This window comes from Arachis stenosperma, chromosome 8, assembly GCF_014773155.1.
Source record: "Arachis stenosperma cultivar V10309 chromosome 8, arast.V10309.gnm1.PFL2, whole genome shotgun sequence".
Lineage (NCBI taxonomy): Eukaryota > Viridiplantae > Streptophyta > Magnoliopsida > Fabales > Fabaceae > Arachis > Arachis stenosperma.
The window spans coordinates 29,463,154-29,524,101 of record NC_080384.1 but is presented as its reverse complement, the minus strand read 5'-3'; the positions used below and the strand labels follow the sequence as shown (position 1 = coordinate 29,524,101).

General features: G+C 30.5%; 4 protein-coding genes across 5 annotated transcripts; 2 read left to right on the top strand and 2 right to left on the bottom strand.

The window, feature by feature from the left end:
* Window positions 1–818: 818 nt before the first annotated feature.
* Window positions 819–2,508, top strand: LOC130945746 (protein RGF1 INDUCIBLE TRANSCRIPTION FACTOR 1-like). The gene is made up of 4 exons (XM_057874452.1): window positions 819–842; window positions 950–1,132; window positions 1,287–1,502; window positions 2,278–2,508. Exons 1-4 carry the CDS (start codon window positions 819–821, stop codon window positions 2,506–2,508), a joined length of 654 nt encoding a protein of 217 aa, XP_057730435.1.
* A 29,262-nt stretch (window positions 2,509–31,770) lies between these two features.
* LOC130944841 (uncharacterized) lies at window positions 31,771–32,661 on the top strand. The gene has a single exon (XM_057873394.1). The coding sequence runs from the start codon at window positions 31,818–31,820 to the stop codon at window positions 32,517–32,519; it is 702 nt and encodes a 233-aa protein (XP_057729377.1). The 5' UTR covers window positions 31,771–31,817; the 3' UTR covers window positions 32,520–32,661.
* Window positions 32,662–32,935: 274 nt separating this feature from the next.
* On the bottom strand, window positions 32,936–37,969 carry LOC130944840 (uncharacterized). Of its 2 annotated transcripts, XM_057873392.1 has the most exons (9): window positions 37,830–37,969; window positions 37,630–37,704; window positions 36,635–37,515; window positions 36,114–36,232; window positions 34,851–35,741; window positions 34,129–34,447; window positions 33,592–33,757; window positions 33,392–33,497; window positions 32,936–33,293 (listed from the first exon to the last, which is right to left on the bottom strand). In XM_057873392.1, exons 3-9 carry the CDS (start codon window positions 37,478–37,480, stop codon window positions 33,176–33,178), a joined length of 2,565 nt encoding a protein of 854 aa, XP_057729375.1. In that variant the 5' UTR covers window positions 37,481–37,515; window positions 37,630–37,704; window positions 37,830–37,969; the 3' UTR covers window positions 32,936–33,175. The 2 variants fall into 2 exon arrangements, with proteins under 2 accessions (XP_057729375.1, XP_057729374.1); XM_057873391.1 differs by having other exon boundaries at window positions 36,635–37,704; window positions 37,830–37,967.
* Window positions 37,970–55,210: 17,241 nt separating this feature from the next.
* LOC130945744 (uncharacterized) lies at window positions 55,211–56,005 on the bottom strand. Its single transcript, XM_057874451.1, has one exon. It carries the CDS (start codon window positions 56,003–56,005, stop codon window positions 55,211–55,213), a length of 795 nt encoding a protein of 264 aa, XP_057730434.1.
* Between the last annotated feature and the right edge of the window lie 4,943 nt (window positions 56,006–60,948).

Here is a 60,948-nt window from a genome sequence, read left to right as displayed (position 1 = left end):
TTTTTAGATTTAAAATATATGTTTATAGTGCTATTTTTTTCGATACACAAATAATTATTTTTTTTCTTTATTCTTAAACTTTAATATGTGATCTTTTAACAAAAAATTATAAAAAAAATTATTATGAAAAATTGTAGGTTTGTTTTTCATTTTATAGTTCCAACAAAAATCTATCCTATCTTATAAAACAAACCGGAGTATGTTTAGATGGGATAAATAAAGAGGAAAAACAATTTTATACAATATCTAAAAATTTAACAATAAAATAATATATTTAAATATTTATTAAAAAAAATTAAAATACAAGAGATATTAATGAAAAATTTAATTTCCTAAAACAAGAAAGAATCTTTTTCTTCTTCTCTCTATTTCACTCCAAAATTAAATGTAGTTATATACATTAATTAATAAAAATATTTACATAATTTTACTTATTTTTATATTCATATTTATTTTAAAATAAAATATACATAACTGAATTTTATATACTTTACACTAAATACAACATAAAAACTTAATTAAATCTCTACTTTCTCTAATTTTTATGGTTCGATCTCAGTCTTTCTTCTAAACACAACTTTAATGCCATCAAATCTAACGGTCCAAAACTCATTTAACCAATTAACCTACCATCCTCTCATATGAACTGCCATGATTCCCCTCCCCCCACCCCCTCTTTATTTTTCCATTTTAGTTTTGAACATCAAAACCCTGCTCTTTAAAATATATATATGAACTTTACTTTCTCTTCTACTTACTATCGCTGCCTGACCTCATAGAACTTTTAACTTTTATATTATCATCACTACATCTGTACAATGAAATCATCATCATCGGCAATGGTAGTGTACTCTCTTCCCAGTAGAAAATTAAAATGACAACATTGGTTATTCACATTATTATGGTTAATCACAATTTGAATTTGAATGTGTTTGTGCATGTGTTACAGGAATGCTTGTATGTACCAGCATGGCTTGAGAATCTACTATCCATGACATTCTTCTCTTTGTGCAATGTTCACACCGAAAAGGCTAAGAATGATTGCAAAATGTTTTGCCTCGATTGCAATAACCATAAAGCATCTTGCGTTCATTGCATTGCATCTTCTCATGAAAAACATCGAGTGGTTCAGGTCTATATATAATATTAATATTTAGTTTTATTTTGATTAATTAATTAACTTTTCAAGAATAATGTATGTATATATATGTTTGTTGTATGTTTTTTTTTTTAGCATTTTATTTAATTCGTTAGATTCGGCCATTTCTTTTTATTTTGCAATGTAGATAAGGAGATCATCGTATAATGATGTTGTGAGGGTGATAGATATTGAAAATGCATTGAACATAAGTGGGATTCAGACATATAGGATCAATGGTTTCAGGGTCCTTTTCCTTATTACAAGGCCTCTCAATCCCAAAAAGAACAAGATTTCTGCCAAAGTTGGTTTTGGATACAACACTAACTGTGTGATGTGCACAAGGATCATCGTTCAGCCTCATGTTTTTTGCTCTTTAGAGTGCAAGGTTTAATTTAATTTAATTTAATTTATTTTATTATTATTTATTAGAAACATATAATCAACTACGTTACATTCTTTTATTAGATTAAATTTTTAGGAGAAATAATATCATCGTAACATAATATTAGAATTCTATCTCTAAAAAATCTGAAATTCGTTTCTTGATAAACAAAAAAAAATATTGCATAAACTTTTAGGAGAAGTATACTTTTATAAAAAAAATTTACATTATTATTATTATTATGATTGAACAATTTTACATTGTTATCAAATTATATTATTTACATATTTTTATGAAGGCATTATTAAAGTTACACAATTATTTAGGTGTTTTTCAAAAATTAGAGAATAAATAACCCTTTTCTGATATATTATAACATAATAAGTCTAATTATACATGTATTCAATATATAAAAATTATATATATTTTATTTAAATATAGAATATTATATTTGAATTAAACTAATTTATTGCAGTATTTTCATTCTTATGGAATTATAAAAAAACTTAGAAAATACTTGAATAATTCTAAAGTAGAGTACGTAATATTAGATGACCAATAAAATTTAATATTTTTGTTAATATTTAACCAACTCTAAATATTAAAAATTAAATTTTAATAATATAAAAATAAAATATTGGTTTAAAATATTGACTCACATTAATAAAAAGTGTTGATCTTCTAATATTTAATTTCATTTTCAAAATATGGATATTGATAGGTTGTTATTGTGTGTTTGGTGTGACAATATTAGCTTATGTGGACAAAGCAGAGTGAGAGTGAAAGCTTTGCAATAGAAGGAATTTCAAGAACCATGTTATCAGCAGAGGAAGAGGAAGAATTGCACAAAAAGCTTGAACCAGAAAGACTTCTTGAACGCCGACAACGGCCTTCTCCGTGTGCTCAGCCGCTGCCGCCGCCACCGTTCAATAATGCAAATTCTAGGAAAAGAAAGGGAATACCTCGAAGGTCTCCTCTTATGTAGATGTAAGCCCTCCTTGCAATCTTACCATGATTCATATTCCTTAGCTTGTTGGACAGCTTCAATTTTAAGAACAAAATCTATAGGCAAATATCTTATATTGAATGTATCCTTTTTAGATTTTTTATGTTTTTCTATTAGCGTGTGATTAATTAGTGGATATATCACTAATGAAGAAAGATTTTCTATGATCACTTAAATGAATTTAAGTAGTAGATTCCATATTTAAGCAAACATTGTGCAAATACAATGAATTGAATGAAGATTGAAATCAAGATCTTAAGGGAAATGAAGATTCTCAACCACCAATTAATATACCAATTGTATTAATAATCTCATTTTATCACATCAATTGATTACACACTTGTATATTAAAATTAAAAATCCCTGCCAAATTTAAATTCAAAATCTCCTTTTATCCAGTTTGCATGCGGCAGAAAATTTCCCACTATTGTTTTTGTTTTGTTATAGTTATATTTGGCCAAAAACCATAGTTATTTAATTGGAAAAGTATAGGGTAGCAGTATATTATCTGCCAATTTATTGTCAATAATAATTAATTATTATATTTTAAATACATGTACAAAGAGACACATTCAGAAAATATATTTATAAAGATATTTTATTAGACACATCCATAAAAAAAATATTTTTATTAGACACATTCATAAAGACACTTCCATTAAATACAGTCATAAACAAGAGTTGGTAGGAATTGGCAGAAATATTATTAGTAACATAACGGAATTGTATTTAATTTAATTTTATTGTGTTCATGAAAAATTATACCACACACGTGCATTAGAAAGAAGTTTGACGATATTATTCTGAAAAGAGAATTGATGAAGAAGATTCAAAACTCTAAAATGAAATGAAAAGACTTGTATCACTTTAATTCAAAGAACAGCCAAATTATAATTGTCTGTATCATCTTGATTTTTCAAAAACAATTAATTAACTGATTTTACGGCTAAAAATACTGCTTCAAGTGTGCAGAAATAGTGCGCAAGAATATATGGAATAACTTCAGCCTTGGAATGAGTTTCATCATTTTCTATGCTCAGATAGAAACCAAGCTAATTAGTTGGTTTTGTTTTATTTTTTTTTTCTTTTCTTTTATATCTAGACACCAAAAGAAAAAAATGGTGAATAGTTTATAATCAATTTTCAATTACTATTAAAAATAACATAATTAACTAAGTATTTCCTCTATCTCGCTCTTTCTGTTGAATGAGAAAGAAATTGAAAATATAATTTTTAATAAAGTTTCTAGATGTCCAGTTACACCTAATCTAACACGTTAAGCATGTTATATGTGTATATTATCTTAATGGATTTTGTTAGAAATTAAATTTTATTTTTTTAAACTAATAATCAACTAATAAATTAGTGGATAAGCAAAAATTAAGAATTTAATTTGTTATTGTAAAGAGAGAAAGTGAAATCTAAAACGAAAACGAAAAATTAATTAATCATTAATCGAAAAAAGTTGTGTCTTAATTAATTTGTTTCCTATTTGAATTATATTTTCATTAATTGAACGATCAAATATACATTTATTACATTTATCTGTTACATATAATACTATTATACAGTGCATCTAGCAAAAAATTACATGCATATCAATACAAGTATCCATTGACTGAATCATTCTTTGTTTGGTATCGTCATAATGGCAAATTAAGCCAACGTATATTTTACCAAATTTTAAAAAATGGGTGGTTAATTATATATACATTAAGAAGAATTTATTATTTTTTATATTAATTAGTTATTAATATTTAAAAATATAAAATAAAATATATTATTAAATTATTAGACTAAATAAATTAAATTATGGCTTAAATGATAACCAAAAATTAAATTCTGATCGCTCATATATAGCATTTCTCTTCATGCTAATTAATATAGATTCAATTTTTATGTATTATCAACAAAAAAATAAACACATAATTATTTAGAAATAATATTTAATTTGGTTTCTAAACTTGTATGAGTCTTAATTTAATTCTTAAAATTTTAATTGTTTCTATTTAGTTTTCAAACTTTACTAACGTGATTCATATTAATATTCCTAAAACAATTTTTGACGCAAAGACTTTAACAGAATATTAACGTAAATAATCAAATGCCATATTAGATTCTTTAAAGCGTCGTTGTTTTAGTTTTGACACTCGAATAACTTAAAAATAACATCATAAGTGGTGTTTGTTGAAAAAAAATTTTTCGAAACAAGTGCTACAGCTTTATTTTTGGACTATTTGAACGTTAAAACTAAAATAGTATCATTTTACAAGTTACAACATAATATTCATGTCATCGTTCTATTAACGTTTGTGTCAGAAGACGAGCTGTGGACTAATGTAAGTCACGTTTGTAAAGTTTAGAGCCTAAAAAGAGACTATTAAAATTTTAAAAACTAGATGAAGGCTCGCGTATAAGTTCAAGACCAAATTAAGTATTAACTCAACTATTTAATTATGTATTATTATATCAATAAAAACAATTATATAGTTATATTACATATACATAAAAAATGAAGTACTAAATCAGTCACTAGTATAGAATATATATTAAAATATAAAATATACATTAAAAATAAATTAAACAACATATATATTAATATATAAATATATAGTAATTAATTAGCAACTAATTTTTATAATTATATATCTAATAAAAAGGAAAAACTAAATTATTAGATGATAATATCAAAAGTTTTATATTATTAATATATCAAAATTAAATTATAATTTCCAAACCTCAAGTATATTCGATGTAAAATATATATTAAAACCATTCATCAAAATTAATAATTAATATAAAATTATATTAAAATATAAAATATATATTAAAAAAAATGTTAGAGAATTATCAAAATTTATTAGTTTTGGCCTCTTATTTAGTCATTAATATTTAAAAATATGGGATAAAATATGTTATTTAATTATTAAACTAAAGAAATTATACTAAAAGAATTGAGTTGATGGTTAAACGATGATAAAAATAATAAATTCTAATGACTCATAATATTTTTCATAAAAATTATATATATATTTATATAGAAACACATTGAATCTAATTTTAGTGACTGATACTAATGTACAAATAAAATTTTTACAAATTTTAAAACTTCTCAATACAATTCAAAACACATCAACGGTCAGAAAATTCAGGTATATATGACAAGTAACCCAAAAGTTTTTGCATAGCTTGAATAGTGTGAACATTATGGATAGCACTTGTTCAGCTGAAAAGCAGGCTTCTCCACATGATCAAGAAAATCCTGGAAACTTGAAGAAGCTTGTCATTATTTCTACAAAGAAACTGGAGATGGAGAAAGAGAAGGAGATGGAAATGGAGGACGTGGAAGAAGGGTGCAAAACTCCAACAAGTTCAGAGAACAAAATACCATCCCCTTTTAAGTGTCCGCCACCACCGAAAAAGAAACCAAGCCCTCCACTGGCAGCGGCCTCCAAGAGAAGGACAAGCTTTTACCAACAACAAGTCACGGCTGAGGAGATAGAGGAGTTCTTCCAAGCCCTTCCGATCCGCAAATGAGTGCTTACCTATGGTTAACAATAATGGAGCTAAAGTATATAATTGCTCTCTTATGTAAATGGAGAAAGGTTATATATTTTTTCCCTAGAATTTAAACTCATAACATAGACATACTTAAAAAAGAGATATATATAACAATGTTGGTGGGTTTAACATATTAGTATGTCTTGTGTGAGGTTAAATTTTAGATAGAAATATATTTCTCCATGCATGCATATAATATTAGGGATGAATAATGATTCTTAGATTATTTTTTTATTAGTTTAATGTTGATGGTATTTATTATAGTAAAAGATTAGAAGTACATAAGGTTAATCACAAAAAATTTTTTTTAGTTTTCTGTTTTTTATTATTTAAAATTTTTAAAATGAGAAGAATTAATTTTTCTCTAAACAAAAAAATATTTTTATGGTTAATCTTATGTACTCTTTATGTACTCTTACTATAATTAATTACCATCAATATTAGGCTAATAAAAAAATATCTAGATAACATTATGTAACTAATCATCCAACTATTAGGATTTTAATCTAGAAATATGACTACTTTCTATTCTCATGTATGTGAGACAGAATGTGATAGTGTTTTAATATGTATTTCTTGTTATTGTTAATTAATAGAACTTGTTATTAGTGTGTGATATTATCTATGATCATTTTTAATTTTATCTTTCTTCTATTTGATATCTAATAAGCTTTGATGAGATACCAAAAAAATGTTCTTGACTGGAACATGAGCTTCAATTAGCATAAAAAAATTAATTGGTTCTAATTCCATTCCAATTACAGGCTCTGATATAAATCTATAAAGATATGAAGCTTCAACATCTGTGTGGTAGATTTAGAAAAGATTAGTCTTTTATAATTTTAAGCCGGATTGAAAATTAAAGACTATAGAAGATTGAATAAAGGAATAAAGGTTTTGCATTGTTATAACTCTACTAGTACAAATTAAATATAGTGATTGGTGGGGTGTGTTGTTGCCTTGTTGGAAAAAGATTATGGTTTAATTATTTCATGGTCGTTTTAATTTCTAATTTATTTAAATTTTTTACCTAAATTTGCATTTGCTGTTGTTTCTATTCTGCTGTTAATTGTATTGCTGTATTTGTGACTTTGAATTATTATGTTTGTAATTTGACAAAATTTTCATCCAAAAAAAATCATGGCTTTATATTAGTCACAAATATCATTAGGATAGCAGTACACTTTGGCTTATAATCACAACTTCAAAGATTTTATATTCTCTGTTTCTTTTAAATTAAAATCAAAACCTCATGATCAATCAAGATTCAAGAACATTAATAAAAGCAATTGGAGAATACAAAGCTAATTCTCATCCCATCATTTTTTAGTGTACTGGAAAACCACCGCACCACTCTTTAAGTTTTAACGGTTAGTATATTTAATATAATTTAATTTTCATACACTTTTAAAATAAAGAACTAACTTTTAGATATTCAATTGTTATTATTATATCAATAAAAATAAAAAGTCTAAGGGTAAGCATTTTTATTAAAATTTGGCCCGTATTTAACCAGTAAATAAAAAATGAATAATTTTATATTATTAGATATAATCTTACACCATTAAAAATATTATTAATGATTAAATGATAATTATAAATTATAAAAATTACCTGCTTCCTAACATTCCTCCAATAAAAATAATTCACTTTTTAAATTACTTATTAAAATTTATATACATGCATTAATCTTATTAGATGACAGTCAAATAACCGTATTAAATGATCCCATAAGATTCTTTGCATTCTATCAATACTCAATATATTAAAAAGTGATATTAACTAAGGTCTAGTTTGATGGAACACATAAAAATAGCAAAAAAAAAATTTAAACAAGTATATAGTTTACACAGTAAAGAACAAGGAATTAGACAAATCTGATCCTTAAATTCTGCACCAAAATCAAATAAAGTTCAAATCACAAAATAACGATTAAAGTATCGCCACCAAAATTAAAACAAGTATATATAGTTTGCAACGTAAAGAATAAAAATCGGACAAACCTAATCCTTGAATTCTACAACAAAATCAGATAAAGTTTAAATCGCAAAATAATAATCAAAGTATCACCCCTTCTTTTGTGATTAATACCATTCCTCGTGAGTATCATGACTTGTGTCAGGAGAAAAACGCTTTAACAGAAGAGAGTTTTAATAAATGAATATGTCGATTTCTAAAATACAGATATATCTAAATTCGTAAATGTTATTATTATAATTTTTATAATTTATAAAGTAATAAATTTTTTAATTTTGTTTTAATACACTAATAACTAAAGTTTGAACACATATTAGTATCCATTTGAACTCATTATTTAGTAGAACTGTTTAACTATTATTAAATCACTCTTCTACCTCAGTCCATGACAACAATAAAGACGTTTCACGGCCCACAAACTCAGCTCAACAGAATACACAAGTTCAATTATAATTTTAGTCTTTATCGTATCTTATAGTTATCTTTATCTTTATTTCTATCTTATCTTTATCTTATCTTTTATTTTTCATAGACTAATGTTTTATATATACTTAATTTTACCTTCATAGTGAATAATTTAATTCAAGCAATCAACAATCAATAAAATTTCTTCATCTTTTCTTTTCTTTCATTATTATTCTTTCACAATTTTATTATCTTTGTATACTCTTTCCGTTTTATTATGGTATTAGAGCTCCTCTTGAGCTCTGCTGACATCCATGGATCAAGGAGAAAGGGCACAACAGCAACTTCATCCGGAGCCTCTTTTGGACCTTTCGTCAACCCAACACTTTTCTTTCATGGCACTTCCTTTCAATGAAGAAGCTCGTCCTTCAAACCAACTTGAGCTTTTGCCAAGTTCAACTACTCATTATCTTTGTTCTTTCAATATTTTTTCTACTGTTAACAATTCTTCAAATCGAGATTCATTCTTGAATACTTGGATCATTGATTCTGGTGCCACAAATCACATTGCGTCAAATTTGTCTTGGTTTATTTCTTACACACAAATTTCTCCTATTATTATTCATTTACCAAATGGTTCTTAAGCTACTGTTTCTTATAAAGGCATCGTTCAATTTTCACCATCCTTGGTTCTTCATGATGTTCTTTATTTACCTCATTTCAACTTTAATATTATCTCTGTTTCAAAAATTACTTCAGCACTCACATGTGAACTCACTTTTTCATCTTCTTCTTGCACTTTACAGAGCAACAATTTGGGGGACGATTGATTTGGCCAGAATAAGAGAGGGATTATATGTCTTTGAATCCAATTTCGGTAAAAATTCATTCACTACACACTCCATAAATTCCATCCAATCTCCACCCATTACACCTTCCAATATATGGCATTTTCGTTTAGGACACCCTTCTGGGCAAAGACTTAATCATTTACATAAACAATTTCCTTTTATCTCTATGCATCATGATGAGGCTTGTGACATTTGTCATCTTTCTAAGCAAAAGAAACTTTCATTTTCTCAAAGTTTTAACAAAGCCAATGCAAGTTTTGATTTATTGCATTTTGATATTTGGGGTCCGTTTCGACAAAGTTCTATTCATAATCATAAATATTTTTTTACTATTGTTGATGACTTTAGCCGCTTTACATGGGTTACTTTATTAAAATCAAAAGGAGAAGTGCAAAATCAAATAAAAAATTTTATTACTTTAATTGAAACACAATTCAACTCCAAAGTCAAAACTATTCGTTCCGATAATGGACCAGAATTTATTTTACCTGATTTTTATGCTTCAAAGGGCATTATTCATCAACGTAGTTGTGTTGAAACTCCTCAACAAAATGGAAGGGTAGAACGCAAGCATCAACATATTTTGAATATAGCTCGTGCTCTTATGTTTCAATCTAATTTACCATCATCTTTTTGGTCTTATGTTGTTAGACATGCTGTTTATCTATTTAACAGAGTTCCATCATCCGCAATTAATTTTAAAACACCATTTGAGATCATATTCAATCATCCACCAAATTATCATGACCTTAAAGTTTTTGGATGCTTATGTTTTGTTTCTACCCTAATGGCAAATAGATCAAAATTTGATCCAAGAGCCAAAAAGGCTGTATTTATTGGCTTTCAAAGTAGTTTTAAAGGATATATTGTTTATGTTTTAGAAGATAAAAGAATTGAGATTTCTAGAAACGTAATTTTTTATGAAATGATCTTGCCCTTAGTCACAAAAAATGCCCAATTCCATACACTCAACCCAACATTGCCAAACACACCTTCTCAAAAACAAGATTCAGTTAGTCTTCCAGTTGAACCCTCACCTATACCCATTGACCCAACTCCACCTAGTTCTTTATTTTCTCCAACAACCTCTCCCTCTTCCTCACTATCGTTACCTAGCCAAGTTGAACACATGACCACCGAATCACTTTCAACACAGACACCCATCTCTCCTTCCGCACTAGACACCAGTCCACCATCACCTTCTCATCCCCCGTCACCTTCTTCACCACCTGAGCAACCCCATCCTCGTCATTCTGACCGGCCTCACCAACCTCCGGCATATCTCTCTGATTACTTGTGTAATTCCTCTCTCATCTCTACAAATCAATCTCCTTCAAAGTGCAAGTATCCTTTATCTTCAGTCATGTCTTTTTCTTCTCTTTCATCTTCACATAAAAGGTTTTTTTTATCTCTACATTCTGACGTTGAGCCAAAGTCTCTTAAGGACGCCAATCAACACTCTAATTGGCGTAGTGCTATGAAAGATGAGTTGGATGCTCTTGAGCTGAACAAAACTTGGCGTCTTATTGATTGCCCTGCAGGGGTTAAGCCGGTTGGCTGTAAATGGGTCTATCGCATCAAACACAAGTCTGATGGTTCAGTTGATCGATATAAAGCACGCCTTGTGGCTAAAGGGTTCACTCAAACTGAAGGTGTTGATTTTTTAGAAACTTTCTCCCCTGTTGTCAAGCCTGCCACCATCAGATTAGTTTTGGCATTGGCCTCTATGAAGCGTTGGCCCATACATCAGTTGGATGTCAATAATGCTTTCTTACATGGGAATCTTTCTGAGGATGTTTATATGACTCTGCCACCCGGATTTACATCTCCTCAACTGTATGGTTTACGACAATCTAGTCGTATGTGGTATGACAAACTTTCTCATCTTTTGCTATCTCATGGATATCAGCAGACCTCATCTGATTATAGCCTATTTGTTAAATTCATTGGTGATCAAATTTCTATCCTTCTAGTCTATGTTGACGACATTGTTCTCACTGGTAATTCCATTTCTGAACTTGCTACCATTAAGTCTATTTTGCACCAACACTTCCGAATTAAAGACTTGGGCCCATTAAAATATTTTTTGGGTATTGAAGTTGCTCAATCAGAGAAGGGAATTTGCTTATCTCAAAGAAAATACTGTCTTGATCTTTTAGAGGATTCTGGTTTATTAGGTGCTAAACCTGCTTCTGTTCCAATGGATAATACCACAAGACTATATCAAGACAAAAGTCCCCTGCTATCCGACCCTTTTGTATATCGCCGTTTGGTTGGCCGTCTTATCTATCTTACCACCACTCGACCGGACATCATGTATGCAACTCAACAATTAAGTCAATTCATGGCATCTCCTACTCAATCTCATCTTCAAGCTGCCAAGCATGTGTTATGATATCTGAAAACTAGTCCCGGCAAAGGACTTTTCTTTCCAAGGGAATCAGAAATCCAGCTTCTTGGCTTCAGTGACTCTGATTGGGCTGGATGTCCTGACACTCGACGATCTTTAACAGGTTATTGTTTCTTCTTAGGCAATTCTTTAGTCTCTTGGAAGACCAAGAAACAAACCACCGTTGCCCGCTCATCTACGGAAGCAGAATATCGTGCACTTGCCAACACAACTTGTGAACTTCAATGGATACTAAATGTGTTACAATTTTTACGCATCTCCCCTATTCGCCCACCAGTTTTATATTGTGATAATCAGAGTACTCTTCATATTGCTGCTAACCCGGTTTTTCATGAACGAACCAAACATTTAGAGGTTGATTGTCACTTGGTTCGACAAAAAGCTCTGGAGTGATGAAACTTCTCCCAATTCCCTCTTCTGGGCAACTAGCCGACATCTTCACCAAGTCGTTGTCTCCTCAACCCTTCCATCTTAATCTGAATAAGCTTAGTATTATTGACATCTTTCATCCTCCAGCTTGCGGGGGCGTATTAAATCACTCTTCTACCTCAGCCCATGACAACAATAAAGACGTTTCACGGCCCACAAATTCAGCCCAACAGAATACACAAGTTCAATTATAATTTTAGTCTTTATCTTATCTTATAGTTATCTTTATCTTTATCTCTATCTTATCTTATAGTTATCTTTATCTTTATCTCTATCTTATCTTTATCTTATCTTTTATCTTTCATAGACTAATGATTTATATATACTTAATTTTACCTTCATAGTGAATAATTCAAACAATCAACAATCAATAAAATTTCTTCATCTTTTCTTTTCTTTCATTATTATTCTTTCACAATTTTATTATCTTTGTATACTCTTTCCGTTTTATTAACTATATAATAAAGATGCAAAAATAATAGTTTATTTAGTATAATTAATTAATTATGCGTTAATACTTAATTAACCACTGAAACTATTTTATAATAACTATTAAAAATTAAATCTTCATTTTTTAATTAACAGCTACACTTATATATTTTATTTTATATATACAATTTTAAATAAATAAAATACAAGTAAATACAATCTTTTCATTCAACTATGACTCATCTGGAATTATGACAAAAAAAAAACTATATTATGACTAATGTATTAAATACCTAATTGAACTATTTATTTGAATTAGTTACATCCATAAAATATTTTTCTATTTATTTAAAAATATAAGTTAATAACATATTTAATATGAAATTAATTAAACAATAAAATATTTATCCAATTTAACTTCTATATATAATATGTTTACCTTTTTCGCAACGACTAATTTTTAGATATTTGATGGCAACGAGTTATAAATCAAATGGTATAGTCTCTTCATACTCACTTAAGATATTGCTGGTTTGAGTCTTTCTATGTTCAATAAAAAAAAATTAGATATTTGATTGTGATTAAATTACATCAATAAAAATGATTAAATTTTTAAATTACATATCAAAAACTATTTATATGTATTATTCTTATTAGATGACAGTTAAATAACCATATCAGATAATCGTGTAAGACTCTTTGCACTCTAACAATATTCAATATATTAAAGTGTCAGATAATCGTGTTAACTGAGGTCTAGTTTGATGGAAGAGATAAAAAGAGAAAAAAAATTAAAATTAAAATAAGTATATATAGTTTGCAATGTAAAGAATGAATAAAGGTCGAGATAAATCTGATCCTTGAATTCTACAACAAAATAAAATAAAGTTCAAACTACAGAATAATAATCAACGTATAACACCCCTTCTTTTGTGACAAACAATTTCGTGATAGGAGAACATTTTGACAGAAGAAAGTTTTGATAAATGAATTTATGTCGATCTCTAAGGCACAAATATATATATATATATATATATATATATATAAATGAGTAAATATTATTATTATATTTTTATTGAACATTATCAATATAATTTATAATTTGCTGAGAATTTTTTAAGATTATTTTTTTGGAGATCAAGGTCTGGCTGCTATTGAACAGTATTGCAAGCAACTTGAATACTTAAATCTTTGATTTTGCGAAGGCTTGACCGATAACGATTTTACTGAATTTGCATTGAGTGTGAAAAAATCCATGAGTTACTGATAAGTGTGCTCCTCTTTTTTGGAAATTTTTTTCATTATTTTTTGCCTTGTATCTTTTTTATTTCTCTGAATTTTGCTTATTTTTTTATTGACTCCATTTTATCACATTGGTATTATATACCACGAGTTACTCCAAGGCTTACTCCATCTTGAAAAATTCTTTTCCTGATTTATGAATTTATTGAAGTTTTGTAGTTGATAAATTTGTAGTTACTCCAAAGTTTACATACTAAAATGTTACATTTTATGTGTACCTTCAATGATTAATAATAGTTAGTTAAGCAAGATTTTGGGACTTCAAGAGTTGCTGCCACTTCAAGCACCAGAAATTTGGAGCTGTTGAAAAGCTTAGCTGATTTGGCTATTAACTACACAAAGGATCTGATTCTGCAAGTAAGTAATCTTGATCCCATACTTCCATATTTGTTGGATTTTTTATACTTATACACATATCGCAACCCTAAGGTGTCTAATTACCTTGATTGCATGTAGCTGATACAAAATGACATAATTGAATGGTTTAACTTACAGATAATTGGTGAAATAACTATGGCTGCTGATGCAACATATAAAGCTATGGAGTTTGTTGGCACAACTGTTGAAAGTTTAAATGTGAGTTCATTATGCAAGATGCTATGCTATTGTGTGACTCTAAGTGTTGCTTCAATCTGAATAATGTTTTGCTCTTTATCATCACATGTGTTGTTTCGGTAATTTGTTCATGTTGGTAGATGGAGCAAAGGATGACATTGTGCAATATGGTTGTTGAAGCTGGAAGAAAGAATGGCGTTGTTCCTGCTGATAGCACTACATATAAATATCTCGAGGTTTATGCAATTTCAGCAGATGCAGTAAAATTTATGTCCTATCTCTTAAGTTATATGCATGTATCTCACTTTGCTTGTATGTCTAGATTTTCTTTAAATGTTGTGTGTATTAAAAAATTGTGTTAACACTACGTTTACTTTCCTATCTTGACCCTTGAATGGTCAGAGCATACTGTATTTTTGTTCCCTTTTGTAGATTGTCTTGATTAATTTTAATGGTATGATGATGTTTCCCTTTCATTTTATTATGTTCATCGCACAAAGTTTTAGTGTGGTGCATTTATGTGAAGTCCCCTCTAAATGATCATTTTGTTCTTTTCCTCTCATAATATTGTTATTGGGATAGCATGTCATGTCTATTATATTTAAATTTACATTTACAGGTTTATTAGTATTCACTACAATGTTAATCCATTTTAACCTGCTTTACATGTTTGCATTCATATTTCTTTCTGAATATAGATTTGACGTCTTAAAGTTGGAGTCATTGGTAGCCAAGGTTAACCTATTGATTGTGTTTTCAGTGAGAATGTTCCTTTGTCTTTGGTATAATGCTTCTCCTACGTCCACAAGCTAATATGATGCCTATGGGTGTTGCAGTCTCATTCCTCAGATAACCGTGCTTTAACTAGAAAGTGCAAGGACGTTAAAATTGACAGAATATACATAAGATCTTACACAGGTGAAAAAACAGAGGATTTCATGACTACAACAAAAGTTTTTCTAACTACTGTATGTAAAGCATTGTATTTTAATATTTCGTACATAAATTCTAAATATTGCATTTTATTTTACATATATGCATTTAAATATGCACAAATGGCGTGGTAAATTTTGAAATGAGTGCTGGTATGAATATTGACATGTTAAGAGATTAATATGTACTACTTATGCCTGATATACAAGGTACTTGTGTAAAATCTTAAGAAATATTATGGTTATAATACTTTTATATGCATGATCACTGGTACTAGAGCAATAATATAGAGCTTGATGATTTTACTTAATGGTGATGATAATTTCATTTAATGCTGCTTTGCAGTAATATATATCTTTTTTTCTCCTTTTGTCAATCTTTTTGCAGTGTGCGATAGCCCCGATTGATGTTCTTCAAATCAAGTACGGATCATGATATAAAATAGTAATTTACTTTTGATCATTAGCTATGTGCTAATCATTGATGTAACATAGATTTGTAGTATTTGTGTTGTTTAAATTTGTATTATACTTTATTATTTTTTAAGAGAAATTTATGTATAAATATTTTGAATTTAATAAAATATTTCATTTTATAGTAATTAATTTTAGTATATTTATATTATGTACAATAATAATAATTATTGGTAAAAATAATTTAAAATTTTAGAAAAATGATAGGTTGTTATTTCTAAAAGAGTGAATATAATTAAAAAAGTCTTAAAATTTTAGCAGTAATAGTAATGGCAACTAAAAGTGAATAACATTATAATTTTAAAATTATTTTAGTGGTAATATAAATTGTCGGTAAAATAGATTTTGGCGGCAATAGTAATGACTACTAAAAGTGAATAACATTGCAATTTTAGAATTACTTTTGGTGGCCATATAAATTGCCAAGAAAATAGCCACTAAAAGTTATATAGTTTTTGCAGCCATTAAAACAGTCTTTACTAGTAAATGTTATAATTGTCACTAAAACCTTTTAACAATAAAGTATAAGATAGCTAATATCTAATTGTCAATAAATGTATTAATTGCTATTTTTATTATTGCTAAAAATAAAATAATAGCCGCTAAAAATAATATAGTGACATTAGTAAAGTGATTATCTTTTTAAATTATTTATTAAAAATTACTTATATATATGCATTAATATTATTAAAAATTGTCAAATAATCTTGTAAAACTGTTTGCGCTCTCTCAATGCTCAATATATTAAAAGGTGATGTTAAGTGTTAACTAAGGTCTGGTTTGATGGAAGAGATAAAATGAGAAAAGAAAATCAAAAATTAAAACAAGTATATATAGTGTGCAATGTAAAGAATAAAGGTCGAGACAAACCTGATATTTAAATTCTTCAACAAAATTAGATAAAGTTCAAACCACATGATAAGGATCAAAGTATCATCCCTTCTTTTATGGCTAAGACAATCTCTTATAAGTATCACATGATTCATAATAGGAGAAGAATATTTTGACAGAAGAAAGTTTTGATAAATGAATTTAATAACACATTTAATATGAAACATAAGTTAATATACCACATCTAATATGAAATTAATAAAATAATAAAATATTTTATCCAATTTAATTTCTATGTTTACTTTTTTCTGTAAGAACTAATTTTTAGATATTCGATTATGATTATTACATTAGTAAAGTGATTATCTTTTTAAATTATTTATTAAAAGTTATTTACAGGATAAGTATTGTTTTGGTCCTTTAAGGTTTAAGATCAAAATCAAATTCGTCCTTAATCTTATTTTGAATTTAAAGTCATCCCCAACGTTTCATTTGGTGTTAAAAACGTCCTTTTAACTTTTTTCGGACAAAAATACCCTTTTCTAACTCCACCGTTCTCCACCACCACCTTTATTACCACCAACTATTTCATCTTCTCATATCTATTCATTTTAATCCATCAACAACAACAACACAACAAAAATTCATAATCAACAACATAACATTCAAATTTAAAAATTCATCATCAATAACATATCATTCAAATTCAAGAACAATATCAACAACCTCATTTATTTTAAAGAGATTAAGAAGAGAGTGAAACTACAGGGAAGAAAGGGGAAGCGAGAGAACGAGAGAGCGAGAGGGAGAAAGCTCAAAATTGTGGCCACCACCATCGAAACTGCCACCACTGTTGCTCTTGGAAATTGCCGCTGGAAAAGAAAGGAAAAGGAGATCTAGAACCAGATCAGAAGTCCCTGCAAATGCTAACAGAGAAGTAGAGAAGCTCAGCTCAATGTTCACCACCATCTTCAACGTATCAAAAATTTGTTTTAAATGCAACATCAAATCCTTCAAATCCAACAACAACAACAACAAAGCATGCAGATTTTTTTGAAAAAAAAAAGAATGAAAAATTTAATCAATTACAAAGAAAGACAAACGAGATTCAGAGTGAAGTAGAGATATCAAAGTCACCGGTTTACTCCGCCACTGCTGTCGTCAGAGAAGGTCGTCGACAGCCGACAAGGTAAATGGTGATGGCGCCGTGACCAACGCCAAAAAAGAGGGTAACGACAGCGAAGAGGATGTCCTTCAATGGCGAGTTGAGGATGCGGGACGATGAGGTGAGGGTGTGGCATGGCAAGGCGAAGGCGACTGTCAATCTCGACAACGGCGGAGGAATCCTCGATGGAAGATCTCTGCCGTGGTTTTCCTTTCCAACGCATGCAACAATAGCAACAACAGCAATAACAACACAATGATGACACCATTTTGAAGAGCACCGAAATTAGGACAAGGATGCTCATGAGAAAGAAAAGGAGTGGATTTAGAGGGTTGTCCAATTAAGAAGAAGAAGAAGAGGAGTTGGAGGAAGAGGTGGAGGAGTAGTGTGAATTTTTGTTGTGTTGTTGTTATTGATGGATTAAAATGAATAGATATGAGAAGAGGAATAGTTGGTGGTAATAAAGGTGGTGGTGGTGGTCTCGACTAGGTGGAGGCCCTCACCATTCCGGCAATCAAATAACATGTTTCAAACTTTTCTCTTGACAATGCTTTTGTCATCATATCAGCACCATTGTCATCAGTGTGAACTTTCTCAAGTTCCAACAACTTGGAATCTAACACATCCCGTATCCAGTTATACCTAACATCAATATGTTTAGATCTTGAATGAAAAGTAGAATTCTTGGAAAGATGAATAGCACTTTGGCTATCACACAACAATACATAACGGTCTTGCTTGAAACCAAGTACTGCAAGAAACTTCTTCATCCACAACAACTCTTTACATGCTTCAGTTGCTGCAATAAACTCTGCCTCTGTGGTAGAAAGTGCAACACACTTTTGTAGCCTTGACTGCCATGAAATAGCTCCCCCTGCAAACTTGACCAAATAACCTAAAGTAGACTTTCGAGAATCAATATCTCCTACCATGTCTGCATCAGTAAAGCCAACTAGCAAAGGTTTCTCACCACCAAAACTCAAACTCAAGTTAGTTGTACCTTTGAGATATCTCATAATCCATTTAACAGCATTCCAATGTTCTTTACCTGGATTAGAGAGAAAACGACTCACTGTACCAATCGCATGAGCAATGTCTGGTCTAGTACACACCATAGCATACATCAAGCTTCCAACAGCTGAGGCATAAGGAATTTCATCCATTGCTTGTTTCTCCTCATCGTCAGTGGTTGGACACTACTTGGTACTCAACTTAAAATGAGGAGCAAAAGAACTAGTAACACATTTGGCATCATTCATGCCAAACCTTTAAAGCACCTTCTTTATATACTTCTCCTATGACAAATAAAGCTTCTTGGAATCTCTATAACGAGTAATAGTCATGCCCAAAATCTGTTTGGCAGGACCCAAGTTCTTCATAGCAAAGAACTTGCTCAACTGTTTCTTCAACTCATTAATCCTCAAAGCATTCTTCCACACAATCAAAATATCATCCACATAAAGCAAAAGAATGATAAAATCATCATCAAAAAATTTTTGCACAAATACACAATGATCTGAAGTTGTCTTACGGTAACCATGCTTCCCCATAACAGATTCAAACTTCTTGTACCACTGTCTTGAAACTTGCTTCAACCCATAAAGACTCTTCTTAAGCTTGCACACAAAATCTTCCTTTCCTTTAACAACAAAGCCCTCCGGTTGCTCCATGTAGATCTCTTTATCTAAATCACCATGAAGAAAAACTGTCTTCACATCCATTTGCTCAATCTCCAAATCAAGAGATGCTGCTAATCCAAGCACAGCACGAATGGATGACATCCTCACAACAGGAGAAAAGATCTCCTCATAATCAACACCTTTTCTCTGGCTAAAGCCTCTAACAACCAATCTAGCCTTATAACGAGGCTTAGAATTGTGTTTTTCATTCTTGATTCTGAATACCCATTTGTTCTTCAAAACTCGCATACCCTTCAGTAGCTTCACCAACTCATAGGTATCATTCTCAAGCAAGGACTTCATTTCTTCTTGCATAGCTTCAAGCCATTGAGCTTTGCTTTCATCTTCAACAGCCTCTCTAAAGCATTCAGGTTCTCCCCCATCAGTCAACAAAACAAACTCATGTGGAGAATACCTTGACGAAGGCTTTCTCTCTCTTGTAGACCTTTTGAGTGCATTTGCAGGAATTTCCAAAGTTGGTTCTTCATCTTGATCATCATCACCAACTTCATCAAGTATCGGATCAACTGTTCCATCTTCACCTGCACTTGTATCATGCTCATTATGTTGAGCTTCAACTCTACCTTCTTCTACCATAGGCATAGAATGAGTAATATCCAAGTCAGAAAATCACTAGGCTGAACCATTGGCTTCTCCACATGATCAACATCCTTCAATATTTGGTCTTCAACAAAGACAGCATCTCTACTTCGAATCACCTTCTTGCTAACAGGATCATAAAACCTGTAACCAAACTCATCCATGCCATAGCCAATAAAAATACACTGCCTAGTCTTTATATCAAGCTTAGATCTCTCATCTTTAGGAATATGAACAAAAGCTTTACATCAAAAGACTCTTAAATGATCATAAGAAATATCTTTACCTGACCATACCTTCTCTAGCACTTCAAATTGCAAGGGAACACATGGTGTTCGGTTCAATACATGAACAACAGTGCTCAAAGCTTCACCCCAAAAGGATTTTGCCAATCCAGATTGTGACAATAAGCACCTAACTATTTCAACCAATGTTTTGTTCATCCTTTCAGTCAAGCCATTCAACTGAGGAGTCTTCGGAGGAGTCTTCTGATGTCTTATACCATGCTCTTTACAATAAGCATTAAATGGACCTGAATACTCACCACCATTGTCAGTACGAATGCATTTCAACTTCTTTCCCGTTTCTCTTTCAACAGAAGCTTGAAATTGCTTGAACACATTCAAAACTTGATCTTTGGTCTTCAAAGTGTAAACCCATAATTTCCTAGAATGATCATCAATAAAGGTTACAAAATAGATAGACCCTCCATGTGTTCTTGTCTTCATCGGGCCACATACATCAGAATGCACCAAATCAAGTATCTCTGGCTTCCTTGAAGGTAGATGGCTCTTAAAAGAAACCCTGTTTTGTTTTTCAGCAAAACAATGATTGCACTTTTGCAAAGCAACCTTACAACCAGATAAAAGATTCCTCTTGGATAACATATTCATGCCTTTCTCACTCATATGACATAATCTCTTATGCCATAAATCAGTTTCATCAACAAACTCAGCAGTATTAACAACATCTTTCACAATCTTTTCTTGAGTTAAATAAAGAGTAGAGTGTCTTGTACCTCTAGCAACAACCATGGAACCCTTGGTGAGCTTCCAACTATCACGAGAAAATGAGCTATCCAAGTCTTCATCACACAACTTACCAACAGAAAGTAAGTTCAACCGAATATCTGGAACATGCTTCACACACTTCAAAGTCAACTTGGTACCGTTGGAGGTTTCTAAGCAAACTTGTCCAACACCAACACATTTTGCAACACCTTGATGAGCTATTTTTACATCACCAAAATCACCAGGAGTATAGGACGTAAACAAATCCCTCCTAGATGTAACATGAATAGAAGCACCACTATCAATCACTCAACTAGTGCTATTATCAACAAGGTTAACAGATTCAAACTCCTCAACAACAAGAAAATAATCATGAGTTACATTAACCTTGTCTTCATTGTTACCATCATCTTTATTTGTGCTCTTGCCTTTACTTGCCTTGGCTTTCTCCTTCTTTAGCTGCCAACAAAATTTCTTTACATGTCCCTTTTAACCACAATGATGACACTCAATATTCTTATACTTTCCTCGAGACTTGCTTCTGCTTTGATCTCTACCTTTAGGACCTCGACTTTTGCTTCTCCCCCTAAACTCAGAAACAAGAACATCTGAATGTGTAGTCAATGTACCTTGTGACTTTCTTCTCATCTCTTCATTCAAAACACTGCTCTTGGCAAGATCCATAGATATTACAGCATCAGGAGCAGAATTTGACAATGACATTCTGAGAATTTCCCATGAGTCTAGTAAGGAGCCAAGAAGTAACAATCCTTGAACCTCTTCATCAAACTTGATGCCCATGGAAGATAACTGATTCATAATTCCTTGGAAATTATTCAAATGATATGTCATTGATGTCTCATCTGTATACTTCAAAGCCAATAACTGCTTGATCAAAAACATCTTGTTATTCCTAGTTTTTCGAGCATACAACTGTTCAAGCTTAATCCAAAGGGTCCGAGCATGTGTCTCTCCAATAATATGGTTCAACACATTATCGTCAACCCACTGCCTAATATATCCATAGACTTATCTATGCACCAAAGTCCAATCATCATCAGACTTATCATTAGGCTTCTCTGTACCAAAAATTGGTTGATGAAAATTTTTGACATAAAAGCAAATCTTTCATTTTTGACTTCCACAAATCATAATTAGGACCATTAAGAGTGATCATCCTACTAGTATTAGTATTAGCTTCCATTGTTCACAAAATCACAAGCCCAGAAAAATACCAACAAGCTCTGATACCACTTTGTTGAGCCAACCGTGGAGAGCTCTCAACAACCGGGGAGATTTCGGAGAGGAATCAAGTGAGAGAACATAAGATGAGAAGACACCACATCCAACTCGAAACCTTAAGGTGTCAAGTAAATGGGTCTCTCATCTTATAAACTCCTCACTCTTCCTTGCTTTCTTTGATGTGAGACTAACTTCAACACTCCTCATACTTGCAACACTAACAATCTCCCCCTCAAGTGTGAGCCTCCACATCAAGCATCAACTCCCCTCTACCTCCTCCACCACCATGAGTATTCGTTCATCACACCGCCGCAAAACACCGCAGGACACGCTGCCCGAACCACCTTTGCCGGGAAGATTTTCGATGCTTCACCTTGAATACCCCTTAAAACCACCAGACCGATTAACCATCGGCTCTGATACCAGTATGAAAGAGCCTAGCAGCGGAAACGACACAAATGTCCAACACAAGAACAATATGGAAGCACTCACAACACAATATGGCAGCAACTATAACAAGCAAATATAGCAAGTAAAGTAATAACAAGAACACACCAAGATTTTAACGTGGAAAACTCCCTCAATGTGAGAGGTAAAAATCATGGGTCGTCCAAACCAATGAAATAACTCCACTATAATCAAATGAGGTACAAGAGAGTCTCAAATAAAGCACAAAAACGTGCATATAACCAGCCAAAACATCAAATCACTAAAGCTTTCAAATGAGATGCAAGAAGATGAAATATACCCCAAAAACAGAGCTGCTGTCGAAGCCAATTTCTCCCTCTTCAGACCACCAATTAAAATCTCCACCGTCTAGAATGAAGAACAAGATGTGAAGAATCTACAGTTCAAATTCATGTCAATCCAACGGTGAAATAATGAGAAACTGCCATTACAAGATTGCTGCTCTGTGTAAAAACGAGAAACCTAATTTCTCTCTTGCGAAGCCAATTTCTCTCACTGAAAATCTCCAATCAACATCTCCATCGACCAGAATGAAGAACAAGATGATAGAAACACGCAGTTTAAATTTCAAGCCAATCCAACGGTGAACAACGGAGAAACTACCATTTGAAATTTACTGCTTTGGGCAAAAACGGAAATTCTGTTTTTTCCTCTTCTCTCTCACTTGGTGGCTATACTCTCTACCTCTCAAAAGACCTCAAAAATCTGAATTAGGGTTGTGACACTAGAGTGCAAGAATACACTCCCAAAATGTTGGGCTTGGGCCTCACAAAGGAGAGAAAAAAACCAACAGAACTATGGGGTTAGGTAAGGGTATTTTTATCTGAAAAAAGTTGAAAGGACGATTTTAATATCAAATGAAATGTTGTGGACAATTTTAAATCCAAAATACAATTAGAGACGAATTTGATTTTAACCCTAAATTTTAAGAACTAAAACAGTACTTATTCTTTATTATTTACATGCATTAATCTTATTAAAAATTGTCAAATAATCTTGTAAGACTCCTTGCACTCTATCAATGTTCAATATATTAAAAGATGATGTTCATGTTTAACTAAGGTCTGGTTTGGTGGAAGTGATAGAATGAGAAAAGAACATCAAAAATTAAAAAATATATATTGTGTAATGTAAAGAATAAGGTCGAGATAAACTTAATACTTGAATTCTGTAACAAAATTAAATAAAGTTCAATCACATAATAATGATCAAAGTATTGTCGCTTCTTCTATGACTAAGACAATCTCTCACGAGTACGGAGTATCATGATTCGCGACAGAAAAAGAACGTTTTGACAGAAGCAAGTTTTGATAAATGAATTTATCTTAATCTTGAAGGCAGATATATATATATATATGTGAGTAAATATTGTTATTATATTTTTATAATTTACCAAGTAATAAATTTTTTTAAAATTGTTTTAAAACACTAATAATAAAAGTTTGAACACATATTATTATCCATTTGAATTCATTATTTAGTATGTAAGACTGTTTAACTATGTAATAAAAATGAAAAAGTAGTTGATTTAGAACAATTATGTGTTAATACTTAACCATTAAAACTATTTTATAATAATTATTAAAAAATTAAATCTTCATTTTTTGATTAACAGCTTTGCTTATATATTTATATATAATATCTATAATTTTAAATAAATAAAATCTAAGTAAATAGAATTAGTTTATTCAAACACTACAAGAAATTCGTCGGAAACTATCACATTTACTGGCAAATTTATAAAAAAAATCGCCGGTAATATATTTACTGTCGAAATAAATCCGACGATATAAGCCTCACTGATAATTGTTTATCGGCAGATTTTTTTATCTGTCGCTAATTACGGGCGAATTTAGCAGTGGATATTAACTTTTAATTGGCGAAATTCTAGAGTTTGTTACCGTCAGATTTATCCATCGATAAATCCGACGGTAATCTTAAAACTTTTTTTTTGAAAAAATCATTTAAAAAATCAACATATGATTTTAAAAATGTTTAAATTCAATCATTTTTAAACTAAAAAATTCAAAATTTTATATTTTTCTATAATAATTTGTCTATAATTTTCGTTAAAAGTTCACAAATAATTTCACACATCAAAATTTAAGAATAAAAAAGAAAAATAATAATTACTCATGTATGAAAAAAGTAGCACTATAAACATATACTATAAATTCAGAAAAGATGAACTTACATAAGATTCGATATGAAAAACAAGATACCTCATGGTGGCTAAGTAAATTGCATAGTTAAAATTCTCTAGATAATAAAATATTGAAAAAAAATTAATTATACAAATGGTATATCTACTTAAGATTCTAAGTAATCCACTAACTTGCATATGTATGACTCTCAAATTTATATATATCTATTTAACCTTATATAATTTTAGCAACTTACAAATTTAGTTGGAGGTTTTGCATCATAAATCACTACAACAAATATGACCTTTAGCAACGCCAAATTTTGTAACACCTTAAAACCGTTCTCTTAGATAGGTTTTGACAACGGTTTTTTAAAGTGTTACTGTTGAATTCAATTTTTCATCAATTTATAGCAATAAATTAAAATCGTTCTCTTTGACTATTTTAAAGAACGGTTTTATAATCGTTACCATGATTTGCGTTTAAGCAACGGTTTTTTGTTGTTGTTTAAAGAATTGTACAAAAGAAACGCATTAAAACCGTTGCCGAAATGCTACACTTTAAAACCGTTCTATTAGATGGTCTTAAACAACGGTTTTTACAATATTGCTGTTGAAGTTCATTTTTTTATTACGTTATAGTAACAAAACAAAACCATTCTCTTTGACTATTTTAAAGAACGGTTTTACAACCATTACAACAATTGTTTATAAAACAACTATTTTTTAATATTATTTAAATATTATATAAATTAAACAATACCAATAAAAATAATTTCAGATAATCATATAAATATAAACTATTTTTTCTATAAATACTAAATTTATAAAATACTCAAAAATAATTGTTATAAATAAATAATAAATATTATTTAAAAAAATAAAATTAAAATAAATTTATAATAAATATTATATATTATTATTATTATAAATATATAAAAAATATTATATTTTAAAAAAATAAAGTTAAAATAAATTTATAATAAATATTATATATTTTTATTATAAATATATAACAAATATTAATATAAAGAAATAAAATTAAAATAATTTTAGAATAAATATTATATATCCATTGAATAAATATTTTACTTTATAATTTTATTAAAATCTTCATATTATCTTTATTTTTTTTTTAACCCTAACTCTATAACCTAATTTCCAAATTAACTATACATAAACTTAAAGAAAAGAAAAGAAACAAGAGAAAAAGGAGCTTGAAGGGGAGAAACCAGAAGGGCAAAGAAACAGAGAAGAAAAGAGGGAAGACACTACCATTGCAGACACTACCAGATTCATATGTGATTTGATAAGCTTGCGTTACCTTGATATCAGAGGTAGCAGTATGCAAGAGATGCCTTGGGAAATGCTATAACTAACTCTTAGTTTTTTATGAGTGTTGCAGATAAATCAAACGGTATCTTTTTTCTTTTGGATTATTTACTGCGAGAAGGATATAGATACCACACTCAGGAATATATGAAAAGATGAGTACGTAATAAGTCTTGGCTTTAATAGTCATAAATTAACTTGGTATATACTTTTTATCTTCTTCAAAAACTAGTACTTTCATAGCTTCTTCTAGCATTTATATTATAAGTTTTAACGTATTTATTTATTTTTTTATATTCTCTATCATAGTCTTTACTATTTGAACTTTTTTTTAAATCATACTGAATCACAATGAATCCAAAATTTAAATCTTCTACAATTGAGTTACATTACAGGTAAAGAACAATTGGATGAGAATGAAGGAGATAATATAGAAGAGAATTATATTAATCCAACTGAGGCTGAGGCCATAGACAATATTGTGAAAGGTAAATTTTCGGTCTCCTTAAAAACATTTTATGACATTATTTCTCTTTAAATTTACTGTTGTGAAAGATTTATATATGATGACTTCTTTGTATAATAGGGATATATTTTAATAAATAATTTATTGGATCTATTAATTGGTGGGGGTGGCAGAGCGGGGGTTGAAAAAGAGTGTTCGGTGAGCATGATGATGAAAATAGTTGTATGTGAGGACATGGCTTTTTGTTATTTTCATTAATAAGCACGATTAATTTACTTGAATTGATTAATTTGAGCTAGGCTTTCAATAAAATCAAGACTCAAGTTAAATAGCAAAATCCGAACAAGAAAATCAAGACTCAAGTGTTAAATAGTTAGTTTTCTTATAGCAGTTGTGAGAGTCTGTGACTTTTACTTGATGCACTAGGCTATAAATAACTCTCTCTATGTCATTGAGTTGTAATTGCTATGATTTTTCTATAAATAACTCTTTACGCAGCTGGAATAAATCATTAGCAATAGTGAAATTATGGAATTTTATTCATCTGGCTAAATGGATGAAGCTATTTTTTTCAATTAAATATATATAAATCGATAAGAGAGATGGTATATAATGCTAAAAATATTAATATTTTAGTCTCTTTGAATATATTATGGTGATTTTAATTATTCTCTTTGTATAGAGACAGCCGTGAAGAAAACATGAGGACCTACACAATGGTTGAAGATTCATGCAAGATAATTGGAAGATAGAGAAGAAATTACTCTAAATGTTGAAGGAGAGAGAATTGGTCCTACTGATGAAGCTGTAAACAACTTGAGCAAATTGGGCATAGTGACAAGAAATTCAGATGTTTGTCCATTAATTTTCACAAATTGAAAGGGGATTAAAGATAAAGAAGCTATTTGAGAATATGTTCAAGTGAGAATATTAGTCTTGTTTCTTTTAGAAACTTAACGAAATGTACACATTTTATTCTTATTAGCAAATAATGTGATTGTGGATCTTACAACAATTTTTATAAGTCATATTTGATGGAAATGTTCAATTATTTTTCTTTAGTGACTTTATTCAAATAGTTTAGATTATTTATTGACATTAAATAATTAAAAAAAATTGAAATTAAAACCGTTGTCAAAAACGACACTAATGGTAACGCTTAAAAACCGTTGTCTTAGAAGACTATAAAATGGCAATGGTATTAAAACCGTTGCCAAAAAATGACACCAACGGTAATGCTTTAAAACTGTTGGCTTTGTGAATAATAAAACTACAACAGTTTAAAACCGTTGCCTATTCAGTTATGGTTTTAAACTGTTGGATCATGAAAGAGAACAGTTTAAAACCATTGCTTATCGAGTAACGGTTTAAAACCGTTGTTTAAAATTTTCTTTTAAAATCGTTGTCGATGCCAGTAACTTTGGCAACGGTTTTTTTGTTACCGTTGCCTTAGGTAAAAAACCGTTGTCTTTGATAATTGGCAACGGCCGCATATACCACAGGTCAAAAACCGTTATCAAAGCGTTGCTTAAAGTTTTAGGAACGGTTTTTCAATCTACGGCAACGATTTTTGACCGTTGCAAAAATTCTTATTTGTTGTAGTGAATCTACTATCTATAGGAGTATTTTCTGGAATAGCAGACTGCACCTTCAATTGCAAACTATAAACATAATCAATATACAAACTATAAACATAATTAACACACAAATTATAATTAAATAAACAAATCAAAGTTCATATATTCAAATGAGTAAATTACAACAAACTTAGTAAAATTAACAACAATCAACTCAGCAAAATTAATTCAAAAAATAATTAACTCAGACAATAATAAACTTAGAAAATTAACAACAATCAACAATAAGTCAATAATTAACTTAAAAAATCAATAAGCTAAAATTAACTTAAAGAATTAACAATAATTAGCTCAGACAATAATAAAATAAAATAAAATAAAATTAACAATAATAAAAAAACGCCATCAACTCAAAACAAACCCTAAATTATACCCTACCTAACCTAATATTATTTAATTTTTAATTACACTAAATTAATATAACAAACCCTAATCACACACTTCATTAAAAAATTTAATTAATAATTTAATAAAATACCTAAAAAAATCCTAAACAAAAAAATCTAAAAAAATACAAAAACTATAAGAAAATTTTCTTTGATGGTGGCTGCATAATGGTGGAAGTGTGGTGCTGATAGGAGACAATAGTGAAACCTGCAGTGGTGGAGTTAAGATTTAGTAACATAACAAACAACCAAAAAGAAAAATGGACAACAACTTTACCTTGGCGCGGTGGACCTCAACCGCAGTGATGGTGACAAGGTGACGACCTCCAATCAATGGCAAAGGACATCAACAGCAGCACGGCGGAGGCTTTCTACGAAGACTCCAGCAGCAGTGACGACAATGTGCTGATCTATGACGACAATGTGACTTATCAGTGATGGCGACGGCAACTCCAAGTGGTGGTAGAGCACCTTCTTCAATAGACCAGATGGAGAGAGATGAGAGAGAAGAAGGGACAAGAGAGAGAGAGAGAGAGAGAAAGAGAGAGAGAGTTTGCAGAAGTGAGGGAGAAGAGTTACGCGTTTGAATTTTTTCCTAAATTTTACCGTCGAATTTATCGGCAAAAAATCGACAGTAAGGTGTTCATCGTTGCCTAAACGACGTGCTTCATTAAATCCTGTTACTGTTAGAATTTTTCGACAGAAAATTCAACGGTAAATTCGGCGCTAATAAAATTAATTTTTGTGTCTTTATTTACCATCGAATTTAGCGACGGAATTTTAAATCCGAGATTCAAGTGACGAATTTTCACTCGTAATTGTCAAAAAATCCGTTATTAAATTTGTCAGTAACGTCCGTCCTTAAATCCGACGATATTCAACGCATTTTTTATAGTGAAATAGTACTCAATACTCAGACATTAGACAAAATTAATGTGATATCTAAGTATAATTTGGCTGCTATTTTATTTATTGTTAAATTTAATTAATTTGTGATACGTATTTTAGATATTCATAAAATGCCAAATCTTTATCGTTTATTTTTATGTTTATTGTCCTTCTTTTGTTGCATGAGAAATTAAAACAAAGTATATATAATTTGTAACTTAATGAATAAGTAACGAGCAAAACTTATTCTTGAATTTTGTAACAAAACCAGATAAAGCTCAAATCACAAAATAATGATCATAGTATCAATCTTTTCTCTATGATTAAGACAATTCCTCACGAGTATCATGATGATTCGTGGCAGGAAAAAAATGTTTTGATAAAAGATTTTATCTCAATTTCTAAAACACAGATATATCTAAAAGAAATATTATTGTTATTATTATGTATTTATGTTTTTCATAGTTTACGAAGTAATTGATTTTTTTAATTGTTATAATACACTAATAACTAAACTTTTAACACATATTATCATCCAATTGAATTTATTGGTTTGTAGGACAATTTAACTATATATGTAATAGAGATGAAAAAAGGGTCTATTTTATAATAATTGTTAGAAATTAAATCTTATTTTTTAATTAACAGCTATACTCATATATTTTACTTCTTCATATATATACAACATATCTATAATTTAAATAAATAAAATCCAAATAAATAGGATCTGCCTATTCAGCTATGACTCATTTGGAGTTATGACGCAAAAAAAAAAAGGAAAAAATGTATTATAACTAATGCATTAAATACCTAATTGAATGATTTACTTGAATTAGTTACCTCCAAAAAAATTTTTTTATTTAAAAATATAAGTTAATAACACATTTAATATGAAATATAAGTTATTTAATGTGAAATTAATTAAATAATAAAATATTTATCCATTTTAATTTCTATGTTTACTTTTTTTTGGTAAGATTCTTTGGGGCATGTTTTTTATAAGATTGATTGTTACACTGGATGAAACTTATTGAAATTACACCTGAACGATGTCAAATAGTGGCACTGCTCAATACTCAAGACATTAGACAGAGTTGATGCAATATCTACTTATAATTATTAATTTGGTTGCTGTTTTATTTGTTGTCAAATCTAATTAATTTTGAGTTTTAATTCTGATTTTGTGTTTGGCTTTATTAATGAAATAAAAAAAAATCTAGCGTTTCTTTTGTCTGGAAAAAAAATTTGATAATCTAGTAGTCTCGTAGATTTGTTTTCAATACAGTTTTTTTTTTCTAAAAAAAAAACACTATATTCAGATGAACAATTTATATTTGATCAATAATTTACTAATGATTTGAATATAGACAATTTTGTTGGTTTAGATAGATTGTGTTATTGATGTGTTTTTTAAGTAAGTACTTATTCATATGGAAAAAAAATTATAAAACATAAAAGCAGAAATAAGAGTACAATCTCTACACTCGTTATTTTGAAGCTAAATCTACAAATTGCTGTAATCTTACCATATCTACAAATTGTTCTAATCTTACCAGGCTAGCACGTGTTGATATAACCTATTTTTAAATTACAAAAAAGAATGTTAAATTAAATTAACAAATGAAAATGTCCCACATGTAGTTTTCAGCTTTGGTTTGAAGTTTGAACTAAATTGATGGATGAACATGCTACTTGCTTCAAGACTTCCAGATAATTCTACACAAGGATAAATACTACAGTAAATACACTTTGCTGTAACACAACTCACACAGTGTACAGTATACACTGTACAATGCTAGTTTATAAATTTGGGATAAGACCAAAAACAAAACAAAAAGTAACTGAAAAATGAAGCACTAAACCTTTCAACGAGGCCATAAACAGTGGCACATCCTCCAATCACACTCCAGAACTTACCATTAACTTTTTAACCCCACGTCTCTACATGCTTCATGACCACTTGACACGTGGCCACCCACACGTCAACTTTTAGTAAACCCATCTTAGGTTTGGCTGGTTATATAAGATAAAACAAAAAATGAAAAAATACATACTCCATTAACCTTCATAGTTTATCTATGAACATCTGCAACGAAGCTTGAAAGGGAAGGGAAGAATGGGTCCAAAGCGTGGTCAGAAGGTGGTGATCAAATCCACCAGGAAAGTTGTGCAAGAAAGTGTTCAAGTTTCGATTGTGGGCAGCAGCAGCAAACGAACAAGAAGAGGGAACAACAAAGATATTCAGACAAGTGACGAGGTTGTAGGAGAAGAAAATGTGAGGATTATTCCAGTTCAAGAAGTGGCTCCTCAACCCAAAGATGCAAGCACCACCACTGTCACTACTCAACAAGATGACCAAGGAGAACAAGAACATAATGCTGAAACAGAAGAACAAAATATTGACACTACTGCCACAGCTGTTTCTCAAAAAGAAGAACCCAAAGAGCCATCATCTAAAGAGGATGATGAAAAGAAAGCTAAGACCCATGAAAGGAATGATGGTAAAGGGAAGAAGAAGAGAAGAAAGAGATCAAGTGGAGAAGGATATAAGAGATATGTGTACATGGTGTTGAAGCAGGTACACCCTGACATGGGAATTTCTTCACAGGCCATGACTGTTCTGAATAACTTGATGGGTGACATGTTTGAAAGGCTAGCTGATGAGGCTTCCAAGCTAAAAACATACACAGGGCACATGACATTGTCATCAAGGGAGATTCAAGGGGCAGTGAAGCTGGTTCTGCCTGGGGAGCTTGGAAAACATGCCATTGCTGAAGGGGCCAAAGCTGTCACCAACTATATATCCCATGATGCCTGATATAGGCCATAAGTTGAAGCTTTCTTCTCTGTGTGAACTTGTTGTATAGTCAAGTGTATGTGTACTGTGTCTATTTTCTTTTGTTTTTGCATGTTTTAGGAGTAGATGTGAACAATATGCTTTCCTTTTGTGTTGGAAACTGTGTCACCGCTTTAAGATTGTAAAAATCTAACTGCTTACTATCATGAGAGTGTACTACATTTTAAAGTTCCTTTTTCAAGCATTTAGTAACAAAGGTTTAACTAACAACACGACTACTATTGTAAAAAAATTACTAATTGTGAACACTAAAAAAAAAAAAAATAGTAACTCTGCTCATTATGAAAGCTCCACGCTCTACACACTACCAACGGAAAATGCAACTTTACATCATAAGTATTATAAAATTTGAAAACAAGTGAAGGAAATCCAATCACTCAAAATCAAAACCGATATTTACTTTATTTATTTCAGAAACATGGCCCTCAAAAAATTGCCATCAACTGTTCCATTGTTGCACTTAACAAGTTGACATAAATACAGGTAATCACATCAAGAAGCAAAAGGACGGAGAAGGACATCAACTTAAAAATAAGGTACCTGGAAATCTCCAGGAAATAAAAACTTGTGCAGATTCTGTAATTTTGGCTATATGTAACCCCTTTTTAATGTCTAAACTATAGTATGGAATAAGCACGAATTACTTCAACAACTGGTGCTTGACACATTGGACACTTCCTTCCACTTCGGTGCAAATCATTAGCACAGTTAGAACATGTGCACATGTGCCCACATCTGCAAGGAAAAAACCAAAAAACAAAATGCTTGTTAAGAGATTAAACTCGAGAGCAAAATTGGCTGCTGATGTATCAAAATGATACTGAATAGTTTACCTGTACAAGAGAGAATCAATATTGTTTTCGCAGCAAATGCAGCAAACCCCTTTCCTCACGCATTCCCATTTGGATTTATCATCTGGTGAATCATGGTCACGTGTTCCTGTGATTAAATCAATCCAACTTGGTCTTAGAGCTAATGAATTAATGAATGATACAGGTAGAAAGACAAAATGTGGGATTGAAAAAATGTATACCTGATGAACCAGTTGAGCGATTTAGGGCCGCAGAAACCTCTTGTCTTATTGAGCGTTGCAACTCAAGCTGCATATCCATGCAGGTCTCCAGCATTCTCTGCATATTGTTCATTCTTTGCTGTAGCCTAACCATGTCAACTCTCAAGTCATTAATGACATCCCATTCCTGGCAAATTTCGAACCAGAAAAGATTACTCCCATAATAACACAAATATATGACATTTTAATGATTCATTAAAATCTAAATACGATTTCATGATCGAATATTACTCCCTCCGTGTTATTTTTACTCTATTCAAAAGGTTTAACAGATAAAATTGATGTGCCAGATAAAATGTGTATCAAGATGCATTGATCTAGATATACCAAAATTTTCACATGGAATATAACGTTATCTAATATATGTAGTTAATCTTACTTGGTGAGACAGATTTACATATGATAATAACACAATAATAAGATGGAAAGGGTGGACAACTTAGTCTCAAAGATTATGGAGGCTAAAGGAAAAGCTGTCAGTCCTACAAATTAACGTACCATTCCTAGGCGTTGATTATTTATATCATGAGGTGACCATCTGTCATGACGTGAGCGGCGGTGATCCCATATCGGCGGTGGCGGAGGTGGCGGCGGCAAGGGTTGACGACCAAGTGAGCTATTAACAGCATCCTGAGTACCAACAATCGGATCCCTGTTCTGTTGCTCAAGCTCCTGTGCTGCCGAGGGAGAGAAAGGGGTGGTTGTTTCTTGCAGCTCCCACTCAACGTTAGCATGACTCTGCCTTTCAACGTATGATTGTATCAACTGATCAAGGCTTTCACGAAAACTGCTGCGAAGGAGGTTTGAGACACTTCTCCTGCAAACAGAAAAGAAAACTTCGTTGAGAATCACGTATTTCAATTTTAAACAGCGCTAAAACCCAAGATACTCGAATACATCAAATTATCATAATCATCCCGTATGATTATTATTCCTGTAATACTTCAGCATTTATATTTTTAGCAAATACCTATTCTCATTATTTTTCTCTAATCATATATTCGTTTTGCAATCTTGCCTACTTCAATTAAAAACAGTAGATTTGTTACCCTTATTAACCATGACGATATTCAATTGTGTGTATTTGTATATTATACTTGATATTATATATTCCCGTATCTTAATCTTAAGGTTTAATATAACTATCATATTTGCATCATTTTGTATCCAGACACTTATCCATACCCTTACAATACAGGCTGAAACTCATTTCTACGTACCTACTTAGCAGTTCCCTGAGTTCGACGCTGTACACATTGTCATCTTCGGGAAAATAAAATCCATGAATTCTACCAACTGGAGCTGCTTCATGATCAGAAGGTCCTCCCAACCAAATTTCTACAGCCTCTTGAAAGCCGCTGTCCTCCTGCCACACTTCAGGCCCTTCTTGTAGGCGAGAATTTTCTCCATCTTCATTTCCGAATGTGTTTTGAGGTAGTTCATTTGATGAGCCACCGAGTTGATTATTGTCAACACCATCCTCAGTGCTACTCCATTCAATGCTAGTTTGATGCCAGTCACTTCCTTCATTTTCAGAAATAGCCTCTTCTGGTTGCTCTACTTCTGGAGCAACAGAAACATCCCAATCCACATCAGCAGCAATATTGCCCTCTATACTATTGCTGTGATGTGATAAGTAGCTTTCATTATCAGTTATACCACCCAGCTCAGATTGCTCAATATGTACCTCATTTACCTGCATATTGCTAGGATTTGTACCTTCAATTTGCAACCTTTGTTGGGTGAGGCCACTAGAAGCATCTTCAGTATCCATAACAACATTTTGTCCAATGCTATCGCTGCCTTCAACCTCAACACTTGAGGCCAATGCCTGATCAATTTCATTAGCATAAGCACCAGAATCTTGACAGTCTAGATTCTCACAAGTAGATTGTTGAAAACAGTTTTCCCTGCCAGATATGCCAATTTCATCACTTCCACCGTTATTAGACTCCGACTTTTTAGCATGTACAGATGGGACAGTTTGTGAACTGCTGGCTCCAGCATGTTCAATTGCGTTAACATCACCATCAGTGTCAGATGAGGCATCAGAAAGGTTGCTTGTTGCTTGACTGCAACCAGAATTGTCCTTTCTGGAAAAGAATCCTTCCCTGTTCAGAAGATAAGTTAATGTCATTAACACAAAGCATATACGTAATATATGAAAAATGGGCCAATAACAACAAAGAACAGTTACATTTCCTTTTGGTTTTAGGAAGAATAAGGTGAGAAGGTTATTATTAAGAATTTTAGCCACCAGGTAAAGAAAAGAGGGGAGACTTTATAATATGACATAACTTTTAAATGATTCTCTAGCACCAGTTGTCATCACTCATCAATCATCAATTTGTAAAAATAACAATGGGAAAGCAAAAGAAGTCACGACTAAGCAAGTAGTGAGAGAAAGAAAGAAATACACAAGCATTTACATGAAATAGAATTTGAAGTTTCTTCTCAACTTAATGGTATTAGGAACTGCATACCTTAGACCTGATACAGTCTGTTTTTGCCTCAATAAACCTAATTCACTTTCCGCAATGGAAGTGGACCTGTTATTATCAGTTGATCTATCATTTCTCAAGAACCTGCCTCTAAGCAATGCCTGAAAACAATTTGAGAAACAATCATAAATTGCAAGAGCAAAGCTCAGATACAAATCACATCCTAGACTTTCAATTATTCTTCTAGTTCTTCAATCCAAAATTTCTAAATTATTTCTACGAGATTTTCTGTTCTATAATACACACTACAATACTCCATAGAGGCATAGACTATCTCTGCAACTAAACCATTTCACTTCATCTTCCCCCAGAAATAATGCATAAAAGAAAGAGTGTTTTTGCTCAAGGTGGAACTAGATCAAGTATTTTACCAATCACACACGAGAACAAATATTCAATGCACACACTTCATTCACATATTCTACAAATACTGTAAATATAAAAAATATATATTAAAAAAAAAGAAAGAGAAAAGAAAAGATACAGAACATTTGGGAGACAACCTGAATGCGATTGCGGTGGGGGAAACGGGATACTGCCCGGTGTTCAAACAACTCCTGAACTTCTCTTTGCCTTTCCACCTCAGCCTTCTTGAGCATATCAAGCAGAACCTGCCGGCCACGCAATCTACGGATTCCCCTCCGTGTATGCTCAGATTGGCCCTCATGCTGATTAACAACGAATCCATCCCGAACACGTTCAATTTGGTTACCGATCTCCGAAGATTGGTCTTCCCTGTTTTCACTAGAAGACACAACTCTCTGCTGGCTACTCATCTGTACCCACTCCCTAATGATACTCACCCTCTCCTGCTCAGTTTCCCCAAGCCACTGTCTCCTTGAACCACCACTTCCTCTGGGAACATTTGATGCACGATGATCCCCAGCACCACTATTCATCCATTCCCTGAAAATTTGCCTCACTCTTTCCCTTTCAACTTCTCCAAGATCTGAAGAGCTCTCACAATTAGAATTGCCTAAACCTTCGTGTTCATCGTCACGAGAATCATTCTGACTTTGTGACTGTGACCATGTTTCTGATTCATTCTCACCCGAAATTGCATCTTCTATCATATGCCCTTCACCTTCTCCTCTCCGAGAGGCATCTTCCTGCGACAGGTCCGAGATCAATCCATCACTCCTCTGCCTAATTAACAACTCCCCAGACCTCCCCTGAACTTGACCCGCCATGTGTTCATCCTCGATTTCTCGCCACATTTGCAAGAGGGAAGATGAACGGGCACCTCCCCTCCCTCCTCCATCCCCTCGCCTACCTGATAACTGAGAATGAGACTCCCTAAGAAGTGTAGAGTCAATCACAGCCACACTATGCACACCAGCAATAGCCATCTCTCTAATTCAGTTTTTTCCAACAATGCACGCAACTGATACAATAAAAGATCTCTTCACTTCAATTCAATGACAAACCACCATATTCAAGTGCATTAAAATTTGCATAGCAGAGTAAAAAAAAGGAAAATCAGTGGCCAGTTGAGTACCAATAGGCACATGAAGGGGACCAAATTTTTCCAGCTGAATGTATTATTAATGTTACAGCTAAACTACACCTTAGCCTGCCAAAATAGTAAACAAAATTAAAAGGCATAAGTGCAAAATAACAAAAAAAGACAGCATTAAAATTACGAGAATTGAGAACTGTATGTGTTTGTGTGTGAGAGAGAGTGACGAACGATTTTACCAGTGAAATGAAGTGAAGTTATGCTTTTGGTTTGTGAGTAAAGCAAAAGAAACCTAACTGTTCTGTGAAATGAACAAAATTCACAGAGAGAGAGAGAGAGAGAGAGAGAGAGAGAGAGAGGGAAGAAACGGTGATTTAGGAAACGAAGGAATGAAAGGGAAAAAGGGGACACGTCAACGGCGGTGATGGAGAACGGAGCCGTCACATTAACGTTTTTCCGAAGGAGTCATCATTGTGTGAGTGTGTGACATGTGGCGATATCTCGATTTTCTTATTCCGGCAAATTGACGGCAACGTTTACGAATCTTAAATCCAACGTGAAGTTTCACCTTTCACGCAAGCTTTAAACGCCGTCGTTTCGAATTTTCGGTCTTTATGATTATGCATTCTTCCCAACATCACGCTTTTTCTCTTTTCTTTTTTCTTTTCTTACCTTTTGTTTTTTCTTCCTATCAAACTATATATATACTTATATAGTTTGTTGTGCCTTTTACATAAATAATTTTTCAATTAAAAAAATAGGTCCCAGTCAAATATTCAAATAATGCATCATAAATTTCGTCAATGATACTAATCATACTGTCATATGTTTGTATTTTAGTCTTATCATATCTTGGATTTAATTACTGGTGGTATTTAATTCTTATCCCTAAAAAGTAAGGTTCTGGCACTGAATTATTACTCACGTCAAAGACAGTGGGCATGGCAAAATTGACAAAATATTAGTGTGGGGGTTAGGTTAGGTATGAATTGAGGAAAACACTTGGACTAAAATATTCATTCAATATAAAACAAAATGAGTTGAAAATTAGTTGTGAAGAAATGGTCTTAGTGCCCAATTAATGAGAGGAAAAGCTGAATCAACTAATTTTCAAACAGTATTAACTTTATTGTAGTCAATCAACTAACGGTCACAAACTATTTTATGAGGCTTGCTACACATACAAGTCTTTTTGACTTACAAGTTTTACAAGTTGCTACACATTAGAGTCTTTTAATGCGTTATTTAATTTCCAAAGCGCTACACTCACCGTGAATTATGAACGACCCTCTTCCTTCTTCTTCTCTTCCTCTTCATCTCTTCCTCCTCTTCTTTCTTCTTCTTCTTCTTCACTCACCGTGAATTATGAACAACTCATCTTTTTCTTTTCCTCTTCCTTCTTCTTCTCTCCTCCTCTTCTTCTTCTTCTTCATTACGTGGATTATGCAACATCTTCCTCTTCCTCTTCCTTTTCTTCTTCTCGATTATAGAAAATACACCCAAACGATTATAGAAAATACACCCAAACGATATTTCTTCGTTATTCTCTTTGCCTTTTCATTAGTTGTTTTACTTGCATTTATTACTGGTATTCTTGCTTCTTTTTTTTCGATTTTCATGGTTTCTGAAATCAAACTTTGAAATCGTTTTGAAAATAATAGAACTTCAGAAATACACCCAAACGATTATAGAAAATACACCCAAACGATATTTCTTCGTTATTCTCTTTGCCTTTTCATTAGTTGTTTTACTCGTTATTACTGGTATTCTTACTTCTTTTTTTCGATTTCATGGTTTCTGAAATCAAGCTTTGAAATCGTTTTGAAAATAATGAAACTTCAGAAATACACCCAAACGATTACAGAAAATACACCCAAACGATTACAGAAAATACACCCAAAGGACACTTTATGCATAATTCAGAACTCTTTCTCTTTCTCCTCCTCATATTCTGCTGCTTCTTCTTCTTCAAAAATGATTTCAGAGCTTGATATCAAAAAATAATGGAAATCAAGAATAACGAAAAAAGAAAACAAAGAGAAAAGCACGTAAATGAAGAAGGAGAAAGAGAAGGCAAAAAACGAAAGAAAAGAAGAAGAAGAAGAGGAGGAAGAGGAAGAAGAATGTGCAGCAAGAAGAAGAAGACGATGCAGTGAAATTGTGCAGTAACGGTTGAAGAAGGAGAAAGAGAAAGTAAGAAACGAAAGAAAAAAAGAAGAAGAGGAAGAGGAAGAAGAACGTGCAGTAACGTCAAGCGCGTTAATATAATAACTTGTAAAGACTTGTATAAAAAAATGCTTGTATATGGAGAATTTCTCTTTCATATAATAATGAATTTAATTTTTTATAAAAAAAATTTATACTAATATATTTAATCAAGTATTGTGATATAGATATAAATATTGTTGACTGCTACATTTACTCATTTAACAGAAAAAAAAAATATATATATATATATACACTTATTTAACTCTACTTAATGGAATGTTAATATAAAATACGAAAAATATTAAAACATTATCAGAATTAATTATTTTTGTTATTAATTAATTATTAATATTTAAAAATATAATATAAAATATATTATTAGATTACTAAATTAAAAAAAAACTAAACTAAAAAAAATTAAATTAATGACTAAATGATAATTAAAAATAACAAATTCTAATAGTTTGCTAACATTTTTCATAAAATATTTTGTATTAGTTGCCGTTATAGTAGTTATAGTATTTCAACAAATTTTTGTTAAAACTAAAATAATATTTTTTTATTATTTATTTAGCAACGCTTTTAAAAAAATGCTAATTTTTTTATCAAAATCTAAAAAATATAATTTTAATTTTAATAATACTTGTATAATTATTATAGTCATCATAAATATAGATATATTAGAATTCACTTTATATATATACACGATAGAGAACTTTCATCTCAAATTCTTAAATCCTAAAAAACTCAAAAATCTAAATATATTTGATATGTTAAAATCAACAAATAATTTAAATTCTTTATTTATAAATTAAGATACATAAGACGATGAGTTAGGGTAACATATATTTTCTTTTGTATTTATAAAAGTAAATATATTATTTAAATCATGAATGAACTTAAAACAAAAGTATAAAATCAACAATAATATAATGAAATTAATGAGTTATAACTCAAATGATATAATTTTCTCATACTTACTTAGAGATCGTAGATTCAAATCTTATTTCTAATTTAAAAAAAAAACAATAATATAATAAAAAATAAACTTCATAACTTAAAAGGATTCGAATAAAATTCGATCTTCTATAATAAAATAGACGAATTTAGATCCTTTAAATTTTGAACTTTTACTTTAAATGATAAAGTGTGGTTTTTTATATATCTCTCATATTTTTTTTAATTCTACTTATAAAATAAATAATGAAAGATCACAATAAAATTTAAAATTTAAAGAATTCAAATCCAAAACAGAGATATATATATAAAAATAAGTAAAAAAAATAAAATTCAATTCTTTAAAGTTTAAATTCACAAGTTTGATTAGATAATTGTTGTAATCATGAGGTCATTGTTTAATATAATCTTTACTTATATCCTCCGAATCCGCAACAAGTTCTTTTCATTATTGATGATTTTGAGCATATAGAGAATCCAAAAGTAAGGCAAATTAATCATCATCAATGGGGAAAGTTACACTTGTCTGTAAATTCCGTGCCTCGTTCATCCTCCACATACTACAAAATTAGTAGTGTAGCATGTGGCCATTAATTTAAACTAAGAGGGTTAATTATACTATTACTATATGCAATGGAAGATTAGAAAGGTAATGCCGTAATAATTAACTTCACAAAAGGCTGTTCCCAACACAGAGACTTGGGTGGACGCATACCTCATTTTATATTCGTTCATCTAAGATATTAAAATCCATTGGTATACATATATAGATTCTAGTTATTATTATAATTAGTTAAAGAAGAAAAGTTCTTTATTTGGATAAAGGTATTCTAATTATTAACATGTCTACCTAAAGCGGCTTCACCCTAATCATCAGCTTGCTTTATATACAACATATACAGCATAAGCTTTCTCCCCTTTATCACTTTATATATATATATATCTTGTGCATTCAGCCTTCATTGGAATATTAATACATAAATAAATAAAAGCATTATTCTAAGTTCTAGCAATCGGCTTCTTTTGTATTTTGGTTTTTCTGTTTTAAAAAAATTATTTATTACAAGGACTCAGATATTTGCAATGATGATGCAGCAAAAATTGAATCTTTTAGAAGTTAGGATAATATATTTGTACATTATTAGAATAACTATGATTTATTTCCAGCAAAACTATATAGGGCCCCTTGTCTGAGGGTATTCAAACCCTACCTTTTAGCCACTTGTTGATGATTGCCTATATCTTAGGTGACAAATTTCCCAACACATTGCATGCAAAGTCCTAAAGCCACGGAGGGTCATGTTCCTATGTCTCTAACCTCTCCTTATCAAATCAAAGTAATATAACAAATATAGATAAGCAATTTATGATTTTCCTAGTTCTTATTGTCTACATGAAGTAGATGGCACTCTCTTAATTATTTTCGGTTATTTTTGCTGGAGAGTCAACGTTCCATTCAGGTGGATGGATGGGAAAATTGCTTGGTACCCTTTAATTAATTAATTTGATAGGGAGAGTTATTTTGTTTTCATATGTAAGCAAAAAGGGTAAAACAAAAATAGTGACTACAACTATAAAGAAAATGTGCTACATGGCTATTAGCGAGTGATATTTGATTTGATTAAGCCGCACAAAATTCAATAATATCTTTTATATATCAATCAAAGAAAGAAACAGTTGCATGAGGATAAATATCTATATAGTACGTAAAAGGTAGCTGGAAGATGTTATGTTTGGTAGCTTTCAGTTCCTTTGTATGAATTATTAATCTTAATTCTTATCTACTGGAGCTTCTTTTCAGCAAAACTCCAATCAACCTTAAACCCCACAAAACAGTTTGCACCTTAATGATGTAGGGTACATGGTACTTTCATCTCCAAAATTGAACATAACTCCCACTTTTTCTTTTTCCTTTTTTCCCTTAAAATTAAAATGAAATGGAAATTTGGTTGGAGGCTTGGAGCCAGAGAAACCCTTTATTGAAGATGAGATTTAACAATATATTGTGATTGTGATTGGGAACAGGAACAACCGAACACAAAAACATTGTTAAGAGATGCCAAAGAGTCGTTTTCCTTCTACTAATAAGCAATTAGTGTTGCTTTACTTGCTAGCTAGGCCTATTTTAATTACCTTTCATGAATAATTAATAGTACTTAAAATATTGTTGAAATTGAAAGAGGATTGCATGTCCCGGGTCACATTCCACCACCAACTATACTTCACTTGCAATGAATTCAATGCAAGCCACCCTAAAATAATCATGTAGGAGAGGTTTTCTGTATCTAAGACATTTTGTTGACAGCTTGGATCTAGAATTTGTTGTTGTTTCCAATAAATACTACTCATTTTGGATCTTGATGTGCAAATTTTGGAAATTCACCTTGGATTGGTATTTAGTAAAAGTTTACATTTTACACACACTCAACCGCACAATATAAATTCAGTTCAAAAGTTTGTCTCTAACCAATAAATTTTGTATACATAAGGCATGATTATATTCAATTCTCGATATTTATTTAAACAAATAAGTGAACTAATCACTCTATTAACTAAGACTTTGCATCTTGGTATAAATATTTAATTCAGATGAAAAAATAAAATTGGGCCATATCTTTGTTGTACTGTACTTTTTTTTGGGGGGTACAAGTTGTACTTTACTTATTGAAGCATAGAAAGGATGATACACGTTGACCCATTTGAGAGCAACCATTTTTTCTGTTTTGTATTCAAGATAAACTATTTTTACGGCCATACGTATTGTAACACCATTAGTCCATTGGGCCTTGAAATCCAATAGCAATATATATTTACTAAAAATAGCAAAATATACCAACCCAAATTGGCCCAAATAGATGAGGATCTGTGTACTTTAACTATCTCTCTTAGATTCGATATTCACTCGAGGATGAAAATAAAGCTTGCTTGTTTGGGAAGGTCGCCCACTTTACCTCTGCAGTACCCGAGAAATTAGTCATTGACTTTTCGGCCTGATAGATACCCTAGTGCAACAAAAAAATAGCAAAATATACTCTATTTTAATACCCCAAAAAAAAATAAAATATACATAATTTTGTTAATAATCCTTCCGCTAATTAGGGGTGTTCATGGATCGGATCCAATTCACACATTCGCAGTATTTATCCAAATCCGATCCGAAAATTCGATTGGATCCAATCCGCACACTTATAAGATCAGATTGCGGATTTTATGAAGGTATCCGCATATCCCCGAATCCGTAAAAATAAATAAATAAATAAGTAAATATTCTTCTTATGTTTTATTTCGACTAATAATTATCATATATATTATATTATTTTAATTTTATTATTTAAAAAAGTATATTTAATATTATTTTAAGAATAAACATATTTAAAAGAGTAGGAAAAAAAGAATTTTATTAATATCTTTTTAATAAAAATAAAGTTTAAAAAATCTTTTTATGTTTTGCGAATATATCCAATATCCGATCCGCAAATGTGCGGATCGGATCAGATCAGATCCAATCTTAAAAATTGCAGATATTGAATCCGATGATTTTAGTGTGGATCAGATCGAGATTTCGGTCATATCCGATCCGATCTGCGTTCACCCCTACCGTAACTATAAATTAAAGCAATATGAAAAAAAATAATAATTTGCACCCATAAATTTTATAAACGTTAATAAAAAAAATTTATTAAACAAAAAAATTAACGTTATATTCGTGAAAGATGAGTTCAATATGAAAAAAATATACAAATCTTAATCTTTTGTTGACTTTTTAATAAAATTCTAAATTATCCTTATCTTTGTCCTCCCCAATCCTACCACTCCTACCCCTTTCTTTTTCTCTTTCTCGCAATATGAAACAAACCCAACTTCGCACAGGCAGCAAGCTCCTCTCCTTTCTCAAAGCATAGTTGTCAGAATCAGCTACTGAATCACTCAGTCACTGGTTGAAGCGATAGGTCACTAGTTCAATCATTTAATCTAGTCCCACATAAATAAAAAATAAAAAATAATCAAAAACTTAAAATTAAAATTTAAAATACATATATTCACTAACATTTTAATAAGCATTAAACCTCAAATTCTAAAAATAACTAATAAAAAAATAAATATAAAATTTGTTAGTACTATTACATTAGTATTTTAATTTGATGAAGTTATCGTAATCAACCAGAAATAATCTATCTGGAATAATATACAACAAAAATCTACTAGAAATAATATACAACAACAATAGCAATATATTACACTATAGAACAAAAAATTAAACAATCTAACAGGAATCAACAAGTTATAATCAACCAAATATAATCAACAGAATTAGATAATCAACATCATTAATCAATTAATTCTAATTAAATACTGAATTACTAAAATATTGAATAACTTAAAAAAAATAAAAACACATACCTAGTGCACAACAGGCAAAGAAGAGGAAGACCGGAGACCAAGCATGGCGACGATGACAACAACGACAGGGGCGATTAGGGACGCGACGACAACAACAGCAGGGACAACCAAAGATGCGACGATGACGACAAACGCATAGGATAGGAGGCGACGAGCCGAGATGCACAGGGGCCACCGAGACAAGTCAAAGTAGCCGACAACATTGCAACAATCGTGCGATGGCAGTGGCACTGGCCGGTGGTCGGGTGGTTCGAACTTCTCTATGTCACAGTGAGATTGAGAGAGGATTAGGTCTCACTGTCTCAGGTGGGGTTGGGAGTTTGGAGGAATGGTGTTCGTGCATGTTAGCCGTTTTAGCCTTCTAGGTTTTTTTTAAACTTCAAAACGACGCCGTTTCAGGTTGCAAAGCGGGGAAAAAGAAAGGGAGTCCAAACCGGTTCAGGTTTTCCAAATCTTCCGATTCGTCGATTTTGGTCAAAACTGACCTATTCAAACCGAGTTTCACCGGTTCGATTTCTTATCCGGTCAGATAGCTCACCTGAACCGATTTTGTCACCGATTTTTCGGTCCGATCAGGCGGGTCGGTCAAGTTCTGACAACTATGCCTCAAAGGGACGACATCAAAACCAAGTTGGCTTGTTGCAATGGGAAGGCGAAAGAATAGAGGAGGCTCAACAAGATTCGTAGATTCAAGCAGCCAAATCAGGAACCTAAACCGTGTTCTCTCAAGGTCATCGACAACGCCCGTAGCGATTCTGTCTTGATGCCGAGAAAGACCCGTTGACCTGAATGCAGTGTCCTTGGCTGATGTAGTTTGCACCTGCATCAAATGAGAAGAACAGAGCTGCGCTTGATGTCAATGGAGCAAGCGTCATCAATCTCCGATCAGCGCTTTGCCTTCTTGCAGAGTTCAAGTAGTAGCCGCCGGTCATAGCCCAAGAACGTCGACAGACTTGACATACACCATTAGTTCTGATTTGGGCGGGGGTTACAAGAAAGGGAATGAGTTATGTCCGTGTTTGAATTTGGGATTCTTTGCTTAGCTTTTTTGTTTTTGGATTCTTTTGCTTTGGAATCAATTCTTTATTGTTGATGGTTTGAGTTTTTGTGTAAGTTTATATTTTCCATTCTTGCTGATTACTTGAATTACTTGAACTCCATTGGTTGCACTTCTCCATCCTTCCCTGTCAGTCTTCTTCTGAATTTTGATTTCTGAAAAACCCCACTTATCAGTAGCTTTGACTTGCACATCTGAATTTCTGTTTTTGGCAGAAGTTTACGAGATGGTGAGACGAAGAAAGCGGCGGCATTCCACGTCGTTTGTTGTGGAGGCGGAGGCGGAGGACTCTGACGCTGTCGCCGTCGCCATTATATTTGGGTTCGCCCTGTTATTTTGGTGGTGGACTTGGTGGTGGAGTTGAGATTAAAAATAAAGAATTTGGGTAATTTGAGGATTTTATTAAAAAGTTAATAAAAAATTAAAGTGATATTTTTGTCATACAAAACTTATTTTATGAATATAATGTTAATTTTTTTGTTTAATATATATTTTTATTAGCATTCGTAAAATTCATGAATATAAATAATTATTTTTTCTTAATGATATTTACATATGCACGCACCTTTAAAGGGATCAATATGAACGCTTATGTAAGAACTAAGAAGTACTTTCTTGAGAAAAATTTTCCTTATCTATTAACGGCAACGAAACATTACAACAAAAACCGGAGAGGTTTATATTAGCATTTCATAATTTTTCCCTTGTTATTTGTTTTCAGGAAGAACAATAATTTAAGGTTTCTTAGGGGTATATGCTTTTATTATAGTAAGGTGGGTGGTGGTCGTGGATTGCACTTTACGGCTATGCACCGTTTCAGAGAAAACTTGGAGGAGTGGCTAGTACCTTTTTAGCAGCAGTTAGTTAACTATAACTGTCACTTGGACAATTCCCACTTAATCATCATTTTCCCAATGTGTAAATAAATTGACAATACAGTAAATGAATACACCAGCGGAGAATTCATTTTCTTGCATATGTCTATATACCATTATCGTTACTTATTTTTTAAACAAAGCTTGCATCTTGATTTGGATTATGCATCTTGGGACATTCAGATGTTTTTTGCATTGAGCATTTGAGCAAGTGGAATAGAATTTTTCTCTCTGGGTCATAGATGGAATAATCTAAACCCATATTATTGTTGTTATTGAAGCCCAGAAAGGTTGATAGACATGACTCTACTATTTTATCTACCAAAACATGAAGCTAAACAATTTTTGGTAAAGCATAAGAGCAAAGAACTAACGTTTTTTATTGCCACGTATATTGACTCATTTGGGCCTTGATACCTAAATCTTGAATTAATCGTACCTCTTTACCCCGAAAAACAAAACCAACAAAAACAATTGAAACTAAAAGCTCTAACTATTTGTCGCTGTTTCTCTTTTTTGGGTTTTTGGCCCACTTTCTCTATTAAATCTCACATCGTCTAAAATTGAAGGTTTGATAGTTCTTATAACACGATAATTCTTATCTTTTAAGCTAGTTTTTGGGATAATAAATTAAAGAATAAAACTCTACATTAAAACAAAATACTTATTCAAGTCTAATCAAATTGTTATAACAACTTTTTAAATTACGCACTCTTTTTATTTCTCCTTCTAAGTCTCTTTTTCCTTCTCCTCCTCCTCATCTTTTTTTTCTTCTTTTTTCAAATTCGTCCAGGTTCTTCTCCTCCACCTCCTCCTCCTCCTTCCCCCAACGTTGCATTTTTTTCTTTTTCGTTATCGTCATCACTAATAACATCAATATTAATTCTGATTTTCTCTTATGCCGTAATTAAATAATTTCAGTTTATTTATTAGTTTATTTCGATTCATTTATGTGTTAATTGAGGTTCACTTGATGCTGCTAATAATCATTGACCAAATTTTTTATTCTTTAAGTAATTTTATAACTGTTTGTTCAAATCTGAATCGAATTCGATTCATTTGTGAATTGAGTTAGGTTCACTTGATACTACTTTTAAGTATTCACTAAATTTGTTATTCTTTAAGAAATTCGATAAAATGTGTTTTTCCTGCTGATTGAATGTTTATCACGTTTTGTTCAAATCTGAATCGAATTCGGTTCATTTGAAAATTGAGTTAGGTTCACTTGATTCTACTGTTAAGTGTTCACTAAATTTGTTATTCCTTAAAAAATTCGGTTCATCTCTTAATTTAATTGAGTTCATTTGCATGAAGAAATGAATTGAAATATGATTTTCTTGCTAATTGAATGTTTATCACATTTTGTTCAAATCTGAATCGAATTTGATTCATTTGGAAATTGAGTTAGATTCACTTGATTCTACTATTAAGTATTCACCAAATTTGAACCAAATTCGATTTATTTCTGGATTTAAATGAACCTCAATTAAAAGGAAAAAAAGAAAAAATGCAACAACAACAGCAATAATAAAAGAATGACAATTGAGAAAAAACACACGAAGAAAAAAAAAGGAATGTGAAAAAGAAAAAAGAGGAAGACAAATGAGAAGAAGGAAGAACGCAAAAAAAAAGAACAAGGAGGAGGAGGAAGAACGCGAAAACGAAGACGAAGAAGCATTATTAAAACGCGCATGTATATACGCAGGTGTAATAAAAATAGATTTTATTGAATTTAAACTTACTCAATTAGACTTTAATACAAAAATAATTGAATGTGTAGTTGAATTGTAAATTAAATATACTTAATTTCTTATATGGCATCAGGACAAAATAATTATAGTGTCACTTTCACACCACAATAAATTCAATTACGGAACAGGAATCATCCCCACCCTTTATATATATAGGGTTATTTTCGGACTTTAAAATTAGTCCAATTTAAGTAAAACATACTACACTGTAAATTATTCACTTAAATCTTAAATTTAAACAATTATACGTACACTTGATGAATTGAATATCCGATATATCTATTATTCACATTATTTAATATTTTTATTGTCTATCTATATTTTTTATATATATGTGTGTGGGAGAGAAAGAAAAAAAAACAACAAAAAAAAAATATTCATACTTTCTTAGAATTCACCACCAATCTGATAATAAGAATCGAAAAGATTAAGTGCATCCATTTTTTTAAAAATATATTTATTTATATAAATGTAACTATAAAATATTTTTTGTAATTTATAAAAGTTGAATCCAGAACATTTTACTAAAAAGATATCTACTATTTTGATTAATCTTATTTATAATTAAAAAATATAAAATAGATGTAATTATTTGTATAAACTACTACTCAGTCCTCACTCCTCACAAATAGATGGAAGCTTTTGGAATTCTAGGTAGCACTGGATGAGCTATGAGGGACGAGTTGAAAATAAATTGCACAAATGAATATGCTATGTATATATTTTTTTGAAATCACTCAAATAAAGACGTTTAAAATATTTTTTTTAAAGATGTTTTTATGTTGTGTTTTAATTGGTTTTTATACAATTTATTCAGTATTTCTCATCATATATTATTAAATTCCTCAAAAAATTTTTTCTTCAAAAATAATAAAAAGCATTTAATTTGGACTACTATAACAAAAAAGGTAATAGATTAACTATTAAATTTTTTAAAAAATTATTTACATAAAAAAATAATCACATTCATCAATAAATATATATATATATATATAACAAGCTTTTAAAATTTTTATAAATAAAAAAATAATTAATTTTTATTCGTATAATATATAAAATAATTACTATATTATTATTATATTATAGATTAAAATTTACTAATTTAAATTTTATTTTTATTTTTAATATAAATATTAGAAATAAATAATTTTTTTATAACAAGATATAATGTAATAAAATATATATAATATTAATTAATTTTTAAAAAATTCTGAAAAGATGGTTTTTTTTAATAAAGTGTTATTAAAAAATTAATATTATAAAATTAAATTTCAACCAGTATGATATAATAGGTTATTAAATATATTTAATACAAAATACATTGAATATAAATTTTTATTGAGTTTAAATTTTAAATAATTTTTAATTGAATTTCAAATATTTTTATTTTAAAGAGTTAGAATATTTTAACATCATTTTTTCGTATCTTTTTAATTGAGTCTTTGATTTTTTAAATTATAAACCTTAATTTATAATTAAGAGTAATATTTTAACACCACCAATTAGTCACACATATAAAAATACAAGAACAATTCTATTGTCATAATTATAATCTAACTTTATAAGCAATACAATACAATGAAACTATATATAATTAATATAACTAAATTTTAGGGCAATTTACCTAAATAAATAGAATGGCAGAATCCTTTACCTAAATGTGCAAAACTGATTGTTGTTACGTGCATGTGCAAAAACGTACTTTATGTAATCCGTGGCAACCCACTACGGTTTACGAAACGTGCATAAACCGTGGCAGGTCACAACGGTTTAGGGGCAAAAAATATTGAGCGTAAACCGTCGTAAGTCACCACGGTTTATGAAGGATGGATGGCATGCATAAACCGTGGTAAGTCACCACGGTTTATGAGGAAAGTGGCTTACACATAAAACCCAGTAACCCACCGCGGTTTATGTGTGTGTTGCTATATAAGTGGCTTACACATAATAAATGCCTCACATTTCGTCAATATATCCTGCCACGTGAGCGACGCCATTTAGTCGGTACAAGCGATCCTCACCCTCCATTGGCTATTCAAGCAACAACTGCAGCAAAGTGGAAGTGTTCCTCTTCGGTTGAAGGCCAAGCAACCGGTGAGAATTAAGTTTGGGAAGTTGAAGCTATTCAAGATCACCTTCAGGGTTAGGTGCTGGATTGTTGTGATAATCTTAATGCTAATAACTCCATTAGAATCAAGAGCAGTAGCTGCAAGTTCAGGCTCAAGTTATAGATCATAATTCTTTGGTGCTTATTATAACTATTGTTCATTATAATTACTAATAGTACAATATATGCCATATATATTGCTATGTATTACTATATACTATTTTTTTTATATGGTCTCGGATTGAGATTATTATTTTATTTTTTTATTTTTACTTTACGGATGGAGATTTACATTTTAGGATTTTTCTTAGTTCTGTACTCTTGATTCTGTTTTTTCTGCCATACTCATGCCCATTATTTTTTGGTGATCATGCTATAGCTTATATTATATTGTATATCCTTTATACTATTTTGGTAACATGCTATCCTATATATATGTTAATACCTTATTGTTAATTTTTTTATTATTTTAATGTAACATGATACAAAGTGTACTAACAAAATATTTAATTACAGGATTTTTGTGAAAAAATGTATATAGTAGTACTATCTTTGGAAAAAAATAAATGTTCTGTTTGGATTTTCTATATTAAATAATTACCTTGTTAACAAAAATTTAGACAAGATTACTTATATAGCTACACACATAAACCGCGGTGGGTTACCGGGTTTTATGTGTAAGCCACTTTCCTCATAAACCGTGGTGACTTACCACGGTGTTGCATGCCATCCTTCGTAAACCGTGGTGACTTACCGGTTTACACTCAATATTTTTTGCCCTTAAACTGTTGTGACCTGCCACGGTTTATGCAGGTTTCGTAAACCGTGGTGGGTTGCCACGGATTACATAGAGTACGTTTTTGCACATGCACGTAACAATAATCAGTTTTGCACATTTAGGTAAAGGATTTTGCCATTCTATTTATTTAAGTAAATTGCCCTAAATTTTATCTACTTCTATAGTCACATTTCATAAATAATATAATTAAATTATATTTATATTTATATTAAAATATGAATAAAAATACAAAAAATTATCAGGATGATTTTTCGTTCATAATTTTTTTAAATAAATTAAAATCATTGTTTTTTTATTATTTTTTCTAAAATTTATCTACAAGTAATTCTATAAATATTTTATGATGAATAAAAATATTAAACTCGTACTAAAATTTATTTTAATAAAATTTATTTTTATTCTACTAAACGTTAAATAAACTATTGAAAAGAATTTTGTTTCCTCCATTAGAGAAGAATGATAAACTTCCATACTTCTATTATGTTATGGCAATAATTTGGCCTGTTATTTTTTAATAATAATAATAATAATAATAATAATAATAATAATAATAATAATAATAATAAACAAGTATATCACAGTAAAAAAGGAAGCACGTCACCAAATAATTTATCATCCGAATTATATATAAATCAAATTGATAATACGAAGGCTAACACTACAAAAATCGATAACAATATTAGGGACTTACAAAACCTTTCTTAAGATCATAGAAAAAAACATTTATATTTGTGTGATATATAAAACAATTATCATATTATTATTATTATTATTACATTATATATATATATATATATATATATATATATATATATATATATATATATATAAGCAAAAAAAGTCCAATTATTTTAAAGTAAAATTATCTTTTAATATTTGATTAAATGTTCTTGTATTTAGTACTTTTTTTTGGAGCTTCCTCTTAGTTAAAAATATAATCATTATAATTTTTTAGTTAGTATTGCTAGGGGTGTTTATAGATGGGATATGGCTGAAATTTCGATCCAATCCGCACTAAACTCATTAGATCAAATTCGATATTCGCACTTTTTATGTTTGAATTAAATATCAAATATATCCATAAAATAAAAAATATTAAAAAAATTTATTTTTATAAAAAAAAATCAATAATTTTTTTTGCTTACTTTTTTAAACATATTTACTTCTATCTGATTAGAGTGTGGATCCGATTCGATCCAATCCAATTACAGATCAGATCACATCCTCAAATTACAGATCAGATTCTTCTTTTATTATAAACCATTATTAGATCTTAATTACCATTAAAATAACTTAATTGTCAACAAAGAGATAATACTTGTTGGTCTCTGAAATTATGTTCATATTTCAATCCATAGTTGTAAAAATCAAACTGGATCAGCTGGTTCGAAAAACTAGTGAATCGAACTAGATCGGTTTACTCCTTAGACCGTTTAAGGAATAAAACCGATGTGAACCGGTAAGAACTGGTGCAAACCGATTTAACCGAACTGGTCTACTTGAAAATTTTTTTAAAATGTCTCCACAAAGTCTCGAACCTAGAACCTTGGAGCAAAAGCAACCTTTACTTACCACTTAACCATCGCACTTCTAAGTATTATTTTTTGACAAATACTAATTATATAGTATACATAAATATCTAATTTAATTTAATTTTTGTTTTTTCTATTTTTAAAATTAATTATATTTTAATTATATACCATTATTAATATAAATATAAATTTCACTAAAAATTTATTAATTTACTTTATCTATTTTATTGCTAGTATTGTGATTAAGGTTATTTATTTTGATGTTAGTATTAAAATCTACTAAGATTATAGTTAGATGATAGGCTTTGTGAATTAATTATTTTTTATTGTGTCAAAATAAGATACTATTGTAGTATTAAAATTTTATGGTTTTTTATATTAGTTATTTTTAGAAGTTGAGACTTGATTCTTCATAAAATGTTAATGAAGATATGTATTTCAAATTTTAATTTTAAGTTTTTAACTATTTTATATTTTATATTTACGTGAGTTCAATATAATTTCAAAAATTTCGATTTACTCAATTTAGTCTCCCAACTTAATAGTTATGACTCATATTAGTTCCTAATCTTATTTTTGTCACTGTCGTACAAAATCGTTAACGACATGCTGAGATGGACTAACGACTGCTACATTATACATTCTAGTGACTATTTGATGTGATAATTGAAATTTTTTTACCTTATTTTTTTTAACTAAACACTTAAAACCCTAATATGAGTCACGAATACCTAAGTTAAAAAATCAAACTAAGTAAATTGAAACTTTAAAATCAGATTAAAGCTCGAATACAACTTTAAAATAGAACTTTAACTTATGTAGTGATTAATTTAAATGAGAATCAAATAAATCAAAATTCAACATAATTTTTATCAATGTTTTCAAATTCGAAATTTCTATACAAAAATTAACTAGAATTTTTTTTAAATTAAAAATTTAATGAAATAGTGACTTTAATTATCTTAACCAATGTCCTAATTAATTACTTTTATGTCTTAAAAAAATTATATATGAGAAGAAAATAATTAATTTGTCTACTTTAATAAATAGTTATTTTACTAAAATGAAAGAAACTATTTTTAGAATTTTTAAGAACTAATTAATATTTATATATATTTTGTTACACTACATTTAGTTATAAAAATTTTATTTATTTCTAATGCTTATATTAAAAATAAAAAAAATTAAATTAGTGAATCTTAATCTATAACATAATAATAATATAGTAATTATTTTATATATTGTACGAATATAAATTAATTATTTTTTTATTTATAAAAATTTTAAGAGGTTTGAGCTTTTATATATATATATCTATATATATATATATAGATATATATATATATATATGTATATATGCTAATTTATTACTTTTTTGTTTTAATCTAAATTAAATATTTTTTATTGTTTTTGGAAAGAAAATTTTTTGAGGAATTTAATAATATGTGATGAAGAATACCAAATAAATTATACAGAAACCAATTAAAACACAATATGAAAACATCTTTAAAAAAAGATGTTTTAGGCGTCTTTATTTGAGTGGCCTCCATGATAAAAATTTATATCTAAATCCAGATAAAAATTGAAAAGGTAAAAATTACTATCACTAACAAGGATAGAATTACGGTCATATACTACTATTGTTTTTGGAAAGAAAATTTTTGAGGAATTTAATAATATGTGATGAGAATACCAAATAATTATACAGAAACCAATTAAAACACAATATGAAACATCTTTAAAAAAAGATGTTTTAGGCGTCTTTATTTGAGTGGCCTCCATGATAAAAATTTATATCTAAATCCAGATAAAAATTGAAAAGGTAAAAATTACTATCACTAACAAGGATAGAATTACGGTCATATACTACTCTAAAGTCTAATCAAACTATGCATGCATTACCTCATTACTAATCTTAGAAATCAAAGGCACTTCATGAGTTTTTCTTCTTGTTAACCTTCTTCTTGGACTTACTAGAATCTTGACTCTTACCCGCTTCATGTCCATGGATCATACCATATAGCTCGAAACCAATGAGATAGCAAAGATAGGTATCAATGGTGATGAACATTGTCTTCTCATCCATATACACATTATAATAACAGCACGAGCTTTCTTCATCGTACCAGTCCAGCTTCTCTACCGGCCTCACCACGTCAAAGTGCTTCCCCAGCACTGTCTTCGCCAACTTGTCAATATTGTACCGCCACAGATCCACCTTCTCCCCTACCTCCTTCATCCCTTCCACCGCCATCGCCCTAAGGTCCAACGCCTTCTTCAGCTCGATCCCATGGTGCTTCTCCAGCTTTGCCTTCACCTTTTCGATCTCCATTCCCACCGCGATAACCCTAGGGTTGGCAAAGAAGTCGCAGAGGGGCCTAGGATTTTGCTTCGCTTTGTAAGAGTCGCCTTGTTGGAGAAGAGGGTAGAGGAGGCAGTGAGAGCCAACGCAGAGGGAGATGAAGAAGTAGCCGTGGTCCTTGACGCCGCGCTTGGTGTACTTGGTAAATTGGTGCTCGGCGGTTACGCCCACGATGACCGGGGTGTTTTTGGGAATGGACTTGAGGAGGTTGGTGAGCCACTTGGAGAGCGTTTGGGAAGAGGTGGTGTTGATGCAGAGGATGCGTTGGTCGTCGGCATAAATAGTGTAAGGATAATGGCGGGAAGTGAGGTCGTAAATCTCGACTTCGGTGATCATGCTGGGTTCAATGCTGATCTCAAAAACCATTGTTGTTAGTGGTTGTAGGATCAGGGACTTGCAACGGTTGTCGGATCGTCTTCTTGTAGTGGCCGGAGTGGTGGAATCTGCAAAGATACTCCGTAGTCTGAAAGGTATAAAGTATGAAGAATGAGTTTGTACCTAAGAGCCCCTGGCTCTCCTTTATATAGCTTATGATAGTTATCTTATCTTATCTTAACTTATGAGTTAAGATAACATAAGATAAGATAAGGATTAAAAATAAATAAACTTTAGTAAAATAAAAATAAATATGTAAATTACCTATTATTAAGGTAATTTTTTAATAATGCATTAAATTTTTATTTGATACAGCTATAATGAAGATATGTTTCTAAATTAGTATAATTATATATTATTTATTAAATATTAATTACAATATAATTATATTAAAGATATTTTTTGTAAAATAATTTAGAAAAGTTATTTGATATACGTGAATTGGGTAACAAAGATTTTTTATTATTATTATTATTACTATTATTGATATTATTATTATCATTAAAATTATTAAAAATATTTTGAATTGATAATTGATAAATAGTCTAATAGTATATTAAATATTGATTTGATATAATTATAATGAAGATATGTTGCTAAATTAGTATAATTATATATTATATATTATTCATTTAGTATTAATTATAATATAATTACAATAAAATAATTTAAAATAGAAAAAAATTATTCGTTTTGGAGGGAAAACAGAGGCATGAGAGATCGACACGTCACCTTAGTAGTTGGGAAAAAATCCAGTTTTAGTATATTAAGTAGATATATATATTGATGAATGTGATATATTTTTTTATGTAAATAATTTTTTAAAAAAATTTAATAGTTAATCTATTACCTTTTTTGTTATAGTCCAAATTAAATGCTTTTTATTGTTTTTAGAGATAAAATTTTTTGAGAAATTTAATAATATGTGATGAGGAACACTGAATAAATTATACAGAAACCAATTAAAACACAATATAAAAATATCTTTAAAAAAAAAGACATTTTAACCGTCTTTATCTGAGTGACCTATTATATTTTTTACGATCAACATTATGCAAAAACCTCAAACTATATGACATAATCACATAAATTTAAATCAAAACTCCAAAACAAGTACGATCGATCTCGGTATATACGTTGTAAGGTTCTTGAATCTTGCTTGGTAGTAATGCTAGTGCATGACCTAAGTCACAAACCGCACTAATATTATTCTCTTTCCATATGTGTCACATGAAGCCTCACATGTCAATGCAACCACCCCAATATAATTAACCCCAAAATTACTTTACACCATTTCTAGTAATCAGAACGTGAGACGAAACTTCTACTTAATTAAACCACCCTTTTTCAAGATTTAACACAACTTTTCTTAAAAGAATTAATAGTTAAAGACATTTTGCTTTCATTTATTTAAATATTTATCATGGAGGAAATAAGGAATAAGATTTTGTTCCATGAAGCATATACCACACGCGCATGATATTACATGCGTTGTCCATACGTAGATGCAGCTTGTGAACTTTTCTAAAACATGGCGCGTGGCTTGTGACATGAATAACTGACTGCATGCCATTCTAAACAGTGTCGATGTAGAAACTGTTTTTTGAAAGGAAAAGTACGAGGAGCCAATGAAATATTTATACAATGGGTACAATGGAGGTTTATGAAGTATTAGAGATATAATCATTAGTGTTATATTTTCTCATCAGCTGAAGTTTTTGGGATGAGTGGTATTATGACATGGTATTAAAGCGCTAGATCCAAAAGGTCAAGAGTTCGATTCTTGGTAAACTCAAAAATTAAACTAATTTTTCGAGAAGATGTTTATTATCCCTTGTATTCGGTATATAAATAGTCCATTTCTCTCTAAAAATTAATTAGTCTCCAAGCAACGATATTTTTTTGAGTTATGGTGTCTGTATGTAAATATATTCTGGATACGATATTTATCGATATTCGTCTCATTTATGTATTTGTTGTATCTAATTATGTCTTAATAAAATTTTTTTGGATAGGTTTAGACACACTTAAATACTATCACATTTTAGCATCTCTAACTTTATTCTTAATATATATAATAAACTTAAAAATGATATATATTATTATTTATTAAAATATAAAAATATTTTAAATACTTTATATAATTAAAATAAGACATTATAAATAATTTAAAAATAAATTTTAATATTAACAAAATATCAAAATAATATTATGATTTATCTAAAAATTATTTTATAATTTATATTTATATATATATGTGTGTGCGGGGGCGCATGTGTCCATCCAACGTAAAATTCACTCGGAAGAAAATACTAATAATATTTACACGAAAAAGTAAATTAAAAAAATGAAAAAGAAAATGACTAATAGCGAAAAGGAGTGGCCATCAAGTGTGTGGAGCAATGAATGAAGGTAGTGGTCGCATATCCTTTGGAAGATGCTAATACGTTAAGCTAACATGCCCTTTTGTATATATATATATATATACTAATTCATTCGCTCCCTTTAAAAACCCCCCTTTCAATCAACCACTTCATGGCCTTACTTTATATATGATGAGGCAGGTTTAATTTCTTCCCACATGAAGAATTGAAGCTCTGGTACTCCAATTCCTATATCTCTTAAATACAAATTAGAGCAATCACTATGCCTTTCCCACCATCCAACTAGGCTATTTTATGCCTAATGGTGGTGGTGGGGAGGGGTGTCGTGATGATTATGATATGAGAGATCTTTGATATGTTCATCTTAATTTGGAGGAAATGGGGGTGGTGCCTCATTTAGTACAACTTATTACAATTACAACAATACCCTTTCTCCATTTCTCTCTCAGGGCAACTTCAATCCTTTGGCATTTATACTATATATGCATCTAGGTATCCAAGCATGACTACTAGGTTTCATGTATTTTAAGTTTGGCCTTGTTTTGGTGTATCAATAAGGTGCATATATTGGTCACAATAGCATCTTGAATGATATGATATATATATATATATATATATATAAATTAAGGTACACTCTTCTCTATTAGTGGATTCCTTATTTTCGATGTGGTTAGTTTTTCATTTTTTATTGCTAACATGAGATATATATATTAGTTTAGTTGTGAATCAAATTGAATTCTTGGAAGCCTAGCCTAACACATGGCTCTTTTCGGTTAGGAGGAATCTAAGGAAAACAAAATCTTGATTAAGTTGAGTTGTTCAACCAACCAACCAACCAACCAACCAGACCCTTTATATATATGAGTCGACCCTACGTACGGATGACATATTTCAGGGTCCCTATTGTTCCAATATGCTCGAGCTAAGAAATTTCGTTTCTTTCGAGAGCCATGTATAGGAAGGAATCCAAGTTGTGTTTGTTTGCTTGTGTTTAATGTTTAATCGAACTATATTGCCCACTACGTGATCAAATTAACATCGAAAGAAGAGAAAGATTAGATAAAGATGTAGCATAGTTGGTCCTCTTAATTAATTGCCACATATTTAGTTTGATGAGTTAACAACTCGAAAGATTGAAATATATTATTAACAAAACAATCACTAAATATGATTTAAAAATATAATAAAAATAACTTATAAATATTTTTTTTTGTAAATGACAAAAAAGTGGTCTAATTTAGTAAATATTTTGTTAAAAAGTGCACAAAAAAATATCAAAACAAAATTTAATCTCTATATTTTTTACTTTTTTAAAATATGTAATCATTCGTAATAAAAAAAAATTTAAAAATTTATTTGACATAAAATTATAAAATTTTAAGAATAAAAATATATTTTTTTAATATTTATAAAAATTTGTATTAAAATTTGATCTCTAATTTTTTTTATCACGCTTTAAATTTTTTAAAGATTTATTTATCGTTAGCCTCTTTTGGTTAGATGTCCTCCGTCACCTTTTCAATATGCATTGGCACCGCATCAACATATAGGGGTGGCAATATGTAGGGTAAGGTACGGTTTGGATCCAATTCTAACTCTATCCGTGGGTTGAGATTTTTATATAAATTCAACCCTACCCTACCTACGGGTTGAGAATATCCCAACTCTAATTCTACCCGCTTTTAACCCGACCCTATCTACAAGTTACAAAAAATATACAACATTATTATATAGTTTAATGATAATTTAAAATAGAACTAATTTTTATGTAAAAAAAATAAATAAATTATTAATTAATAATTTTTTTTAATAGTTAAGGATCTTTTGTATTTAGTGAGAGGTCTTTGATTCAACATCCACTTAAAACATATTTTTATATAATATAAATATATAACATAAACATATATAGAGTGCGAGTTAGTCGGATACGGTTGAAATTCAACCCGCACCCTACCTGACCCGCACGAAAATCCTACCCGCACTCTATTCTATCTGCTGCAAATCGAATTAACAACTCTATCCGATCAAATAGAATCGAATTGGATACCCGCAAGTAGAATACATATTGCCACCCCTATCAACATAGAGTAATTCTCCACATACAAGTGATTTTCCATACAAGTCATACAAGTCATTTATAAACACGCCGTTTCACGTTTTTTTTGTGTCTCTTTTTCTTCTTCTTCTTTCTCCGTGCTTCTTCTTCCTCTTCCTCTTCTTATTCTTCTTCTTCTTCTTCTTCTTCTGTGTCTCTTTTTCTTCTCTTCCTCCCTCTTTTTTTTATTGAAATTTCTTCTCCTCTTTTTGTTTTCTCTTTCTCCTTCATCAAAATCACAAGAAAAAACGAAGAAACATTATTCAAGGTACGTTTCTTGCCTTCTCTTTCTCCTTCTTCTTCTTCTTGCTACACGTTCTTCTTCCTCTTCCTGTTCTTCTTCTTCATTTACGTGCTTTTCTCTTTGTTTTCTTTCTTCGTTATTCTCGGTTTTCATTGTTTTTTGACATCAAGCTCTGAAATCGTTTTTGAAGAAGAAGAAGCAGCAGCAGAAG

Excerpts from the sequence above, each read along its gene's own strand:
- LOC130944841 (XM_057873394.1), top strand. The coding sequence starts at position 31,818 with ATGGGTCCAAAGCGTGGTCAGAAGGTGGTGATCAAATCCACCAGGAAA.
- LOC130944840 (XM_057873392.1), bottom strand. The coding sequence starts at position 37,480 with ATGGCTATTGCTGGTGTGCATAGTGTGGCTGTGATTGACTCTACACTT. Across the intron at positions 34,448-34,850 it reads CTCAGGGAACTGCTAAGTAG|GAGAAGTGTCTCAAACCTCC; the intron begins GTACGTAGAAAT and ends TTCTGTTTGCAG. Across the intron at positions 33,294-33,391 it reads ATTGATTCTCTCTTGTACAG|ATGTGGGCACATGTGCACAT; the intron begins GTAAACTATTCA and ends TTTTCCTTGCAG.
- LOC130945746 (XM_057874452.1), top strand. The coding sequence starts at position 819 with ATGAAATCATCATCATCGGCAATG. Across the intron at positions 843-949 it reads AATCATCATCATCGGCAATG|GAATGCTTGTATGTACCAGC; the intron begins GTAGTGTACTCT and ends CATGTGTTACAG. Across the intron at positions 1,133-1,286 it reads AAAAACATCGAGTGGTTCAG|ATAAGGAGATCATCGTATAA; the intron begins GTCTATATATAA and ends TTTGCAATGTAG.
- LOC130945744 (XM_057874451.1), bottom strand. The coding sequence starts at position 56,005 with ATGGTTTTTGAGATCAGCATTGAACCCAGCATGATCACCGAAGTCGAG.